This window comes from Amphiura filiformis, chromosome 11, assembly GCF_039555335.1.
Source record: "Amphiura filiformis chromosome 11, Afil_fr2py, whole genome shotgun sequence".
NCBI classification, from domain to species: domain Eukaryota; kingdom Metazoa; phylum Echinodermata; class Ophiuroidea; order Amphilepidida; family Amphiuridae; genus Amphiura; species Amphiura filiformis.
The window spans coordinates 51,100,421-51,163,026 of NC_092638.1; the positions used below are offsets into that span (position 1 = coordinate 51,100,421).

The following is a 62,606-nucleotide window of genomic DNA, read 5'->3' on the forward strand; positions in this document are numbered from 1 at the left end:
ATTAAAAGACTTTCTTGCAGAAACAAATCACTGTGGCCTGATGGGATCATAGTAGTTGATCCACTTCCGCCCGGTCTAACCTTGCTTGGGGCGCTTTTTACTATCTTCAACAGGTTCGATTCGCTAAACTTACGACACCTTTATGTGGTGACCTCAACCACATGGGCTGAGTAAGAGTTGATGTGAATTATTCATAACCGATCAATACCTTGCCTCACTTTGTTGAGAGCAAGCCAACAAACAAGAGAGCAAGCCAACAGGTTTTGCCTGGCTAAACAAAAGCCGTGAATTTAGTGTCACCACCCTGCACAGACTGACTCTGAATAGACTTTGGCTGTGTTGACACCATGTAATGTATATTCACTCACATTCTCGAGAGATGGTAGTCCACCCAAAGCATTTCATCGTGTCGTCTGACGATTGCCTTCTAGGCATGAAACTCAGAGCAGAGAGTTGATATATTTTTAATGAAAGAATTAAGGTTTTCCACTGCACGGGGGCCACAAGAGTGATACTAATTTTAATGCTATATTTTCAAAACGAATACGTGTTCCCGGTTGGCTCTATAGCGATTTCACAGAAAAGATATTTCTAGTACAATGCAGCGTCGGACTATAGCTGAGAGCGTAGCATAAGTCATTACGGACTCCAAGAAGGGCTCTCACACACAAATGAACAAACACAAAGGAGGGTAGTCTCCTCCGTGACCAGCTTGATTTCGATGGAGCGGAACCAAATTGGCTGCAGAGGAGACGGGACATTTTGGTATGCAAATTAGGCAGTGTCGGTGCCCTGCTCAGACTAACGACTACCTATTCTGGAAGGTCTGTTCTTTGAATTTTTATAATATAGACCAGGTTAAAACTGAGCTAAGTACCACTTGGAGAACGAGAAATCTCATATGGCTTATCTGGACCAGTTTTGCATGGTGAACAAGAATTTGTTGGGTAAAAAGCACGTAACCTGAGAACTTTTCCCTGAGGGTGCTTTTTTCAAAATGGCGGCCAAAATCCAATGAAAACATATACCGGTATATGGTTAAATTAGTCACTTTAGGGGCATATTTAACCATATTTTGGATTTTTATTAATACCAACAATGTACTACTAAGTCAGTTTATTAATATGACGGTAACAGGAGGTCACAGCTGAGGGCGCTTTTTCAAAATGGCCGCCAAAATCCGATGAAAACATATATATGGTTAAATTAGTCACTTTAGGGGCATATTTAACCAGATTTTGGATTTTTATTGATAGCATTAATGTACTACTATTACTCAGGTTATTAATATGAAGGTAACAGGAGGTCACAGCTGATGGCGCCGGCGCTTTTTTCAAAATGGCCGCCAAAATCCAATAAAAAATATATATGTGGTTAAATTAGTCACTTTAGGGACATATTTAACCAGATTTGGATTTTTATTGATAGCAATAATGTACTACTAAGTCGGGTTATTAATATAAAGGTAACAGGAGGTCACAGCTGAGGGCGCTTTTTTGAAAATGGCCACCAAAATCCAATGAAATATATATATATGGATAAATTAGTCACTTTAGTGGCATATTTAACCAGATTTTGGATTTTTATTGATAGCAACAATGTACTACTAAGTCAAGTTATTAATATGAAGGTAACAGAAGGTCACAGCTGAGGGCGCTTTTTCAAAATGGAACAAAATTAATGAAAAACATATGGTTAAATTAATCACTTTACAAGTGACAGAATTGCCGTGAATATATTTCAATTACACAACCGGTATCGGGCCTAGCCCTTCTTCAGGTGAAAAAAGCAATGCAGGATTGTAGGGAAAAAAGCTGGCTTAAACGTTAGTTTCAATGCATTCAGGAAATAATCTCCTCTTGGTTTCCTTGGTAACAATGCTTCTTTAATTTAAGAATACTTTTTACATCCTCCGGGTATCCTTGCATTCCCGTTTTGTGCGGTACTTTTGTCTGTGCACTATCTATCCGATATTTTTTTAACTTATTTCTCCGACGTCCAAATCGTATTTTGTGACGTGTTTTTGTTTTGCATCAACTATCTGGTGCTTAATATTTTGATTATTTCTCCGACGTCCGTGTTTTGTAGATATATATCGCGCTTTTCGTTTGTATTTTTTCTCTACAATCCTGCATTGCTTATATATACATTGCATATTTGTTATGATTATACATTGCAGGTACCAAATGCTCCAGAAAAACCTGATGTACATGCAATGAATATTGGAACTACAGAGATGACAGTGGCATGGTCCCATGAACCCCAACAAGTAATCCAGGGCTATCAGCTGGAGTATGTAGCAGGTGGCAAATGGAATAAGCATCCTGATCTAATTCTTCAAAGTCCCTGTACAGTCAAGAAGTTAGAGCACTATCAACAGTATGGCTTTTGTGTACGAGGTCTGCATGGCTCCAAGTATGGACCCATAAGTCCTCTTTCTTATATGGCCATAACAACACCAACCGTGGGTAAGTTTACATTCATTTGAGGCATATATGTTTGTTTGAAAGAGGTTGTTCCGATCGGTAACCTTCCCAGCAAATTCAAAACGTTTCGACATCATTCGCAAAAGGTTATAAAAGGTTGTCAGAAAACGTTTAAATGTCGGGTTATATAAAGGGTATATTAAGAGTATAAAACGTTTTCATAACCTTACTGCTCAGCAAACAAAAATGTTTTACAGAAAACGTTTAAATGTCGGGTTATATAAAGGGTAAAAAAACGTTTTAATAACATTTCAAAAACATTCTTGAAAACTTGATACATAACATTCTAAACAGAATGTTATTTTGGGGTTGAAAAAATATTTTGCGAAAAAGTTTGCCCAAAATATTTTCAATAACGTTTTAAAAACGTTTTCATGACCTTTATATAACCCGACATTTATATGTTATTAAAAGGTTTTGAAAAAAAAACATTTTAAGAACATTTTTGTGTTTGCTGGGTTCAAATATTTTAACATAATGTTATTTAAGTATTGACACAATATTTGGCAAATATGTTTGCAAAAATAGTTTACAATAACATTTTTTGAAAACATTAAAAAATATTGTTGTAGTGTGTTTTCATACAAAACGTTTTAAAACGTTATCATGACCTTTATACAATCCGACATTTTAATGTTATTAAAACGTTTTTACCTAAACCAAAAGCCAAAATATAACTTATTTAAAAGCTCATATTTCTCCCATTAAGTTAGCTAATGTGTCAAAATGCACTATTTTGAATTTGCTGTGTGAAAACCGTTCCTGTGTGTTTAAAGCACGTACCTCTTGTGCTAGTAACGTCTACACTAATATGCCATCGATCGCATAATACACCACTATGTGATAGAAGATTTTTCCTTTGTTTACGGAACTTTTCCGTTACATTACTTCGAAAGAGGGTGCTTTAAACACGTTTTCTTGCAGTGAATTCAAAATTAGTGCATTTTTTACAGATGTACATTATAGTAATATATAATATTACACATCACTATGTGATGCGCATCTTTCAAAGAAATCTGGATCACATAATGACGTATTGTGTGTGACTGTACTATATGCCACTACATGTATGTGATACACTTTTTACCATTTTACGTACGCCAATTATTTTAATTATTCTTTTATTTTTTTCATTGCTAATTAATTTCTTAATTATCAGCTTTGGGACTTGGCGTAATTGAAGATAATGATATTTAAAACCTATAAACCAACAATAACAAAATGAAAAATCACGATACGTCACTATAGTGACAAAATGTGCAATAACGGTTTAAGCTTATAATTTTTATGTTTGCATAATGATGACAGGTCTAGTTTGTATAGTTTCACATATTGTTTCATTATGTATTTATTACAGACTTGGAGAATATTAAGACTATACTTACAAAAGCTATGGAAATACTCTGCAACTCTTTGGATCCCTCAAATGTCATTCATATTCTGTATGGAAAACTCGTGCTCCTCCCTGCTGACAAGGAGACAATAAGCAGCAAACAAACAATTGCTGATAAGGTTGAGACTTTGTTGGAAATATTGCAACGAAGGAAGGCAGAAGCATACTTTGCTTTTATGTCAGCTCTCCGTAAAGATCGTGATGATTTATTCAGAGTAGTTTTTAACCTAGAATCTGACATTACCAAAGGTATGAAGTCCTTATGAGGTCCTTATTTTAATTTGAAAATTATGAATGATGATACTTGTAACTTGTAATTCGTGTAATATTGTGCATTCCTATACACTAGAGCCAAAACCTTCAGAAAACAAGTCAGAGACTTTTTATCTCATCATTGTAATTATTCATTACTGTAATAATATTTGGTGTCTATTATAGTGGATGTGCTTTTAAATAATTGCATACAATTAACTTTTTACATTTACTTAGAAACGTTTAACTATATAGGCAGAAACATTTAATTTCCACATTGTAATTCTATACAAAAATATGGAAATGAAATATATTCTTACTTTAATATTTAATTTCAGCACATGCAAAGATTAAGATGTCTAATTTCAGCCAACCGAAAGCTGTTGTAACGAGCAAACAAGGAGATAGAGTGAGAGAAGCTGTAGTAAAAGACATTGCTGTAGGGAGCCATTCTCAAGACACTGCGCCAGAGAAGCTTGGAGAGCCAAGTGAAGATTCCCAACAACAACCTGAAAGTACTCCACAAATATCAACTGGTGATACCCCTAAGCAAATTATACCCAAGAATTCCCAACAACAACAACCTGAACGTACTCCACAAATATCAACTGGTGATTCCCCTAAGCAAATTCTACCCAAGAAGGCTGAGCCTGAAGGTGAGAAAATTACCCACTTGCAATAACCCTTGAATTTGGCATCATGGTCTATGATATCATGCTTATAAAGAGTGGGCTTACAAAATATGTAGATTTGTAATTATGTGAAACATGTGCCTTAAAGGAGTGTTTCGTGTCCTAGCATCCTCTTTTTATGACATTTTTCAGTACATTCCACGAAAAAAGCCTATTCCCAAACGTTCAGTTGATTCCGATTTTGCGTTTGCGAGTTATGCATGATTATGTGTATTACACTGCTCCATAGACAATGCGTTGTAATTTCGTTCTGGTGCACCAGAACGAAATTCAAATTTCATGATATCTTTGCAAAACGAATTAATCTGCAAGAAATATTTTGTACATAAACATTATGAAGCCAGAGGTTTCCAGTGATATAAAAATCTCAACTTTTTTGAGAAAAGTGGGGGGATGAGGCTGTGGATCACGAAATGCCCCTTTAAACAAGTATCTTAATATTTACACCATTTGTTAGGAGTCGCTTAATAAGACTCAAGGCCAATGCACACACACACTGAGTAATTAAGTTAGTTTTTGATCAAGTTGATACATAGGGAATTTCCAGACATGTCATCACTCGTGAAATAACTCTAATTCTGTACACAAAGATAAATAATCAAATGAAATTACTCAGGGCACATCACACATTGGAAACCTCTGGCTACATATTGTTTCTGTACAAAATCTTGCAGTTTAATTAAAAATATCGTTACATTTGTATTTCGTTCTGGTATGCCAGAACGACATTGCACACGATGGCCTATTATATGTGACTCCTCGCCACAACTGAGCCCGGATGTCGCCAATCATCATATTGGAGATATTCAACCAAAATATTCTGCTTGAAATTAGCTTTAAAATGATGTATATCATGTCTATAGTACTTGACATTTAAGTAGTGAAAAATTAATAAAACAGTCAATAAATCCTTTGTTTCCTATTGTTTATTGTTAAGTTCGATGGAGCATATCTCAATAGTGGCACTGGCGACATCCGGGCTCAGTTGTGGCGAGGAGTCACATATGGAGCAATGTAATACATATAATCATGCATAACTCGCAAACGAGTATATTTACCTACTTAAATATTTTTGTATAGCTCAAGGATCACAAATCACAAAGCACTCTACAGCAAATAAAGCACAAAAGATATAAAATATACAAAGCTAAATTAGTAATTAAATAAAAGAAAATAATAAACACTGAAATAACATGAAAATGAATAACCAAATGACATAAAAATCAGAGCAAAAGCATGCACTGAGAGCCAAAATGTACAAGTCAAGAAAGCAAGTGAGTATAAACAAAGCAAGGAAACATAAGATAAATATTATACATCAAAAGCACTCACTTATTATGAAAGGCCATCTTTATATCAAGTTAGATATTCACTTTGATATACATGTACAAATATCCCCCAAAGGGTGCAGGGAAATAGAGTTAAGGTGGCACGCAGGATCACTCAAAGTGGGAAATTTTAGACATTGTTTTGTATTGTACCTTTACAAAAAAGTAATGATGCAAGGAAAACAACTAGCATGGCAGATTTGTGCAAAAATTAGCAGTTTTTTAAAAAAGCGCCAAATTTGATTTCCCATGCCACTTTTTTTGGTAGACCATAGCAACTTGCCGTAAATATCCAAATCGACGAAAATTTCATATTTGTGTTCTAAGATGCAAAACAAGTAACGGTTTTCTCAAATTCTAGAATTTTTGCTTCGTTTTGAAAATATACCTTAAAATATCAAAAATTTTGGTCAAAATTGAAAAACAGTCAAATTTTGATCTTTTTAGACAGGTATTTTTAAAACGAAGAAAAAATTCTAAAATTTTAGAAAACCTTTACTAGTTTTGTATCTCCATTATTATAACATTATCAATGCACTCTTAGCATTATCTCAAATATCTTTTTCTTGGCTATTTGATCTAGGAGTGTATCTATTGCAAATTCAGACACACTTAAATAGCGAGAACCAATCAGAGCAAGCATTAGAAAAATCCAAACCATGCATTGATTGTGTATAATGTCGACTCCGCGTACTACTTGCAGTGCTTTCGCGTCGGATAGACTTCATTCATTTTTCGGGCAGGTTGATGCATTTATATTTGGTTATATTTTAAGTGATAATTTTGTTATAAAAAACAGCAAAAATCACGTGTTTTCTTCTTCTCGTGTATGAATAGGTTAATGAACGCGTATTACTTGTTGTTCGAGAAATTAGACAAATTAATGCACTTGCGCGCGTGCATTATTTTGTCTAATATATCTTTCAACAAGTAATACGCGTTCATTAACCTATAAATAAAATGTCTGAAGGTGTCGTCATGATATCGTTTTTAACAATCAGTGACATGTGTTTGCCAGCAGTTAAAATCTTCATACAGGTATTTTCAATGGCTACCCAGGAATGATTTCTATAGATAATGTCAATAAAAATAGCCCTAATATAACCAGCATTACGTCAGATTTCTGATACAACAGCAACATGTGTTGCAGGGTGACTATGTATGTGGTATAAGTCTTTATTAGCTTTTATTGTATTGTATTATTTTATTGTACTGAAAATGTATCAATTTATTTATGCAGTATTTTATGAAAGTAATATTTAATGTTTCTATATTCTTTACTATTCTCAGACATCAAAATAGAAATGGATCTTCAAGGTTCCTCAGTAGACAGCAAACTGACTGAAACAATCTTCTTACGGATGTTGGAACCTCAAATCTTGTCCAACTTAGTCAACAATACATTTAATCCTCTTGGCTGTATATTGAAGAAGTTCCTTACAAGTCTTGATGGCTCTGTCCAGTTTATTGTCCAATGTGTCGATGTTATAGTCCTGAAATCTACTGTACAAAGTATTAAAGACAACACTCTGAACAAGCAACTAGGGCGGGTATTGCTTTCAAAGGATGTGGTTGGAGATGCAAAGGGTCTCAAAATGAAGACCAAGACAGATGAGACGGAGTACAAACAGGTGGAACAAAAACTTGGGAAATTTGGTAAGAAACACTTAAAGATGAATGCTATATACATCCTTGTTGTAGAATATGCATTGCCTTCCCTCTTTATCTCTCTCCCTTTCTGTTTGATAGCTCTTCTTTCTCAGTCCAACCTTTTCCTTCTTCCCCTCCCTTCCTTCTTTATTATTTTTAAGGTTGTATTTGAGAATTTCAAAATGTCAAAAGAAAATACAGTGGCCTTGTTTTCTGTCTAAATCACGTTCACAGAAGATTGGTTTTAGCTGAAGGTGCTTGTTTTTAAATATTTCGAATTGCATTACTCTAATTTGGATTTTATTAACACATCTTTGTATGTATTAGATCTTCCTGATGTACCAAGTACCCCCAAAGCTGCGATCATCAACAAGACAAGTGCAAAGCTTAGCTGGTCGCCGCCTGAAGGAAACAAACAGAGTAGCAAGTTTAGTGTGACATCCTATGTTATTGAGAAATGTGATATCAGTGAAGGAGATTGGTTATTCGGCAAGGAGGTTAGTTTTTAGGTCGTCCAAAGGAAAAGACCTTATGGCATCACCAGTCGTGAGTGTGCCAGTCAGTGTGGGGAGGGGTGTGTCAGTCAGTTTGTCCGTCAACAATTATTTAAGGCTTTTTGGTCTCGCATGAGCAGTTGAAACCCTATTGCAACCAAACTTGCACTATGAGAACCCTCATCTATGGTGTTCAAGGTCATGATGAGATTGAAAACTGAATTTTGATTTTGATCGTCATCAGACTCATTTTGCTTGATCGCATCACATATACTGAGGTCAAAGGTCATTTGAGGTCATCTTGTAAATAGGCTGAAAATACATTGGTCTCACATGAACAGTTTACATCCAATTGCAACCATTATTATGTTTTGATGAATCCAAGTGTGTGAAAATGTTGGATATCTAATACATAATAATGATAAAATTGAATGCTTTACGCCCAAAATTTATTGGTCTCGCTATGAGTTTTAAAATATTGAACTCGACTACGTCTCCATACAATATTTTAAAACTCATAGCTCGACCAATAAATATGGGCTCAATCGATCCAATTTTATATCAAACTTGATTAAGCCAAATCTACATTATGCGAGTTTGCAGGTAATGGTGGTGTTTATGGTCACAAACTGAGGTCAAAGGTCATATTCTACCCAAAAAGGCTGAGCCTGAAGGTGAGAAGATTATCATCTTGAGTTTGGCATCATTGGAAATATCATGCTTACAAAAATGGTCTCACATTAAAAATAGGTTGAAAATGCAAAATCTGGTCTGCAATAAAAAGTTCACATCCAATTGCAGCCAATCTTGAGCCAAGGCTGCATTATAGCTTCCATGTTATGGTGGTGTTCAAGGTCATATACTGAGGTCAAATGTCATTTGAGGTCACCTTGTCAAATTGGCTGAAAATGAAAAAAGGTTTTAACAAAATTATGTTGCACATGAATATTTACTATCCACTTCGGACGATCTATCTGGGACCGCCGTCCGTATTTTTATATTTCCTTGAACATGTGGCCAGCCAGATGGATAAATATTGTTGCATCTGCGCCAAATGAATAAGAGCAAATGCATAATTAGTACACATATATAAAGTCTGCACAAAAAGAAACTCAGCTGTTATAAACATGCTTCTAGCTTCAGAACTAATAATTGTTTTCTCAATATTTCAATATATAAAGAAGGATGATTTATTTACGCGCATTTTAATACCCAATTTGTCCAATTTTGTTCAATATTAATAATACAGCAGTGTTTTGAAAGAAAAATACCCGAATTTAAAAGTTGCAGCTATTTGTATTGATTTGAAAATAAGCGTGAAGATAATGGCGGGCTTTACGTGCTACCGTGCTGGCATAATAACTATTGATCGATGTTAACTGCAACTTTCAAATTACGATATTTTTCTTCAAAAGCACTACTGTGTTGTTAATATTGAACGACATTTGACAAATTTGGTATCAAAATGCGCGTATATAATTCATCCTTCTTTTTATGTTGAAATATTGTGGAAACAATTATTAGTTCTGAAGCTATAAGCGTGTTTATAACAGCTGAGTTTCTTTTTGTGCAGACTTTATTTCTGTATCGTATTCAATGTGTGGCAGGTCTATGAAAAGGAGATACCTTTGGTGTAAAAATTTTGCTTCATCAATCAGATTTGGTGATTCATGGATTTAGAATCATATCTTTCAAGCTTTTTTGCATGAATAGGTAACTTGATGGCCTATGTCTCAATATTTTTAGCTTATGATTATATCGGACTTTTCTAAATTGAATGCAATTTTCAGGTGCGTGAGACCAGTTGTGCTATTAAGAATCTGAAACCACACAGGCAGTACAAATTTCGTATCATAGCTAAGAACGTAGCGGGTAAAGGAGAGCCAAGTTCACCATCACATGTAATTACAGCTCATGGTAAGATTTTGTGTTGAAATTTCTGATTCAAAATTCAAACCACATTGTAAGGTGTGATTCATTTCTACCAAACCAAGAAAATGTGACAGTCAACTTGAGGAGGTAGAAACAGTTAATGGTTTAAAGTTAACCAGCTATCTATACACGCCAAATAAAAACAACTACATGTTACTTGGCAGGGTAGGAATACAATATCACACTACACATATGTCTTGGCTCAAGCGCAAGTGAGGACACTCCCCTTGATAGAGTCACCAGCACAATCTTCAAGGTGCCACAGACCTTAAACTGACCGATACAATCTTCTCTCGGATGTTGGAGCCTTAATTCTTGTCCAATTTTGTCAACAATACATTAAATGATCTTGACTGTATATTGAAGAAGTTCCGTCTTGATGGTTGTATCCTGTATATTATCCAATGTGTAGACGTTATAGTCCTGACATCTACTGTGCAAAGTATTAAAGAGAACACTCTGAACAAGCAACTAGAGCGGGCATTGCTTACAGAGGAAGTGGTTGGAGATGAAAAAATGAAAACCAAGACAGATCAGACGAAGTACAAACAGGTGTAATCGATTTTCTTTTTCAGTCCAACCTTTTCCTTCTTTCCTCTCTCAACAATTTATCTTTTAAGGTCGTATTTGAGAATTTCAGAAATGTCAAAAGAACAAACAGTGGCCTTGTTTTCCGTCTAAATCAATGTATTCGTTCACAGAAAATTGGTTTTACTTGATGGTGCTTGTTTTTAAATATTTCGGATTAATTCCCTTTATCTGACAATCTATATATGTATGTATTAGATCTTCCAGGTGTACCAAGCACGCCTAATGCTGTGGTCATCAACAAGACAAGTGTAATACTTACCTGGTCGCCACCTGAAGGAAACAAAGACAGTAGCAGTAGAGTGACATCATATATGATTGAGAAATGTGATATCAGTGAAGGAGAAGATTGGTTTCAGGTCGACAAGGTTAGCATTTATATTTCCCTTGAAGTGGCCAGCCAAAATTGAGATGGATAAATATTGTTGCATCTGCGCCAATGAGCCAGAAATGTGATATCAGAAAAGGAGATTGGTTAGTCGACAATTTTTAGGTCGTCCAAAGGAAAAGACCTTATGGCATCACGAGTTGTGAGTGCGTCAGTGTGGGAGGGGTGTGTCAGTCAATGTGTCCGTCAGCAATTATGTAAGGCGTTTTGGTCTCACATGAACAGTTCAAACCCTATTGCAACAAAACTTGAGTCATAGCTGGACTATGGGAACCCTCATCAATTGGTGGTGTTCAAGGTCATATACTAATGTCAAAGTCATTTGAGGTCAACTTGTAAATAGGCTGAAAATACATAATTAGGTCTCACATGAACAGTTTACATCCAATTGCAACCAAACTAGAGCCAAATCTACATTATGCGAGTTTGCATGTAATGGTGGTATTCATAGTCACAACCTGAGGTCAAAGATCATATTCTACCCAAGAAGGCTGAGCCTGAAGGTGAGAAGATTATTATCTTGAGTGTGGCATCATTGTGAATATAATACTTATAAAAATTGTCTCACGTTAAATTATTTTGGTTAAATAGGCTGAAAATGCAAAATCTGGTCTGTATTTTTATATTTCCTTGAACAAGTGGCCAGCCAGATGGATAAATATTGTTGCATCTGCGCCAAATGAGTAAGAGCAAATACATAACTAGTACATTGTATACTTCTGTATCGTATTCAATGTGTAGCATGTCTATGAAATGGTGATACCTTCGGTGTGAAAATTTTGCTTCATCAATCAGATTGGGTGATTCATGGATCTAGAATCAAATCTTTCGTGTTGTAAATTGCATAAATAGTTAACTTGATGGCCTATGTCCCAATATTTTCAACTTGTGATCATATCGGACTGTTAATACTCTTCTATTTTTTCCTAAATTGAATGTAATTTTCAGGTGCGTGAGACCAGTTGTGCTATTAAGAATCTGATACCAGACAGTCAGTACAAATTTCGTATCCGAGCTGTAAACATAGCGGGTAAAGGAGAGCCAAGTTCACCATCAGAAATAATTACAGCTCATGGTAAGATTTTGTGTTGAAATTTCTTATTCAAAATTCACACCACATACTCAGGTGTGATTCATTTCTACCAAACCAAGAACATGGTATCAGTAGAAAAACAGTGGCCTTGTTTTCTGTCTAAATCAATAATATGCGTTCACGGAAGATTGGCTTTACTTGAAGGTGCCTGTTTTTTAATATTTGAGATTCCATACATTTACGCTAATTTTGATTTTATTAAAAAATTGAGTTAATTTCCATTATCTGATAATCTATGTATGTATTAGATCTTCCTGGCGTACCAAGCACCCCTAATGCTGTGGTCATCAACAAGACAAGTGTAATACTTACCTGGTCGCCACCTGAAGACAACAAAGACAGTAGCAGTAGAGTGACATCATATATGATTGAGAAATGTGATATGAGTAAAGGAGAATATTGGTTTCAAGTCGACAAGGTTAGTTTTTATATTTCCCTTGAACAAGTGGCCAGCCAAAATTGAGATGGATAAATAGTGTTGCATCTGCGCCAATGAGAGAGAGCAAATGCATAACTAGTGTCCAGATATATTGCAGTATCGTATTAAATGTGTAGCATGTCTATATGATGATAAGAAGATAACTTCGGTGTAAAAATGTTGCTTCATGTTTCTTTAGGGTTTTTTAATCAAACTGGGTGATTCATGGATTTAGAATCATATCTTTCATGTTGTTACAAGGTTTATTGCATGAATAGGTATCTTGAATGGCCTATGTCCCAATATTTTCAACTTGTAAAATCGGACTGTTAATACTCTCAATTTTTACCTTAATTGAATGCAATTTTCAGGTGCAAGAGACTACTTATACTATCAGGAATCTGACACCAGACAGGCAGTACAAATTTCGTATCAGAGCTGTGAACGTAGCAGGTGAAGGAGAGCCAAGTTCACCATCACATGTAATTACAGCTCATGGTAAGATTTTGTGTTGAATTTTCTTATTCAAAATTCACACCACATTGTAAGGTGTGATTCATTTCTACCAAACCAAGAAAATGTGACAGTCAACTTGGGGAGGTAGAAACAGTTTATGGTTTAAATTAACAAACTTTCTGTACACGCCAAAAAACAAACTACATAAAAATACACGCTCACACCACACCTTTGCCTTGACTCAAGCGCAAGTGTGGACACTCCCCTTGATAGAGTCACCACAATCTTCAAGGTGCTACAGACCGCAAACTGACTGATACAATCTTCTCTCGGATGTTGGAGCCTTAATTCTTGTCCATCTTTGTCAACAATACATTCAATCCTCTTGGCTGTATATTGAAGACGTTCTGTTTTAAAGGCTGTATCCTGTTTTTTGTCCAATATATGTAGATGTCATACTCCTTACATCTACTGTGCAAAGTAAAGTCTGCACAAAAAGTAACACAGCTGTTATAAATACGCCTATAGCTTCAGAACGAATAATTGGTTTCACAATATTTTAACATAAAAAGAAAGATGATTTGTTTACCCGCATTTTGATACTTCATTTGTCAAATGCCGTTCAAGATTAATAACACAATAGTGCTTTATATGTAAAATATCCGAATTTAAAAGTTGCAGTTTACAGCGATCAATGGGCATACACAAGCATTGCGGTACGTATAACTCTCCGTTATCTTCGCGCTGACTTCAAATCAATACAAATAGCTGCAACTTTTAACTTCGGGTATTTTTCTTTCAAAACACTGCTGTGTTGTTAATATTGAACAAAATTGGACAAATTTGGTATCAAATTGCGCGTAAATAAATCATCCTTCTTTTTATGTTGAAATATTGTGAAAACAATTATTAGTTTTGAAATTATAGGCGTATTTATACCAGCTACGTTACTTTTTGTGCTGACTTTATTTAAGGCAATACTCTGAACAAGCAACTAGGGTGCTGGGCATTGCTTACAATGGAAGTGGTTGGAGATGCAAAAATGAAAACCAAGACAGATCAGACGAAGTACAAACAGGTGTAATCGATTTTCTTTTTCAGTCCAACCTTTTCCTTCTTTCCCCGTAAGACAATTCTCAAAGATACAACCTTAAGGGGGTACTACACCCGTCTATAAATGTGTGTCTATTTTTGCATTTTTCTCACAAACTAATAACACACTGGTAACAAAAGTTATGTATATTATTGGGGCAAGGAATCCAATTACTACACTGAATTTTCAGTGACTCAAGACAAGCGGTTCCGTATATATGATAGGAAATAAGGTACATCCTAGCGGTACCTTATTTCATATCATAGATAACGAACCGCTTGACTAAGGTCACTGAAATTCCAGTGTAGTAATTGGATTCCTTGCCCCAATAATATATATAACTTTTGTTACCAGTGTATGATTAGTTTTTGAGAAAATGCAAAAATAGACACAAATTTATAGAGGGGTGTAGTACCCCTTAAGGTTGTATCTTTGAGAATTGTCTTACGGTTGTATTTGAGAAAACAGTGGCTTTGTTTTCTGTTTAAATCAATTTATGCATTCACAGAAGTTTGGTTTTACTTAAAGGTGCTTGTTTTCAAATATTCCAGATTGCATTACGCTAATTTTTATTTTAATAACAAATTGAATTAATTTCCTTTATCTGATAATCTATGTATGTATTAGATCTTCCTGGTGTACCAAGCACCCCTAATGCTGTGATCATCAACAAGACAAGTGTAATGCTTACCTGGTCGCCACCTGAAGGAAACAAAGACAGTAGCAGTAAAGTGACATCATATATGATTGAGAAATGTGATATCAGTAAAGGAGAAGATTGGTTCCAGGTCGACAAGGTTAGTTTTTATATTTCCTCATAGATTCATTTATTGTTCAAAAACCTTACAAAACAAGGCATACGAACATTTAAACAAAATAATACAATGTACAGCAGCACAAAACATTTAAGTAATTTTCATAACAATGAACATTTTTAAACACTCTAGAATTGTTACACTTGATTGAATTAAAGACTTCAGATTGCCACACTTGATTATATTGATCACATAAAATTTGAGCAACAGTATTTTTGCTGAACCATGAAATGGTATCAGCCTATATGAGTGAATGTTACTAGCTTCCTTACTAGCTTACTAGCTCACTTACTAGCTTACTAGCTTACTAACTGACTAACCATTTGGTCTGAAATGGACATATCTCTAAATGCCAGGAAGGTATGACCCCATGAGTGGTGTCATATGAAAGATGAAAACATAAAGAATATGTGATGCGATCAAGCAAAATCAGTCGGAACTCGCAAATATTGATTTTGAGATATAGCCGAACAAAGGTAATATTTCCTTTTCTTTCCTATTGTTTTGGAAACTCTGTAATTGCTCATATCTTTGGAACTGGTTATTCAAATTCAACGGAGTTTTCTGCAAAATGCAGCTTTGTAAATGATTTTTACTATTTTGTAAGAAACTGAAAATTTAATATTTCCGAGTTCCGACTGATTTTGCTTGATCGCATCACATATAATAAAAATATTTCCAAACATCAGAGGTCATCCAGGGGTCACAGGGGTCAAAAAAAGGTAATGATCCTTATGACATTCTAAACATGGAAAACTTTTAAAAATTTAGTTAAGGTCATAAAGGGGTCAAAGGTCAAGGTTTTCAAAATGCTCCAATTGAGCTGGAATTTAAATGTAATGATCATTATGACATTCTAAACATTTAAAAAATATTTTGAAAGTCATTTGAGGTCATTATGGGGTCGTATAGGGGTCAAAGGTCAAGTTTTTCAAAATGCTCCAATTGAGCTGAAATTTATATGCAATGATCCTTATGACATTCTAAACATTTTAAAAACATTTTAAGAATCATTTCAGGTCATTAAGGAGTCATAAAAGGGTCAAAGGTCAAGTTTTCCAGAATGCTCCGATTGAGCTGAAATTTAAACGCAATGATCCTTATGACATTCTAAACATGTTGAAATTTTTTTTAATTCATTTAAGGTCATTAAGGGGCAATAAAGGGTTAAATGTCAAGTTTTCAAAAAGCTTTAATTGAGCTGAAATTTAAATGTAATGATCCTTATGACATTCTTAACATGTCTTAAATATTTTAAAATTCAGTAATTAACGGGGTCATACAGAGGTCAGAAGTGAAGTTTTAAAAATGCCAGCTTTCGACGATCAAGGTATATTAAAACGGCAATTAATGAAACAGTCTTATTAAAATTAATACTATCCAGCACAGTATTGCTGCTTGATCAGATCGTCACAGTCATCCGCCTAACTTACCTCGTGCCCTTGCACAGGGCACAGTTGCTAGTTTATTTTATATTCTTTACTTTTCCTCTTTCATTAACACCACTCGGGCGGTCATACCTTCGTAGCATTTCGAGATTATGTCCATTACAGACTCCGGGTGACAGTGGTATAGGCCTACCACAATATACTGCCGAAGCCACATGGTTCAGCTATGGTGCGGTTATCGCTCTAGTTTAACCATAAACGATTTACATAAGCACCTTGTGATAACCAAACAAACCCGAGACCAAGTTGATTTAGGGATTCAATCATGTTTCTCCGTTGTTCATCACCGTTTAACAACGATGCGGCCGCGTCGTCTGCGTGGTTTACTTCGCGAGGGCAGCTAATGCCCGAGCGAAGTAAACCACGCAGACGCGCCGGACGCGAGTTGTTAAACGGTGATGAACAACGGTGAAAGAAGCTAAAGATCGTATAATTCGACATGATTATTTCATGAGGAATGTTAGTTAATTGTTGCCCCTCAGCCTTACAAAAACTTCGATGATTTCTCTGTTGACATCGGCAATAAAACTACAGAATAAAACTGCATGTTTAGCCGCTGCCTGAAAAAATATTGAATTCAACTTGTAAAGGTTGAATACGCACACATGTTCCAGGCATGACGAATTTTACGCGCTCTAGCGTAAAGCGTAGTCTCGCTCGCGTTCGCGTATACGCTACTGTAAAAGTGTGGATTCATCATGGATTAACAACGGTTGGCTCCTGTACAAAGGTATAGGAAGAGTTGTTGAATAAGGATTAACTCAACATTTTCAATCCACATAGGCCTACATTTGATATTTTGACTCTGATGCAATTTCAGCATAACTCTATAAATGATTGATGAGAACATCGAATTTTCACCTGAACCAGAACTGAATTATTCTTGACTTTTAATTAAAATTACATTTAACAATGGCATACGACCCAACTCACCATAAATCATACTGGAACAGGTGCATTTTTTAACTTTCAGCAACAAAATTTTAGGTGCAATCTTTCCACTAACTTGATATTTGAAAATCCTCAAATCTCACAACCATACAGCAATATTGGAACCACTGTTGAGTCAAAAAGCTTGAGTTGAATATCTAAATCTAAATTCATTGATCTGCCTTTCTTGAGAATAACAAACATGGCTCTGTTAGCAACATCATATAAGTGCTTAATTACAACACTTAACACACCGTTATAGTTGAATTTTATACCTAAGTACACATAATAAGCTACCACCTCTAACACTTGATCATTGAAAGTAATAACTGGCTTATTTCTAATTTTGCCTCTTGAAAAAACTAAGATCTTAGACTTATTAGCGTTATTTTTTAGACCCCAAGTATTACAATATTCATTCATACCATTAATTGCAAGTTGCAACTGCTTCTCATTTTCCGATAAAATAATGGTATCGTCTGCATATAGTAAAACAAACAAATTTAGGTATAATACAGTGTCTTCATCTTCTAATGTTGTGTACACACTTTCTTTAAATTTAGGCAGCCCATCATATTTTCTGCGAAGAAACGATTCCAAGTCACTTAAAAAGATTGAGAAAAGAAGGGGAGACAAGTTCTCGCCTTGTCTTACCCTAGTCATACAGTTGAAATAAGTTGACTTGATACCATTTAACTTGACACATGATTTAGCATATTTATAATCGATGATTGCACAATAAAGTCTTTTTTTCTGACCTAAATAAAAATCAAGCAGTAATTTGAAAGTAAAAATGTGATCCATTGTAGAGAACCCTTTTCTAAATCCAGCTTGCTCTGAACCAATGATATCAAATTCATCAGTGTATTTAGTCAGTCTTTGATTTATCACAGAAGTAAATAATTTGCCAAAGCAACTAAAAATAGTAATACCCTATAATTATCAACATTTTGTCTATCACCCTTATTTTTGTACAAAGGAATTATAAGTCCAATTAACCAACTTTCAGGAATAATACCTGTCTCTAGAATAAGATTTAAAAGTTAAACATTATACATCAAGTAAAATAGGACAAGTTGATTTTAAAAATTCATTTAGAATCTGATCATCACCTGCAGCTTTGTTGTTCTTAAGTTTACTGATACAAAATGAAATTCCATCCCTTGTGAAAGGCTTATTTAGATCCTCATTAATGACATTTGAACCATTTATAAGTTTCTGCTCCTCATTTTGTGAAATCTGCTCTCCATTATTTAACTGCTGGAAATGATCTTTGAAATACTCTAACTCTGGCAAATCTTTACTGGATTTGTTCTTAGTACAATTCAGAAGTTTCCAGAAGGCTTTTGGATCCTTATCAGACAGCACCTTTATCTTTGTATTCAAATCCTTATTATAATTGTTATAACTTACACGCAATTGTTTTTTATAAGCTTTACCAGTATTCTTCACATTTGCTCTCGTAACTTCAGAGTTATTATGCTTACAAGTATTTTTTGCTGCAAAAAAGGCCTTTCTCTTATCTTCACAGACCTTATTAAACCAAGGCTTAATATTTTCGTTTTTCTTTTTGCAGGTTTTTTTCACAGTATTACACTTTTTCAACATGTCACACTCTTTTGCACTGGCATCAAAAACATCCTTTATCATTGCAACAATTCCATCCATACTTATCTGAGAAACATTTTCAATATCATTACAAAAGATCTATGTGCATTTCAATATCTTTGACCGTATCAACACAAATATTACCAATAGATTCCCTTGAACAAGTGGCCAGCCAGAAATGAGATGGACAAATATTGTTGCATCTGTGGCAATGAGTGAGAGCAAACTAGTGCACAGATGTATTTCAGTATCGTATTCAATGTGCAGCATGTCTATGAGAATATGTTGCTTCATTTATTTTATTTTTTATTTTTACAATCAGATTGGGTAATTTATGGATTTAGAATCATATCTTTCATGCTGTTACAAGCTTTATTGCATGAATAGGTAACTTGGTGGCCTATGACCCAATATTTTCAACTTGTGATTATATCAGACTGTTAATATTCTTTATTTTTGTCCAAAATTGAATGCGATTTTCAGGTTGGCGAGACCAGTTTTACTATTGAGGATCTGACTCCAGACAGGCAGTACAAATTTCGTATCAGAGCTGTGAACGTAGCAGGTGAAGGAGAGCCAAGTTCACCATCAGATGTAATTACAGCTAAAGAACCATATGGTAAGATTTTGTGTTGAAATTCCTTATTCAAAATTCACACCACATTGTAAGGTGTGAATCATTTGCACCAAACTAAGAACTCGTGACAGTCACCTTGAGGTGGAAACAGTTTATGATCTATCTGTACACGCCAAAAAAACAACTATCTGTTACTTGGCAAGGGTAAAAATACACGCTGAGACTACACTCTACACCTATATCTTGACTCAAGCAAAAGTGAGGACACTCCCCTTGATAGGGTCACCAGCACAATATTTAAGATGCCTCAGACCGCAAACTGACTGATACAATCTTCTCACGGATGTTGGAGCCTCAATTCTTGTCCAACTTTGTCAACAATACATTCAATCCTCTTGGCTGTATATTGAAGAAGTTCTGTCTTGATGGCTGTATCCTGTTTATTGTCCACTGTCTAGATGTCATAGTCCTGACATCTGCTGTGCAAAAGACAATACTCTGAACCAGCAACTAGGGCGGGCATTGCTTACAAAGGAAGTGGTTGGAGATGCAGAGGGTATCAAAACGAAGACCACGCCAGATGAGATGGAGTATAAACAAATGTAATCGCTCTTCTTTTTCAGTCCAACCTTTTCCTTTCCCCTTCTTTCTCTCTCAACAATATATTAGTTGTTAAGGGGTCGGTCACCAACCTTTGCACAGTATTTGTGTGGGGCCTGAGAGCACATCAGACATATCGAATTGCATTCTGTATACGAAGAATATCCTTTTGATATCAAATAATTTTCATTTTTTGACATTTGCGATATAATACAAATTTTATGGCTAATTATTAGAAATTAATATTTTTGATCTTAAACAGTCCTCGACTTTTCATATTAAATATATACATTTTTTTCCAAAAAAGACCCAAATGATTTCGGTCTGTTTGGGAAAAATGTATCTTTAATACGAAAGGTCAAAATTTTCAAATGATCATCAGCTTTTCCTCTCAGCTACATACACTTTAAGTACATATCAGTAGATTTATAAATTTTATTTCGAGGACTGTTAAATATGAAAAATAAAAAAATATAAACTTTTAATAATTTGCCATAAAATGTGTTTTATGTCGCCAATTTCAAAAAATCAAAAATTCCTGATATCAGAAGGACATTCTTCGTATTCAGAATGCAATTTGATATGTTTGATGTGCACTTATGTCCCACAAAAATTAATGTGAAAATGTTGATATCCGATCCCTTAAGGTTGTATTTTAAAATTTCAGAAAGTTAAAAAAAAACAGTGGCCTTGTTTTCTGTCTAAATCAATTTATGCGTTCACAGAAAATTGGTTTTACTTGAATGTGCCTGTTTTTACTTGAATGTGCTTGGTTTTCAATATTTCAGAGTGCACTACATTTTTACGCTAATTTTGATTTTAAGAACAAATCGAGTTAATTCCCTTTATCTGATAATCTATGTATGTATTAGATCTTCCTGGTGTACCAAACACCCCTACTGCTGTGAACATCAACAATACAAGTGTAATGCTTACCTGGTTGCCACCTGAAGGAAACAAAGACAGTAGCAGTAGAGTGACATCATATATTATTGAGAAATGTGATATCAGTAAAGGAGAAGATTGGTTCCAGGTCGACAAGGTTAGTTTTTATATTTCCCTTGAACAAATGGCCAGCCAGAAATGAGATGGACAAATATTGTTGCATCTGTGCCAATGAGTGAGAGCAAACTAGTGCACAGATGTATTTCAGTATCGTATTCAATGTGTACCATGTCTATGAGAAGGGGATACCTTTCTGTGTGAATATGTTGCTTCATTTATTTAATTTTTTCAATCAAATTGGGTGATTTATGGATTTAGAATCATATCTTTTATGCTGTTACAAGCTTTATTGCATGAATAGTTAACTTGATGTCCTATGACCCAATATGTTCAACTTGTGATTATATCAGACTGTTAATACTCTTATTTTGTTTCCCTAAATTGAATGCAATTTTCAGGGGTGTGAGACCAGTTGTGCCATTGAGAATCTGATACCAGACAAGCAGTACAAATTTCGTATCCGAGCTGTGAATGTAGCAGGTGTAGGAGAGCCAAGTTCACCATCAGATGTAATTACAGCTAAAGAACCGTATGGTAAGATTTTGTGTTGAAATTTCTTATTCAAATGTGAAAATGTGACAGTCAACATGAGGAGGTAGAAACAGTTTATGGTTTAAAGTTAACAACCTATGTAAAAAAACAGTGGCCTTGTTTTCTGTCTAAATCAATTTATGCGTTCACAGAAGATTGGTTTTACTTGAATGTGCTTGGTTTTAAATATTTCAGATAGCATACATTTACGCTAATTTTAATTTTAAGAACAAATTGAGTTAATTTCCTTTATCTGATAATCTTTGTATGTATTAGACCCTCCTGGTGTACCAAGCACCCCTACTGCTGTGAACATCAACAAGACAAGTGTAATGCTTACATGGTTGCCACCTGAAGGAAACAAAGACAGTAGCAGTAGAGTAACATCATATTTTATTGAGGAATGTGATATCAGTCAAGGAGAATATTGGTTTCAAGTCGGCAAGGTTAGTTTTTATATTTTCCTTTGCATCTGCACCAATAGGTTAGCAAATGCATAACTAGTGCAAAGATACATTTCTGTTTCCTATTCAATGTGTAGCATCTTCTTTGAAAAGGATGTACCTTTCTGTGTGAAAATGTATTTATGTTTCTTTGGGTTTTTTTCAATCAAATAGGGTGATTCGTGGATTTTGAATCATACCTTTCATGCTGTTACAAGCTTTACTGCATGAACAGGTAACTTGATGGCATATGTCCCAATATTTTCATATTGTTATCAATTTTTCCCTAAATTCAATGCAATTTTCAGGGGTGTGAGACCAGCTGTGCCATTGAGAATCTGATACCAGACAAGCAGTACAAATTTCGTATCAGAGCTGTGAACGTAGCAGGTAAAGGAGAGCCAAGTTCACCATCAGATGTAATTACAGCTAAAGAACCATATGGTAAGATTTTGTGTTGAAATTTCTTATTCAAAATTCACACCACATAGTAATAGGTGTGATTCCTTTCTACCAAACCAAGAAAATGTGACAGTCAACATGAGGAGGTAGAAACATTTTATGGTTTAAAGTTAACAACTAGTATGTAAAAAAACAGTGGCCTTGTTTTCTGTCTAAATCAATTTATGCGATCACAGAAGATTGGTTTTACTTGAATGTGCTTGGTTTTAAATATTTCAGATAGCATACATTTACGTTAATTTTAATATTAAGAACAAATTGAGTTAATTTCCTTTATCTGATAATCTTTGTATGTATTAGATCTTCCTGGTGTACCAAGCACCCCTACTGCTGTGAACATCAACAAGACAAGTGTAATGCTTACATGGTTGCCACCTGAAGGAAACAAAGACAGTAGCAGTAGAGTGACATCATATGTTATTGAGAAATGTGATATCAGTCAAGGAGAATATTGGTTTCAAGTCGGCAAGGTTAGTTTCTATATATTCCTTGAACAAGTGGCCAGCCAGAAATGAGATGGATACATTTTTTGCATCTGCACCAATAGGTAAGGAAATGCTTAACTAGTGCAAAGATACATTTCTGTATCTTATTCAATGTGTAGCATATTCTTTGAAAAGGAGGTACCTTTCTTTGTGAAAATGTATTTATGTTTCTTTGTTTTTTCAATCAAATAGGGTGATTCGTGGATTTAGAATCATATCTTTCATGCTGTTACAAGCTTTACTGCATGAACAGATAACTTGATGGCATATGTCCCAATATTTTCAACTTGTGATTATATCGGACTGTTAATATAATTTCCTAAATTGAATGCGATTTTCAGGTGGGTGAGACCAGTTTTACTATTGAGGATCTGATACCAGACAGGCAGTACAAATTTCGTATCCGAGCTGTGAACGTAGCAGGTGAAGGAGAGCCGAGTTCACCATCAGATGTAATTACAGCTACAGAAGCATATGGTAAGATTTTGTGTTGAAATTCCTTATTCAAAATTCACACCACATTGTAAGGTGTGATTCATTTGCACCAAACCAAGAAAACGTGACAGTCACCTTGAGGAGGAAAAACAGTTTATGGTGTCAAGGTAACAATATTATCTGTACACGCCAAAAAACCAACTATCTGTTACTCGGCAGGGGTAAAAATACACTCTACACCTATATCTTGACTCAAGCGAAAGTGAGGACACTCCCCTTGATAGGGTCACCAGCACAATCTTTAAGATGCCTCAGACGGCAAATTGACTGATACAATCTTCTCACAGATGCTGGAGCCTCAAATCTTGTCCAACTTTGTAAAACATACATTCAATCTTCTTGGTTTTTATTGAATAAATTATGTTTTAATGCCTGTATCCTGTTTAGTGTCCAATATGTAAATGTCATATTCCTGATATCGACTGTGCAAAGCATTAAAGACAATACTCTGAACAAGCAAATAGGGTGGGCATTGCTTACAAAGGAAGTGGTTGGAGATGCAGAGGGTATCAAAACGAAGACCGGTACAGATGAGAGGGAGTACAAACAGATGTAATCGCTCTTCTTTTTCAGTCCAACCTTTTCCTACTTTCCCCTTCTTTCTCTCTCAACAATATATTAGTTGTTAAGGAGTTGGTCGCCAACCTTTGCACAGTATTTTTGTGGGTCCTGAGAGTACATCAGACATATCGAATTGCATTCTGTATACGAAGAATATCCTGATGATATCAAATAATTTTGATTTTTTGAAATTTGCGATATAATACAAATTTTATGGTTAATTATTAGAAATGAATATTTGTGATATTTAACAGTCCTCGACTTTTCATATTAAATACATAATTTTTTCCCAAAAAAGACCTAAAAATTTAGGTCTTTTGGGGAAAATGTATCTTCAATACGAAAGGTCAAAATTTTCAAATGATCGTCAGCTTTTCCTCCCAGCTACATATACTTACGTACATATCAGTAGATTTATAAATTTTATTTCGAGGACTGTTAAACATGAAAAATAAAAAATATCAATTTTTAATAATTTGCCATAGAATGTGTTTTATATCGCCAATTACAAAAAAAATCAAAAATACTTGATATCAGAATGCGATTTGACATCTTTCATGCTGTTACAAGCTTCGTATTCAGAATGCGATTTGATATGTCTGATGTGCACTCATGTCCCACAAAAATGACTGTGAATGTTGATATCCGATCCCTTAAGGTTGTATTTTACAATTTCAAAAATGTAGAAAAAAACCAATGGCCTTGTTTTCTGTCTAAATCAATTTATGTGTTCACAGAAGATTGGTTTTACTTAAATGTGCCTGGTTTTCAATATTTCAGAGTGCACTACATTTACGCTTATTTTGATTTTAAGAACATAATTGACTTAATTTCCGTTATCTGATAATCTTTGTATGTATTAGACCCTCCTGGTGTACCAAGCACCCCTACTGCTGTGAACATCAACAAGACAAGTGTGATGCTTACATGGTTGCCACCTGAAGGAGACAAAGACAGTAGCAGTAGAGTGACATCATATATTATTGAGAAATGTGATATCAGTCAAGGAGAATATTGGTTTCAAGTCGACAAGGTTAGTTTTCCTTGAACGAGTGGCCAGCCTGAAATGAGATGGATATATATTGTTGCATCTGCACCAATGAGTGAGAGCAAATGCATAACTAGTTCACATATATATTTCATTATCGTATTAAATGTGTATCATGTCAATGATAAGTAGGTATCTTCGGTGTAAAAATTTTGCTTCTTGTTTCTTTGTTTTTTCGATCAAATGGGTGATTCATGGATTTAGAATCATATCTTTCATAGTAGGGTACAGAATGGAGGTCCCGTTCTCGGTGTGAGTACAAGAAGTTTTGAAGGTGTTTTTTTATAGATTTTAGGACGCTGAATAAAATGGGAGGGGTCTGTACCATCGAAAAGTGTGGGGAACTCTCGCTAGAGGGCGTTTTTCAAAATGGCCGCCAAAATCCCTTAAAATCACCATAACTTGGTCAGAGAAGCACCCAGCAGAACTATTCTGATGTCTATACCCATGTTTTCAGGGTCAAGGAATCCAATAGAGTCATTTACAACAGCCTAGGACCTATCATTCCAAGATGGCTGCCAAAATTCCAAAATGGCCGCCAGTGAACATTAACTTGGCTATATCTCGGGTGCAGAAAGTCCTAGAAGTATGATTCTGGTGTCTATACCCATGTTTACAGGGTCTAGAAATCCATTAGAATAATCTAAAACAGTACAGAACCTTAAAATCCCAAGATGGCTGCCCAAATTGAAAAATAACCACCACTAATCTGTGGTTTAGACGGCCCTATCCGCAGTTTACGATCCTTACCTGGGGCTAAGATGCCTGAATCTTAGCATAACGCAGTCTAAACCCCAGATAAGGTATCTAAACCCAGATAAGGCCCCATAACCCCAGATTAAGGGACGTAGACCCCAGATAAAGCAGAACAAACCCCAAATAAGGTGCCTTAACCCTAAATAAGGAACATAAACCACAGATAAGGCATCTAAACCCCATGTAAGGTTGCATCTAAACCCTAGATAAGAGACGTAACCCCCAGATAAGAGACGTAAACCCCAGATAAGGCAGTCTAAACCCCAGATAAGGCGCCTTATAACCAGATATGGAACGTAAACACCAGATAAGGCATCTAAATGCCAGATAAGTCGCCTTAACTTCAGATGATGGACGTAAACCTAGGATAACACAGTCTAAACCCCAGATAAGGCATCTAAACCCCAGATATGGGACGTAAGCTCCAGATAAGGCAGTTTAAACCCCAAATAAGGCAGTCTAAATCCCAGATAAGGCAACTAAACCAAGATAAGGTGCCCTAACCCCAGATAAGGGACGTGAACCTAGGACTCTAAACCCCTGATAAGGCGCCCTAACCCCAGATAAGGGATGTGAATCTAGGATAATGCAGTCTAAACCCCAAATAAGGCGCCCTAACCCCAGATGAGGGACGTGAATCTAGGATAATGCAGTCTAAACCCAGATAAGGCGCCCTCACCCCAGATAAGGGACGTGAATCTAGGATAATGCAGTCTAAACCCCAGATAAGGCGCCCTAACCCCAGTTAAGGGACGTGAATCTAGGATAATGCAGTCTAAACCCCAGATAAGACGCCCTAACCCCAGATAAGTGACGTGAATCTAGGATAATGCAGTCTAAACCCCAGATAAGGTGCCTTAAGCTCAGATAAGGGACATTAACTGGAGATAACGCAGTCTAAACCCCAGGTAAGGCGCCGTAACCCCAGATAAGGGACGTAAACATATGATAACGCAATCTAAGCCCAAGATAAGGCACCTTAACCGCAGATAAGGAATGTAAACCCCAGATTAGGCAGTCTAACATCAGATAATGTGCCTTAACCTCAAATAAGGGACGTAAACCAAGGATAACGCAGTCTAAACCCCAGACAAGGCATCTGAACCCCACACAAGGCGCCTTAACCCCAGCAAGGGGACGTAAGCCCAGATAAGGCAGCCTAACAACCAGAAAAGGCGCCTTCCCTCAGATAAGGAGCGTAAACCCCAGATAAGGCATCTAAACCCTGGGTAAGGTGCCTTATCCCTTGATAAGGGACGTAATCTGGGGTTTACATCTCTTATCTGGGATTAAGGGGCCTTATCTGGCGTTTAGATGCCTTATCTGGTGGTTTAGATTGTTTAGATGGGGATTAGGTACCTTATCTGCGGTTTAAATGCCTTATCTGGGGTTTAGATGCCGTATCTGGGGTTTGCGTTCCTTATCTAGGGTTTAAGGTGCCCTATTTGGAGTTTAAACTGCTCTATCTGGAGCTTACGTCCCTTATCTGGGGTTACGGCGCCTTATCTGGGGTTTAGATGCCTTATCTGGGGTTAAGACAGTGTTATCCCCAGTTAACGTCCCTTATCAGGGGTTAAGGCAGCTTATTTGGGGTTTAGACTGCATCATCCTATATTTACATCCCTTATCTGGGGTTACGGTGCCTTATCTGGAGTTTAGACTGCCTTATCTGGGGTTTACGTCCCTTATCGGGGGGTAAGGTGCCTTATCTGGGTTTAGATGCCTAAAGAATGGATCTGGGATTTAGACTGCCTTATCTAGGGTTAACATCCCTCATTTGGGGTTAAGGCACCTTATATTGGGTATAAATGCCTTATCTGGGGTTTAGACTGTGTTATCCTAGGTTTACGACCCTCATCCGAAGTTATGGCACCTTATCTGGGATTTAGATGCCTTTTCTGGTGTTTACGTTCCTTATCTGGGGTTAAGGCGCCTTATCTCGGGTTTAGACTGCCTTATCTGGGGTTTACGTCTCTTATCTGGGGTTTAGAAGCCTTATTTGGGGTTTACGACCCTTATCTAGAGTTAAGGCAACCTTACATGAGGTTTAGATGCCTTATCTGTGGTTTATGTTCCTTATTTAGGGTTAAGGCACCTTATTTGGGGTTTATCCTGCTTTATCTGGGGTCTATGTCCCTTAATCTGGGGTTACGGGGCCTTATCGGGTCTGGGGTTTAGATACCTTATCTGGGGTTTAGACTGCGTTATGCTAAGATTAAGGCATCTTAGCCCCAGGTAAGGATCGTAAACTGCGGATAGGGCCGTCTAAACCACAGATAAGATAAGATATAGGCAAAATTCTGCATTTTAGTGGTGGTTATTTTTCAATTTTGGCGGCCATCTTGGGATTTTAAGGTTATGTACTGTCTTAGATTATTCTAATGGATTTCTAGACCCTGTAAACATGGGTATAGACACCAGAATCATACTTCTAGGACTTTCTGCACCCGAGATATAGCCAAGTTAATGTTCACTGGCGGCCATTTTGAAATTTTGGCAGCCATCTTGGAATGATAGGTCCTAGGCTGTTGTAAATGACTCTATTGGATTCCTTGACTCTGAAAACATGGGTATAGACATCAGAATCGTTCTGCTGGGTGCTTCTCTGACCAAGTTATGGTGATTTTAAGGGATTTTGGCGGCCATTTTGAAAAACGCCCTCTAGCGAGAGTTCCCCACACTTTTCGATGGTACAGACCCCTCTCATTTTATTCAGTGTCCTAAAATCTATACAAAAAACACCTTCAAAACTTCTTGTACTCACACCGAGAACGGGACCTCCATTCTGTACCCTACTATCATGTTGTTACAACCTTTACTGCATAAATTGGTAACTTGATGGCCTATGTCCCAAAATTTTCAACTTGTGATTATATCGGACTGTTAATACTCTAAATTTTTTCCTAAATTGAATGCAATTTTCAGGTGGGTGAGACCAGTTTTACTATTGAGGATCTGACACCAGACAGGCAGTACAAATTTCGTATCCGAGCTGTGAACGTAGCAGGTGAAGGAGAGCCAAGTTCACCATCAGATGTAATTATAGCTCATGGTAAGATTTCGTGTTGAAATTTCTTATTCAAAATTCACACCACATTGTAAGGTGTGATTCATTTCCACCAAACCAACATGGTAAAAGTGGAAAAAACAATGGCCTTGTTTTCTGTCTAAATCAATTTATGCGTTCACAGAAGATTTGTTTTACTTGAAGGTGCCTGTTTTTAAATATTTGTGATTCCATACATTTACGCTAATTTTGATTTTATTAACAAATTGAGTTAATTTCCTTTATCTGGTAATTTATGTATTAGACCTTCCTGGTGTACCAAGCACCCCTAACGCTGAGATCATCAACAAGACAAGTGTGATGCTTACCTGGTCGCCACCTGAAGAAAAGGAAGAGAGTAACAGTGGAGTGACATCATATATTATTGAGAAATGTGATATCAGTCAAGGAGAATATTGGTTTCAAGTCGACAAGGTTAGTTTTTATATTTCCCTTGAACAAGTGGCCAGCCAGAAATGAGATAGACAAATATTGTTGCATCTGCGCCAAATGAGTAAGAGAAAATGCATAACTAGTACACATATATATTTCAGTATCGTATTCAACGTGTATCATGTCTATGATAAGGAGGTACCTTCGGTGTAAAAATTTTGCTTCATGTTACTTTGTTTTTTCGATCAAATGGGGGATTCGTGGATTTAGAATCATATCTTTCATGTTGTTACTGCATGAATTGATAACTTGATGGCCTATGTCCCAATATCGGACTGTTAATACTCTCAATTTTTTCCTAAATTGAATGCGATTTTCAGGTGGGTGAGACCAGTTTTACTATTGAGGATCTGATACCAGACAGGCAGTACAAATTTCGTATCCGAGCTGTGAACGTTGCAGGTGAAGGAGAGCCAAGTTCATCATCAGATGTAATTACAGCTACAGAACCATATGTTTATAGTAAGATTTTGTGTTGAAATATCTTATTCAAAATTCAAACCACATTGTAAGGTGTGATTCATTTCTACCAAACCAAGAACATGGTAACAGTCAACTTAAGGAGGTAGAAACAGTTTATGAATAAACTTACTCATGTAGACAGATGGTTTAAAGCTAACAAACTATCTGTACAACTATATATCATGTTACTTGGCAGTGGTAAAAATACACGCTTAGACTATCTACACCTATGTCTTGACTCAATGAAAGTGAGGATACCCCTCTTAATAGAGTCACCAGAACAAACTTTTTTGGCCAGCACAAAATTTCTTGTTTATTACTTACTGGCATATTGATAGTGTCATTAAATCTTTAAAATTCAAAATACATTTCGTTTTATTAGTTATAGTGTTTACAAATCTAGAACAAATCCTTTGATCCTTTGCTACTTACATATAATACTTTAAGCATCAAAGATATGTATGTTCTAGAGCTTGGGACATTCAAGTATAAACATTTAAAAACCATATGTTTTTGACGATCTTCTTACAAAGCACTCTTATATTCACGCTATAAACACTAGATAAAGAGACAATCTCATTTTACCTCGAGTTAAGAGTCTTGTGAGAAATCTATTAAATATGCAGGTATAAAGCTTTGGATTGCTATTGACTCGTTCTCGTCATCAGTGAAGCAATCCGAAAAACGTATAAACAACATCACAAAGCTAATCTTAAATGTTTATCATTTCATTCAATCTTATTGTCATGTGTACTCGTACTCCTCTACTCGTCAAACGGCAAGAGTTTCTAGAATGCTGCTAAAATAAGAAAACTTTTAATGCTAATTTATTGCACATTCTAGGGAAGCGTGGTTACCTTATTTAAATAGCCGAGTGAGAGTGTTTTCAATGAAATATTTTTTGTGTCAAAATTGAACGTCCTATGTATAAAAGAATATATGAATATTTACTGCACATCATATATAACGATTCGTGATACCAAATTGTGCCAAATTTAATGTCGTTTAAGAGGCAGAGAATTTTATTTCAATTTTATATAGCCCAAAATATTTTTTTAATTGAGCAAGAATAAGGATAGAAACACGTTGAAATTCTATGTAAAAATTACATTAAACCCCACCAAAGATTATTGTTTCCTTTTATGGTAATCTAATCTTTTATTTCCTGAAAAAAACATGGGGTCTAATGTGGATTTTTTTAAATAATTGATAAAAACATCGAACGTGTATACACGAAAAATGGTAGACTGACTGGCCATACCTCGTAACCGACGCGATGTACTGCAGAGCACGTGGCCGAAATCAAAATCGATTTATGTGTATCATAGTAGGCCCTACCCTTGTATTAATTGTCTGTATGCGCTTAAAAGAATTCAACAATATAAATAAAGGTAGCCCTATTATAATACACATTAATGTTTTTAGGCAAATAAAATTCCAAAATATGGTACATTTTCTGCCTTTGCTTGTCACGTGGTAGGCCTACATTGAAGTTGCGATTATATATGTTCAAATATGTTTCAGATGGATAATAACAAAAGTGGCCGAGTGGTCTAAGGCGCTAGGCTCATAGAATATCCAAAGCGGTGCGCTGTGAGTTCGAACCCCGCCTCTGTCAAAAAAAAGTGAAATTAAAATTTTTAAATTTCATATTGGGGAAATGTGACTGGGAGAATTTATGCATGGCGTGGAGTGGTGTGGTGTACTCGTAAAACATATTCTGGACATCTAATTCCATTAATTTCCTTATCAGTTCTCAGTATTTGACCCGTTCATTTGTTCATCTTTAAATGTTCAACATAGGATATGTCATTGATGGACATGAGAGTTGGTTGGTTGGATACATCATATTTTCTCTCCTACCAATCTACTGCCATGTAAGGCAGTTGCCATAAGTCGTCAATGATTGCATTTTTATAGTTTATTATATATCATTCTTTGTATCTTTATTATGTATTATACCTTTTTAGCCCCCATATGGCTGCCTGGCTGCATAAGCCCCACATGCCTGCCTGGCCGTCAGGATAGAAGCAAATTCATTAATCGACTCTCCAGCTCAAACGCAATAACCAATCAACTTCAAACTTGTATGGTGATAGTATATGGTGACCTGATGTGCTGTATGGTTTTGTGTCATGTAATTTGCATATTTATGAATATTAATGAGCTTATTTTGTTCTAAATTGGAAATTCTACCCATTATATTATACAAATGGGACTCTTTAAGGCGCATTCAATGATCCCCACGAAAGTGACATTTTGAGAATGAACACATCCATGAATGTCACAATTTAAAATGATAAACATTATGTTTTTAGTCACTCTTTTCACATCCAGGTGTGAGTTTAACAAACTTTCACTCACTTTCATAGGAAACCATTACATAACATTACTCAACAACAAAAACTTCATTCACAAAAAATAGATCCTTACACAACCTAATCTTTGCCTCAGCGACATTGCTTAGAGTTTTAGCTTTTCTGTGATACCCTATTTGTTGGGAATTATCTTCAAATTCTCTTAGAAAACTGAAAATAGGTGAGGCTGCATGAGATCGGTTGTTGCGCATTACAGGCCCATATGAGCGCTTCGTTAAGAAATTAGTGCTAATTAAGCAGCTAATTAACAATTTTGTTTTTGTTTTTTTGGCTGAAATATATACTTTAATATCTTATTAATAAATAGAAACAATTAGATCGATGTTAATAATAGTTTAGGCTGAATTCTACCAATTAAAAGATCAGTGGCGGGTACATAATGCAATTGGTAGGTCTAATGTTGCTTATGACCGTAAAGGAATCTGGATATGGAATTTGACCTCAATTGTTTTTGAAAATATACAGAAAAACACATTTTTAGCACTTATTTTTTTATATTTTTTTTACACCAGCGACTTAAATCAAACACAAGTCCCGGACATTTTATTCTATAAGATTGTGACTTTCATTAAAGACCCATTCAGTGATCCCAGCGCAAGTGTAAACAAATTAAAATTCTTTATAAATTGCTTAAAAGTGAAGGATAAGTCATTCAAATTGTCATTCGATATTTTTGAAATGATAAATTTGGGAAAAAACGAAGAAAACAGCAGTACTGACGAAGTTGAAGCCCCATTCAAATACATGTATCTTTTGTCTTAAATACACGGCTTTCGGCTGAACCACTCGCAGGCTATGTTAGCACATCTATGACAATGACAAAGGTATCAAAACCTGAATATTGATGATTTTTACGATCATCCGGATGAGCAAATCACTGAATGGGCCTTTAATATCTTGCGTTCAGTCTCAAAAGGTTACTTTCACTGGGATCACTGAATGAGCCTTTAAGAAAATCCATGTTGTATAAATGTGGGTAGAATTTTCCAATTTAGGACAAAATTATAACTGAAAAAATGTGTGTGTTCTTGTGTTGGAGAGATAAAAAATATAAAAAACAAATTCCGCATTTACAGACTTTTCAGACCTACCACTTGAAACAGACTTTTATTGGGGGGTCTTATTACCAGTCTTCTCTATTCCTCATTTGTCATCTTATTTAACTCTTGCCGTGGTAATTGCGTCACATTGAAAATTTCCAAATATTTTTAACAAAACGTATTGTTGTTATAGATGATGGTGAGCCACAAATAGCAGCAACAGCATCAGCATTAGTAGAGATCAGTGAACCAGACCAACCATCAGCAGCATCGGCTGGTAAGTGTACCCCAAGAGACTACTGGAGGTGAAGGTCAAAAGGCCACATCTATTATTACCAAGCAGGTAGATGGCTTGATGCACAGAAGAGGAGAAATTATTATTTAGTAGGTAGATCACAAAGATGAGAACCTTTTTTTAATATGTCGAACATATCTAGGCATTAACAGCTGAAATCTAGGAGATAACGCTGACGAAACTTCGGCCAGGCACAAGTGACCTGGTGACGGGATATTTTTACAGTAGGGGCAAGTGTAGCTAACAATCGGGCGTTTTTGATCGGAACCGACTTTTATCATGGATCATCTGCCCCGCCATTACCAGATGAACCACGGGGAGAGCCGAGTTTTTCTGTCCTGTGGGGGATTGAACCCAGGACTTCTCGCACCAAAGGCAAAGACCTTAACCAGTGTGCCACGCTGCTCCCTGCTCTGAGATTTTTATCACCCTAAAGATGATAATTCCCCGGGGATCACTTGCTCCATTATAATCACACTGTGAATGTACCTCGGGAATTGTTCCAGAAGTTGTATTTACTAGATGGTCAAGCATAAAAATTTCGCTAATGTGAATAAAATATTTAATACATAATGAATTTTTGTTATTTTTTATCTTTGATATTGTGACATTCACGGGTGTTCAGTGTTGAATCTCAAAATGTCTGAAAGGTTAGCTTTATCATTCTTGCAAAGTAAATAGCAGTTTACATTTGAAATGGATATGAGTAAAGGAATTTGGATTTCGAGCTCAATTGTTTTTAAAAATATACAGAAAAACACATTTTTTTTTATTTTTTTTAACACCAGAGACTTATATCACCCTTTTTAAGATGACAAGTCTCGGACATTTTATTTGTAAACTAGAGGAAATTATATGGAGATAGTTTTCTCAGTTTTTTTTATTTTGTGAAATATGACAAACTAAGGATTTTAAAACATGTAAACATATTTATATTAAATAAGTCCCTTTTGTATCAATATGGGTAAAATTTTCAATTTAGAACAAAACTGATAAATGCCATCCCTGGATTTAAAAGTGCTCTTCATGATAAACATGTTTAGTATACCTTTTTCTGATGCACTTTCATGGTGACAACATGCTTAAGGTCCAAAGGTGCGCTAGTCCAAAACAGTATTTACTATGCACTCCCATGACTTAAATGTAAACATGTACCTAAGAAGGTCCAAATTGTAAAACATTAACATATGGACCACTTTTTCATTATAAACTTTTTTAATTAGCCTGAAGAAAAAATGGTGTGTCACTTGAACGAATGTTTGTGGAGACCCTATATAACTAGTTCAAATTCTTACTCTGTATGTTGTTTAGGGATGTGTGTGTGTGGGGGGGGGGGGGGGTATGTGTTAACGTTTTGGTTATGAGGGTTTTAAAATTGCCACTTGCAAAAGGTACCTGTCCGGCAATTTTAAAGCCTATTTAGATGAAGCAATGTGGCATGAATGCGCAATAAAATGTTGATAAATGACTAGTCTTGCAAGTGCAATAGACACAGTGAAATGTTTCAACTACTGCCCAATATAGGGACCAAATAAAGATAGTGATGTTTCATTTCATCCTCACTTGTAAACATTACATGCTTGCCCTATGTAGCTTGTTGCGTGTTACTGTATGTCTTATGCAATTCTGTTGTATTGTATTATAAAATCAGGAAATTAATGAGGATAGCTTTCATCACTTCGCTAAATTTTCAATTTCTTGTGTACTCTATTGAATAACATATTTCTTATGTATTGTATTAAAAAATTAGGAAATTACTGAGGATAATTTTCATCACTTTGGTAAATTTTAAGTTTCTTATGTATTCTATTGAATTACCCATTTCTTATGTATTCTTTTGAATAAACTATTTCTTTTGTTAGGCATGCTACACGTGGAATGCATGCTACAGCTCCCGCTGGGCGTGATCTGCTTTCACTTGTTACAGCAGCATGAAAGATAAGATGTGTCTGGGATACCATACAGCTATTTTTAGCCTAGATTTAAAAGCGTTATGTGTTGAATATTAAGGCTTGAACTGTTGTGATTTCTTAGTTCACAGCATCTTGCGAATAGTAGTGAGCTTTGGCAAAATTTGCATTGCTCAATTCTTAGCGAGTGTGTAGAAGAATTCAAATATCACATATATACTTTTGTAGGTCCTGTGGTTCTTGAGTTATGTTGTAAAGAGGGCTGAAACAACAACACTTTTGCAAAAAGTACATAACTCATTAACAACAATAAATTAAGCACGTTTTCAAAGCATATGATTTGTAGAATGACCTTTTGCAAAACATCAAAGTGTTATTTTTCAATAATGTATTGATTTAGACAATGAAAATCGATTTTTTTTTGGCTGCTTCGACCAACAACACCTCGTCTACCCTTAAATAGATGTAGTAGTACTGCAGAAGCGTTAAAGTATTGTGCATTTTTCCGGAAAGTACCAAATTTAGCTCAATTGTAGCTTTTGATGTGCTAAACAAATCTGGAGTAAGGGCCAAAATTATTTCCTTCCAAGATGGCCGCCAAATTCAAGATGGCCGCCACTGAGTAAAATTGCAACTTTTTGCATCTTTTTGGTATTCGATTGTGCTAATTTCTCACTTTTTCTTATAAGTTTACCGTAATAAGGTACACTTTGATGATTTGACCTACTTTTAACCTTCAAATCCAAAATGGCCGCCAATTATCAGCTCACAGAAGTCAAATTTTCAAATCCGTCGTATAGCCTTCATAATAGGCTCTAATGAAAGCTCAGATCATGCTGAGTTGAATGTTGAACAGTAAAATTATAAGTAATAATGATTTGACCTATTTCTGACCTGCAAGTCCAAGATGGCTGCCGATTTTCAGCTCGGAATTGTCAATTTTTCAAAGTTCAAGTTGAGTTGCTCAGCAAACACAAAACGTTTTTCAGAAAACGTTTTATTGTCGGCTTTATGTAAAGGGTATAACACGTTTTAAGAACGTTCCAAAACATTTTTGAATAATAGATGCAAAACATTTGAACATAATGTTATTAAAGAGTTGACAAAATAGTTTGCAAGAATTTTTGCCAAAGCAAATTTTACAATAACATTTTAACAACATTTGAAACAGATTGTTGCATTGTTTTTCATATAAAACATTTTTAAAACGTTTTCATAACTTTCATATAACCCGACATTTAAATATTATTCTAACGTTTTGAGTAACACCAAAGCATCTTTAAAACACGTTTGTAACATTTTAAGCAAATTTCACATTTCTTATTGATTTTTAAAATACACAAAACTATTTTTAAAGTGTTTTTCAGCTAAGGCGGCAGCCACTATTAAAGTGGTAAGCATCTTGAAAAATAATTTTATCCGATATCCAAAATTGTTCTGCAGCTAGCTAGAGCACTATATTTCTGGTTGATGTTATACCAATAATAGGTGAAAGGGGTGTCCTGTATTATTTATGTGCACGTATTTGTTGTTGATTTTTTTCAGCTGAGGCAGCGGCCATTTAAATAGGCGGCCAACTTGAAAAAATTAACCAGAATTATTCATGCGTGTAAATTTAATTTGGTGGAAAAAGAATGAACACATTAATAATCCATCCATCTAATTTTTTTTTTTTTTTTTTTTTGCAATAGAGAATCAAGCTTTTGTGACCTTGGCAACCAACGACCAGTACTGTTATGGCGCCCTAGTGTTGGGTCAATCACTCCGAGACAATGGCACAACGAGGCAGCTGGCCATATTGGTCTCGCCACAAGTATCGCACCCTATGAGGTCAGTTGTTTTTTACCACAATACTTGAAAACATGCAAAGGGATCGAAGCATTTTCTTGCACATGCTTTTGATATTTTTCAACTCATCATTATTGTTGCTATTTGTAATTCTCTACAAAAGTGTATGTACTGAATGTTGTGGCAAATGTGTGTGCATACAATGTACTTAATTTGCAGACACTCCAATCTTAGCAACCGGTTGATAGTAACAACATTGCGTAAGCATGATTGGTTCATATTTCTTCAGCCATGCGTAGTTTAAATTACAACATCAGGGATGTATTTGAATAATCTGCAAGTCACAGTACAGTCACATCAGATGTGGAATGCTTGTGGACACACCATACTGCAGTTACTGTGCGTTTTCCTATACACAATACACAGTGCTCTCACCATTGACGCGTGACCTCTACAAATAGTGTATGTTAGAAGTATAGGCAATTGCCTAGTTAACGTCACTGCGTCTTCTGAAATTCTAGAAAATATAGTTTTGTAACATGTCCTAAATTTTTAGCTAATTTAGATGTTTGGAAATATTCGCACTTTGGTGTTATAGTGTACAACAATGGTGTATGTTATAGGTAATAGGACATTGCCTTGTTAACGTCACTGTGTGAAAAATAACCGGCCAATATTTAAAGTACTCTTCTGAAATTCTAGAAAATATAGTTTTGTAACATGTTCTAAATTTTTAGCTAATTTAGGTGTTTGGAAATATTCGCACTTTAGTTTTTTAGGAAGGATATGTAAACGACAGATAACACCAAAAATATGAAGCATTTATTTCCAAACCGTGTTACGGTCCACAGCCATTATGTTTCTCATTTTCAAGAATGCTGGTTAACAATATGCGCATATGAGAATATTGTCTCATTTCGTGAACAAAGGCTCACTCAGTATTGTTCCCTTCCGTTTGCGTTATAATCGTTCACCCAACTGAAACTATAATACCAGCTCATTGCTCATTGCACAGGTAAAACAGAAACATGTATAGTGTGGATTTAACCAGAGAAGATCTGATGTAACATAGTTGAGCTGTTTTCAATTAGTGTTATCTTGGTTTAATAGTTTTTAATGGGGTTTAAGTCCTGCAAAGGTCGTGGTGAATTCTACTGTAGACATGACTGCATCATGCTCTTTGTTTTCAAATTGTACATGTATTGTTCGGGAATTAGCATGTAATAAAATTGAAATTCCTTCAACATGTTATCCGCTCAGGGAGCTGTACTGAATATGCCATCTATAAAGTGGTGTATTCATGGTATTTATTTTGTAGAGAATTTGTGTTGAAAGCGTTGTGCACTTTAGTATATACCGGTACATCTTTTGTCAATTATAATTTCTGTGACTTGCAGATTATTCATATTGTTGCCATAAGGTACTGAAAATATTCTTTCCATCTAGCTCATTAAGTAGTGCATGAGCAAGTTCAAACTAGGGAAGTGACTCAAACAATCCACTTTAGAACCATTCATTCATATTCATGTAGAATGTGCGCAAGTTTTACTTGGAGCTTTTAATGTGAAATTAGAGCAGTCAATCACAGATAATGACATCACTGATGACTACATTGTACATGACCACAAGGTACTCATCAGTGACGTCATTCATTTGATTGATGCAAGAAATTAATAAGATGTACTATTTACTGCAGCTCGCAAATTTTTTAAGCCAGTGAATATATTTTGTATTAAATTTGTGTTGCCAGTAATAGGGATAACAGATTGAAAACATGTTTTATCCATTGTGGTGTGTTATATTTGTTGGCAGAAAAAAACATTTTACAGCTTTTTACCAAGTGAATCTGAAGCGAGATGTGCGACAGGATCTCAAAACACGGATTTGTGCTGTATTTAAATTATCCTAGGCACAGCTTAATTCAGTGATTTTGTAACTGTTCGCAAATGTTGTGATTTATCTTGTTGTTAAAAACAATTATCCAGACACTTACGCACCCAGCAAAAAGGATCGTTTATTATGATACTTGTAGAGAGTGGTCACTATCCCAACTGTAATCCTCACCTTAAACCTAACAAATAAATCCTTACCCTAATCCTAACCATATTCCTAACCCTTAATCCTAACCATATTCCTAACCTTAATCCTAGCCCTTAAACCTAATCCATTTTATCTTAGTGTGGCAGCAGTGATTCTAAAGTGTTACAAATTATTTCCTATGTTTGTTATGACTTTTTGCAGACAGCAACTGTCGCTGGTATACGATGACATTCGACAAGTTGATCTACTAGACAGTCACGATGAGGCTCACCTTGCCTTGTTAACCAGACCAGAATTAGGTATCACTTTCTCCAAACTTCACTGCTGGAGACTCACACAGTACACCAAGTGTGTTTTCTTAGATGCAGACACATTGGTAAGTGCATAGGACACTCATCTACAAAAGTATGAACAAATTTGTTAGTGAAAACATCAGTTGGGTAAAACAGGCATGGATGCGGTGGGGGGGCAAAAAGGAGAAGTGAAAGGGAAAAAGGATTAAAAGAGAAGAGAAAAGGGAGAAAAAGAGAAGAGAAAATTGTCAAATTAAGCAGGCCCATGCCTTAAAAACCACACAGTCGGGTGGATCGTAAGTAGGCCTATAATATACTAGGCCTGTGATTATGACTCTTATAAGACTCTAATATCAATCCATGCGTGCCTTAGTAACTGCGAGTCTCAATTCTTATAAAGTGTCAATTTTGTGTATGCATAAACAAGTGGTTGTTTTCGCGTGTTTTAGACACCCGTACACTTTATGTTTTAAGCAATGACTTGAAAATTAGGCCTAAAGTAATAATGAATAATGGTCTACGAATGGCTTTAATTGGGCCTTCATTTTCTAACTTCTAACTAAAATTTTACACAATAATAGTCTAAAAATTGTCCCCCAAATAGTTTCAATTGGGCCTTCATTTTACAAAATTTTCCAATTTCTGAACATCCCCCTCAGACACCCCCTGCGTATGTTTCCCTTTTCGCTTCTGCTTTGGACATCTAACACTTTATGTTTAAAGAAATAATTTATACGATATAAATACTGAAAACTTGTCCACGAATGGCTTCAATTGGGTCATCATTTCAAAAAAAATTGGCCTTTTAAAATTAAAATTTTACACATTAATCAGTTAATAGTGCCAAAATGGTCCACCAATGACTTAAATTAGGTTTTCATTTTGCAAATGTTTGCGGTGCCACATCCCAACCCCCTCGAGCACCCCTCAGGGTCGTGCAAGCGTGACATTTTCAACCTGAAATTGGGCCCCCTCTGACTTCTCTAGATCCGCTACTGGAGTAAAATGTTTGCAGATCTTACGTTTGTAGCTTGGAGATTTGTCTTTTGTATTCAAATTCATATATTTGTTTGTTTTATTTCTTCTTTAACCTGGGACACTCAATCAGTTGAAAACACAATTAATCATCTGTTCTTCCTTGAAGCCCAGGTATATATTTGGCCAAACTATTTGTGGGTGACAAAATATTCACATTTTCATATTGCTTATACTCCTGTGTAAAGTTATAAACAAAAATGACATTTTACAGATTTGTCTTTTAAATCATGATATTCATCTTTAGGTTTCTTTTTATTATTTTGCCCCTGGTGAGTTGTTAGAAATGGTCATTTGCAGTGAGTCTCATTTGTAAGAATTCACCTGATGTCTTTCTAATATTTTACAGGTGCTACATAATGTTGATGAGCTCTTTGACAGGGAAGAATTATCAGCAGCTCCTGATATAGGATGGCCAGACTGTTTTAACTCTGGTGTCTTCGTGTTCAAGCCTTCAGAGGATACCTATAATAGCTTGCTGCAATGTGCTGTCACTCGTGGCAGTTTTGATGGTAAAGAATCACAAACTCTGTATTCAAATAAAACTTTCCCCACTACATGAGCAAAAAAAAAAAATTCCCACCAACACTAAAAAAATTTGCCGCCTTGGGCGGTGAAAAAAACTCGCCGAAAAACATTTTCCACGACCCCAACTTCCTAACCCCCCCCCCCCTCCTTGAAGTCTAATGGTGCGTCCCTAAGGATAGAAGCGGCAGGGGTGTGGAGGAGAAGGAAAGAACCAGGATTGAAGGGAGGAAAATAACTATAGTATAATTGAATTGACTATCATGTAGCTATCAATATAATAGAATGAGGGAGAGAGAATAGGATGTGGCAATCATGGAGGGAGAACTAAATGCTGACTCTATACTTGTTGCTCAGCCTTTAGAGAAGTTCACATTTGTCAACTGTTCTCTCTAATCACTGATGTAGTCTATTTGGCTTCCTTGAGAGAGTGACGTTTACTTTGTCGCAGTTACATCGAGCATGTACAGAAGCACGGACACCATTGATCGAGTGTGTAAACAACCCAGTTTTTCGATTCAACGCAAGTGATTTAATCACAGACAAGAATATCTACAGACTATTCACCAACATGCAAAGTCCCTGTACTTTGAATGCTGTGAATTATCGCATATTCATGAGGGCTGATCGTTTGAACGTGCGTGTCTCAGCAATTCACGCACATACCGTTTGTGGCTATCATGGAGCGGTATTTATCGTTTATCAGCTCTGTGGTGCCTATTTTCATTTACGCCAAAGATGTCAAGCCGTGCATGTTGCTTCCCGGGGGGCACTTCAATATGAAATGGATATAGGTGTAGGGCTGCCACTTTCGCACTAACGGGCATTCGGTGAGAGCAAAATGTAAAAAATATGGGGTCATTGGGTGAGAGCATGATTTTTGGCATTCGGTGAGAGCAAAATGTAAAACATATGGGGTCATTGGGTGAGAACATGACTTTTTTTAATTGAAATTTTTGGGTGAGAGCCGAAACAGCGCAAAAAAAATCCAATTTCTAGTTCGAAATTCAAATTTCATTGTTTGTTTTCAAAATAAGTAACAAAATCAGTGATAAATGAAAGTTGCTGTTCAAATTGAACTTGTAAGGGTCTTTGAGTGACAATTCAAATGGAAAAATAGGGGGTTTTCGGGTGACAGAGCAGGTGTTCGTAAAAGACTATGGGGTCTTTGGGTGACAGCGATGCTGAAAAGGGGGTCTTAACAGCCCTACATACGCGTCACCTCCAAAGTTGGAGTGCCCCCCGGGTTGCTTCATGGAACTATTGGCCCTCATTAAAATATGATGATAGACTTTGCCTGTTGGTGAATGGTCTGTATATTTTCTCGTCTTTGGATTCAATCGAGGCCACTGAAGCATGCACTGACATCACTGTCTCGAGGAAGCCAAATGGACTATACCATAACTTTACTACATAAACCATTTTTTAATTTGTTATTGAAGTTACTCATAGATGACATGTTCTGATTCTATAGTCTATGCAATTTTATTGTAGGTGGTGACCAGGGCTTACTGAACACATTCTTTAGTGGTTGGGCTACACAGGACATCCGTAAACATCTCCCATTTATTTATAACATGACTGCTAATCTCAGCTACACCTATAAACCAGCTCTTCTGAGGTAAGGAAATAGATCTAAAATGTATGTTATTGTCGGCATGGGGTAGGTCAATAACACTTTGCAGTTATTCTGTGTCACTATCCATTTGAAGTCATGTGTGTATTAAAATATAGTATGAGCTTGTATTGATGGGAGCCATTGAATTTGTAACCAAGAAAAGCTCTTGAAATGTGCATGTATCTAACACTTATCTTCCATGTTAAATTTACTGTCACAAGTATGTTTTGTGCACTAACCCAGAATAAATAAAAGACTGAAGACAGCAGTTGTGGGTAGTGTGTGTGTATCACCGTGTTACAGCAGTTGTGGGTAGTGTGTGTGTATCTCCCTGTTATATAGCTGTGCCTCCAATAGTCAATAGAGATCCCGGCCCCCAACTCAACCCAAAATTGGCAACCATTATAGTTCCTAAATAGCGCGGAAAAGGGGTAATTTTGTTACTAGTAGCAGGGACCGCGAAATTGGCAATATGGGGTATTTAAGTTGGGACTGTCCGCAAATTTTGACCGTGAAATCAGCAAAATAGGGGGATATTTAATTTACACTGTTCGCAAAATTTGTATAATAGTGGTACTTTTATGTCTGTATTTAGTGTCATTAAAAAAGGAGTGTTTGAAATTCTAGTCATTGAAAAGGGGTGTTTAAAATTATAGTCATTGAAAACCACAAAAAAGGGGTTGTTTGTGGCCAAATTTTGTTCTCGATTTTGCATGAAAAAGGGAGTAAATTTGATGAAAAATCATTGCAAAGGGGGTCTTTGAAAGATTTGGTAAGTCTCATGATTGCCAACGTTTGTGTTGAGTTGGGAGGGGGGCGGGATAGAGATGGATCGAAAATGAGTAAACAATATTGATCAAGGTTATGTATAACAGCTACCCAATTTTGTATTGGCACAACTGTATTGCATTTACACTGAAACCTTTGCATCTAGGCACATAGAGTTGAGTTGCAACTTATCATATATTAAGAGACAACTATTTGAAATAACAGCAATTTCTGTTGCAATATTGATTTTTGTATCTAGATTTGGGGAGAGCATTAAGATAGTTCATTTCATTGGCACCGCCAAACCATGGCGGTATACATACAACACACTTACAGGCACAGTATCACCCCCAGCAGAAATTGGTCACGGCAATGGACATCAGTTATCCTATGTACAAGCATGGTGGAATGTCTTCATGTCGAGTATCAAGCCCAGAATGGAACAAGCACAGGTGAGGTGGTTACAGTATGAGAAATATAGGTGGAGTATAGCTAGACCCTCCCTCGGGTCCGTGGAGAACGACTGGTAATGTAGATTACATAGCATTAAAAATCAACCCAATACACGGACCCTCCCAGTCTGTAGGCAATTTGACTTCCAGCTCCCACAAACTGCTGGAAGTTCACTTTTACGGATTTGGAGTCACGCAATCTTTCTATATACCACGTCCATGTTTTCACTACATTAACGTTTGTGTAAGCGACTAAACAACGATATTGTATCCAACCAATCAACGCAGCTTGGCAGCGCGGGGATATTTGAAAAGGCTTCCCTAGCTAAATAATGTGCAAACATTTGCAAACCGCACGCGATAATGTACGCAATATGGACAATAGGCCTAAGTCCGAGTCGAGTGGTTGCCTTTTATTATTGCGCGTACCATGGGTCTATCAGACGCGTGCCACTTGAGCTCAATACCTCTCAGTTGTTGACAAGTGTCCCATCCGATCTTGCGTCACATCCCGCGGCATAGCTTTGTGCTACCATATTTGAATTGAAACTGGGGCGGGGCTTTCGTAATTGACATCGGAATCACCGTGCTTCGTTGAACGAATATTTGGAAGTGAGATCTCTAACAGATTGGACCAGTCTCGGAATCAGCGCTCATTGGACTTTCGCGTTCACTTATAATACGAGTATATTTCTATATTGCTGCATGGTTGACTGTGGTGGGTGTAATTAGTGGCGTCGATTTGTGGATGAAGAGGAATGGGTTTTGGCATTGAAGAAAATAAGGGGGGGGAGTTGGCATTTTTTTCATAGGGCATTACGTAATTATTTATTGTTACATTATCCAGAGATGGAACCGAACCGAGACTGGGGCCAGTCTAGAGTATAGCTGGCTCCGTTCCCTCTGACCGCGATGCCCCAATTGCGAGCGCGTAGCGCGAGGTTTAGGAGCGGTGGTTTAGGAGTGTGATTGTCATCATGGTACAGTACTTTGAGCACGTAACCAGTGCTAAGGTGGAGTACACATTTCAGGAATAATTTCATTTGTGTGCCCAAACACCTGCAAGTATGTGCGTGCATGATTCCATGAGACTTATAATGCATCATAAGTTGTTAGTAGTTAACCCTGCATAACTGTACCCTTCGGACACGAAGGAAGATGGCTCGATCAAAAAAATATTTTTTATGCTTATTATAACTATTTTGGATAGTAATTTGCGAAAAACTAAAAATAATTACCTCATCAATTATGCAAATTAGGGCATGTGTACAATTGTACACATTGTGACTAAGTGACGACGTTTCCAATGATTTTTTGGATACAATTATACACATTATGACTAACTAATGGCAGTTAAACTTGGTAACATGTGTGAAGCAACAAACTTCAACCCTTTGTTTCTTTTTTCTGTTGTCTTCATACGTCCGTATCTGTAGGCTCTTAACTGTCATTAATTTGGTATAAAATGCTAATAAACAGTTCTTGTCTTTGGAGAGACCGAGAAAGACATCACACTTAATAAACTTGATTTCTGAGACTAATTTTGTTACTCCGCCCTACACGATCCATTTTCGGGCACATCACCGACCAGTTACTTCTAACTACATCTGTAATAATAGGCCTACAGAGTGGTTTTGCCAAAAAATGTATTCAGAGCAAATTATAAATTGAATGGAAGTATTAACAAAAGAGTTAAAAAAATATTTATGATGATGTACAAAGTATACTAAATAACTCCTATATATTGATAAGATTAGTCACACTGTGTACAACTGAACACAATATATTTACAAGGTGAGACATACTGTTTACAATTGTACACACCATTTAAAAAAATTCTACACCACCTATGTTTGAAGCATTTGATCAAAAATAGTGTCCCAGTTTTCTACAGGTCTTACACTAACCCCCTGACTAGAATTTAGCTTGTCCACAATGATATTTCATATAAAATCAAAAGGGGAAAGTGCCTGTCTTCTGGCAACGTGCTGTAGTGGGTGATGCCCTCTTAGATTATGAAAAGTGACATTCAGTTAGGCGAGGGCGCTCTGAACTGGAGGATAGCATCAGGCGGTGATGGAAGCGATATCGCCGATTTTGAGGTCGCCATTGGATTAACACATAATCATGAAATCTTCACAAACAATTCTAAATTTGTTATGTGGTGTCAAAGCAAAATTATTTTCCCATTGTAATTGCTAACCGTGTATTTTGAATGGGGCTGTCAGCCCTGTATCTTCGCCAGCCTCGTACGTCACGTGTTGCGCTTCCTATGCCGCCTGGATAGCATATGAATACACAATAATTGTGCACATGGTGTTTGATTGCAGTAATAGGCTTCCACTGGTATACAGGGAGCAATAGAAGTCCATGTGTACAATTGAATATATGAATACAAAAGCCACCTAAGTCCATACTTTGGCCAAATTGAGTTAAGCATGGGAAATTGTTGCTATACATAGGCCTGTCATATGCATGAAAGAACAACTCAAATTCATTCTCTGTGTCTATTGGGCATGTGAAAAATAGCATGTATGAAAGAATCACCCAATTCCATGATTTGAGTCTTGTAACACATTGATTGAAATCCAGTATGTATAAAAGTCCACTTGTAACACATTCATTGCTAGAGAATGACTTTTGAACAAAAATGGGTTTAATAAAGGAAAGTGTGTGGTTTATATTACATGGCAGAATGCTTATCAACATTATACATACCTGTGTGCTTTATTTTGTATTATCTTACTAGTGGTAATCTCATTCTAACATTGTTGTCTTTGTATATGATTCAAAAAACCACCTAAGTCCAAAATTTAAAATGAACCCCACGAAGTCCCTGAAATGCTAATCGTCATACCTAATACAGGTTAATCCACTCATTTGCACGTAAAACTTACCATACCCAGCAAACACAAAAACGTTTTAAAAACGTTTTTAATAAGTTATATTTTGGCTATTGGTTTACATAAATACGTTTTAATAACATTAAAATGTCGGGTTATATAAAGGTCATGAAAACGTTTTAAAACGTTTTGTATGAAAACACACTGCAACAATATTTTTAAAATGTTTTCAAAAATGTTATTGGAAACTATTTTGGCAAACATTTTTTGCCAAATATTTTGTCAACACTTAAATAACATTATGTTAGAATATTTGCACCCAGCAAACACAGAAATGTTCTTAAAATGTTTTTTTCAAAACGTTTTTATAACATTTAAATGTCGGGTTATATAAAGGTCATGAAAACGTTTTTAAAATGTTATTGCAAATATTTTGGGCAAACATTTTTCGCAAAATATATTTTCAACCCCAAAATAACATTCTGTTTAGAATGTTTTGTATCAAGTTTTCAAAAATGTTTTTGGAATGTTATTAAAACGTTTTATACCCTTTATATAACCCGACATTTAAACGTTTTCTGTAAAACATTTTTGTTTGCTGAGCAGTAGATTATCAAAAAATGATTTTTAATGTTATGAAAACGTTTTATACCCTTAATATACCCTTTATATAACCCGACATTTAAACGTTTTCTGACAACCTTTTATAACCTTTTGCGAATGATGTCGAAAACGTTTTGTGTTTGCTGGGTATTGACCAGGTAAATCTAACTGAAGGAATTAAAATGATACACGGGTTTTTCTCTCAAAATAACTTCGCATGGACTTAGGTGGCTTTTGTATTCATGTATTCAATTGTACACAGTATGTACGAAGGGGATAAGCACTTATAAATATTGCAAGTGAAATCAGGATCTTGGATTGTGGTCATTGCAATCAGCAGCTATGTAAAATGTCTGTTTCATTTGGTGGACTGGAATGCAAATGGTCTCTGTGTAAAGGCTTGATATGAGAATGTTTTACTCGTTTGACACAATCTTGGGTTGCAATACTCTTAATAGGGCCACCTGATGTAAATAATATCAAGATCAATGAAAAGATTCAGATTCTCTTGCATCAAGATGGGGCACTCGGAATTTCTTTACAAAATATCTGACACAATCAAGGGAAATGAGTCTAATGTCGAAAATATTACATTTCGAGGTTGCTGGGTTTTTTTCGAGGTATAGTTTAACAACCGGATGATCTACAGTGTAATAGCTACGAGATTAGGTAATGTTTTTGGCGACGAAACCTCACTCCTTTAAAGACATACCTACCAAATTTTTAACCCGAATGACGAGATCGCCGCGATATTAAAAGCCAAAAGATCTAGATCTATATCTGATGTCCAGGGCTGGGAACTTGGGCCGTGGAATACCTGGGGTTTCCATCGGTTTGTATCGAATATTTGCCCGGGTGGTCGGGGAGTGGCTCCAAATTTTGAACTGGTCAGGTGTTCACCCGGGACATGGAACTTTTAAGCCCAAAAAAATCGGGGTTGCATTTGATTAAAAAAATAATTATGTGCATTTCTACATGTAGGTCTCTAAGTACTTGGTAAATAGTAACCAGATTCTTCCATCTTGTATCTTATTCTTCTTTTTGATATACAGGGAGGAGAACTTGCAATACATTTTGGCAACTTGAACCTTGCCTGTGGGGTTTCAAACGTTGCAAGGGAACCAAGTTCACCACGTGATCGTCAACATGCATGGGAACAAGGAGGAGTAGACTACATGGGATCTGACAGTTTCGAGAAGATAAAGGAACATCTTATTTTCACTTCGGGAATAAGGTTTTGAGATCACGAGGAGCAATAGTTATCATAGATGTAAGAAACCAGATCATAAAGCTAATTATTGTAGAAGTAATTTTACAAGTAAAATTGAGGTTTTGGCCGTGTTCAGAGTGCCGAAAGATAAGGTTCACTTGATTTTTTTTTAAACTGTTGTTGTTGACCATAAAATTAGAAATTTACATAGAAAGGTTGCGCGTGATGTTGTTCATGAAAATGACTATATGCAATTGCAAAATGTTAGTGTTCCTAATATTTAATCCAAGGGAATAAGGTTTGGTCAAATTAATACACAAAGTTTGGTCGGTAAAATCGATGAGTTTTGACATATATGTGGTAATGTATTCGATATTATTTGTGTTAATGAAACTCTCTGTGACCAAAGTACAGGGGCGTAGCCCCCGGGGCCCATGGACAAGAAACAGTGCGGGGCCCTTTTAGCATTGCCGGATTTTCCATTGGGCCAGAGCCCCCCCAATTGCCCTGTGCATGTTCTTCTTAGCCCGACAACAGTCTGAGCATGTTTTGGATCAAAATATGGCAAAATTACACAATTTTGAGTGCTTCGCGCATATCATACTAGCTTCATTTGTGGCAAAAATGGTCTGAAATTAAAAAAATATTTCGCGTGCAAATGTCCTAGTAAGATCGGAACAAAATATGCTCTCCCTCTAATTTGCAATGCTTCTGCCACCACTGTCGATCTTATATAGTAGGCCCACAATTTGTATACCAAGCTTGGCCTCTTGAATGCACACACACACCTTCCTCACGGTGTGTTTGGGGCCTTCAAATTTTGGCATGGCCCGGGTAAATTCGGCCCTGCTTTTTAGCAACTCCTTAATCATCGCTTATTTCATTTTCTCTTATGCTGGGGCCCCTGAACCCTCGGGGCCCATGGACTTCGTCCACCCTGTCCCCCCGCTTGCTACGCGCCTGCCAAAGTATTGTTGACAGTGAGTTACATCTACCTGATTTTAAGATCTTAAAAAAGGACAGAAAAAGAAATGGTGGTGGCGTCGCACTGTATATTAGAAATCTGTTTATGTTCAAGATAAACCCGTACTTGATTTAAAATCTATATATTTCAAGTGAATTTATTTGTAGAGAAATTGACACCATGAGTGAGAAAAAGGCCACTGGTCTAGATGACATAGGTAATACAATTTTAAAGTTGGCCAAACCTGCTATTTTGAGCAGCCTTGTGTATATTATGAATTTGTCTTTGAGAACAGGTGTGTTTCCCGATTTATGGATAGAAGCCAAAGAGGTTCCTCATCACAAAGGTGGTGATATGTCCATTAACAACTTCAGGCCAATTCGAATCCTTCCTGTTATGACTAAAATCATTGAAAAGGTTGTTAATAAACATTTGTATGGTTATTTAAGTGAATACAAGCTGATTTTAGGCGTTTTCATTCTACTGAAACATGTTTCTTAAATATGGTCAATGATGGGACTAGTAGTATAAATTCTGGTAAAATGACATATTGTTCAGTAAACTTAAAAATGTGGGTGCTTCTGCCACTGCACATGAGTGGTTCAGTTCATATATATCGTGCCGCGCCCAGAGAGAGTGTTTTAAAGATACTATGTCAAACGCTCTGTTTCAACGGGTGTTCCACGGGGCAGTAAACTAGGTCCATTGTTTTTCCTTACATTTATCAATAGTGCGAACAATGTAATTTTCCATGGTCACATCTCTATGTATGCTGACGACACAACACTCTCCGTCAGAGGGAAGACCCTCAAGATATTTCTTCTAAATTGCCTTCTGATCTTGATTCAATAATGAATTGGTTGAATGTTAATAAATTGTTTTTGAACACTGACAAGACAAATGTTATGTTGATTGGAACTGCGAGTAAGTTAAGGATGTTAATGAGAAAGATTTGTCTGTATTTGTTAATGGTAAACAGATTGAGAGAATAAGAAAGGCAAAATGCCTAGGTGTTATTGATGATCAGTTAAAATGGCACGACCAAGTTGATAGTATTATTCTGTAAGTTTTTCTGTATGATTGGGCTATTGAGACGCCTGAAACCTTTCCTTGAAATTGATACATTAAATGTTATTTTCAAATCGTTTGTTAAGCCTATTTTTGACTATAGCAATATTTCATGCTATGGTCGTTTTAAAGATGACAGTTGATGTTCTTCAAAAACGTTGTGCAAGAGTGATTTTGAGCGTGAACATTAACTTAACTTCATCCGATTTGATGTTTAGAGTTCTTGGTTGAGAACATAACGAGTGATACACACTCGTTATGATTATTTTAAAGCATTAATGGTTTATAAATCTCTTAATGGCCATTATCTTGCAAACATGTTTATAGCTATGTATGTACAACTCATAATTTTAACACAAGACAGGCAACTGCTGGTTGGCTTTGCCGCCTTCAATTAATGGCCATGGCATGGAATGTTTTAAATTAGCGTTCAGTTATAATAGTGGTGTGAAATTATGGAACAATATTGACATTGATATTAGAAACTCAATAAATATGCAAAACTTTAAACGGTATTACAAAAATGTAGGGGAAACTGGGGTAATTGTGGGACCCTTTTCCATTTTTACCATGTAATTCTTTAAGAATGAACTGGAGAAGTAAAATTTCTGCATGAGTGAATAGAGGCAATGGGTACATATGATATGTGATAAATATAATTATATAAAAATAAAATATATTACAATTTGCATAAACATAATAATTAACATAATGTTAATTAGTTTTAGGGGTCACAATTACCCCCAAGCATTGGGGTAATTGTGGTCCCTGAACAAAATAAAGAATTTAAAGAGTATTGTAAATCCAGTTCTTCCTGATAACTATTAATAACATGTTTTATAGTCATTGCAACAATTCTAGGCCACTTGAACTGGTTTATTTTCCAGAAAAAGGCATTTTAAGGGAATGAGTATGAACGTTTGGACAGTATTTATTATGGAATATTAGAGCACATCAGACATGAATTGCATTCTGAATACGAAGAATGTCATTCTGATATCAAATAATTTTGATTTTTTGAAATTCGCAATGTAATACAAATTTTATGGCAAATCATTAAAAATTGATATTTTTGATATTTAACAGTACTCGAAGTAAACTTTATAAAGCTCATTCCAGATCCCTTAAGGCATTTTGTAAAATACTTGTTATTATGCTAATTTTTGCATGCCAAAATTGCGGCCGATCTGACTGTTCATTACACTTCCTTGTTTTGACTTGAAAGCATACTAAATATGTCTTTTTTGTTACAATAATGACCCCAAATGGCTAATTTGATTAAAATTATAACATATGAATTACCAAAATAGCTTTTTAGGGGGGTCAGATGCAAGTAATTTGCATAAGACATGAACAGGGGCCACTTTTACCCCAAGCCGGGTATTTTATAATATGCAAATTTAGGTCATTAAACAATTTTTGTATAAAATTGTTATATGAATTGGAACTGTGATGACTTCCTTTCATGTCAAGCACATACGTCGTACAAAATAGTCAGTGATACAACCAATAAGTACCACCCCTATGAATAAAAAGTGGACTTGCCACTTTTTTAAAGCCATTTGCGATGTCGCTCCACTAATTAGACCCCCCTATGCTACTGACTGTGTTTTATATGATATTTTTATGAATCAATGTTCATTTAATAATGGCATATAAGTTTTAATAATTATTGCAAATTGTATAAATGTATGTTCTTAAGATTTATATTCTACTGGGTAATGAAAAATGTGTTGTGTTTTAGATCATATTTGCATGAATGAATGTTCATTTAATAATGGGTATGAGTTGTAAATTGTATATTATATTCTTTGTAATGTTCTATAATATTTTGTATGTATTTTGCAGGGCCACGTGTTAAACCAGCTTCGGCTGAATCGGGGTACCCTGGGTAAAACACTAACTAACTAACTAACTAACTAACTAACTAACTAACTAACTAACTAACTAACTAACTAACTAACTAACTAACTAACTAACTAACTAACTAAATAAATAAATAAATAAATAAATAAATAAATAAATAAATAGTTTTGACCATTCACCGAGTAAAGGGCAGTTTGTTTTTGTTTTATATACCTTATACGTAGATTTTTTTGACCAAATATTTACACAACGAACCACTATTTTCGAAAATGTCACACATGAGCCACGTCTGAGTTGGCGTGTCTATGGCGCGTGTCATCTCTGCGTACAGCAAGACAGATTGTTGCCATAACAGCGGGAAATAGTACTACCTTTTCCCGCTGCCATGGAAACAACCTTTCAACTCAAAATAATTGATTATTTCATGCCACGTGACGCAGTTTTAACCAATCAAAAAACAAGGATCTATGTATATGGTATTAATAGTGAATATATATAACTTTACATCTTGATTTCAGGTAAGTTTAAACTTTACATCTTATTTTTAGTCATAAGAAACCCATTAATGATAAGAAACACAAATGTTTAGTAGTTAGAGTTCAAAGATCAAGATACTTGAATTTACTCATTCTTTTCGTAAATGAGCAATAAGGCGACAAAAACGCTCTGCTCTACGTGCGGGCGGACCTTTCAAATAGGGTCGGTTGGTATCGGGAGTTTGTTGTTATTGTTGTTGTTTTGTTTTGTTTTTGTCCAGCGTCTGGAAAATTACCCTAATGTTCCACCGAAATTGATCAATTATGGCCCCAAAACGGCTGATTTTACATTATTTTAGCAAATAAAAAAATTAAGAAATTAAATTTAAAAAATGATTAAGAATACTTAAATACATGTTTGGATTTAGCATCACTATGATTAATTCATGTCAATTTCATATTCAAGTTTATTGTTTTAATAAATTCAGAAATTCAATTGTATGTTATTTATCATATTCTAAATATGTGTTTTGATATTATGTGTTTTGAATAATTAGGACTTATACTTTATATTTAAATACGTCATATTTAATGATATCATTTTGAATTAATTATACCTAATTTAGTTTCATGACCATTTTGATCAATCGTCTTCAAATAAGCATTTGAACTTACTTGTTAACAGAACTGGGATACAATCTCTAGTGTTTGATCGAGTGTATTTTGGGGCCTACTTTTGAGGTCCCCATGCGCCACACAGAGTAGGGGTCCCCGGCAGACATCCATATCTGCATTAGATTATACCATGAATGAATACTCCTGTGTTCATTTTGAGGGGGTCAACCGTAAAACAAATCTAGTTACATTTATAATATATAGTACTTTACCAATCTTCGTCGGAAGTGTGAAGCATGATAGGAATGAATGCAGATGACTAGTGTTATGAAATTATAATATACTAGTCTTTGTGTTTTTCATTGCCTTACTATGACCTTATCATCACACTTGTACACATCCTATTCCACATGATTTCATAACATTAGTCATCTACATTAATTCCTGTAAATCTAGGTTCCCAAAATCATGTATAAGAGGGGTGCCAATATTTGTTGGAATGTCATAGGGGAACAAAGGTTTTTGTTAATCCAAACACACAGTGACAAAAAGACCTCAAAATGTTTGGTGTTTGGGGGGATATATATATATCTTCAATACGGAAGGTCAAAGGTTACATATGATGGATGGCTTTTCATCCCAGCTACATACACTTTTAGTGCATATTAATAGATGTATACAATTTAATTTGAGGACTGTTAAATGTCAAAGATGTAAAATTTTAATAATTTGCCATAATATTTGTATTATATCACGAATTTCAACAAAATTATTTGATACCAGAAGGACATTCCTGATATTCAAAATGCAATTTTGTGTGTCTGATGTGCTTTCAGTTCCCACAAAAGTAATACTGCTATCCGAGACCTTCACAGCGTTTTTAATCAGATTGTTATCTGTGTGGGGCCTAACCACTCTCATATAGAATATTTAGGACAGCCACTCCAAACTATATGAGAACCAGCTAGCAAGAGAGTTTATGGCCTACATAAAAAAGTTTAGGGCTGCATATTTTAAGGTTCTATGCTTTGAGGGTTGTTAACACCAATGTAATGAACCTGCATCAATATATGTGATGCGATTAAGCAAAATCAGTCGGAACTCGGAAATATTTATTTTGAGATATAGCCAAACAAAGGGAATATTTCCTTTTGTTTCTTCTTGTTTTGGAAAATCTTTAATTGCTCATATCTTTGGAACTAGTTGTTCAATTTCAATGGGGCTTTGTGCAAAATCCAGCTTTGTAAATGCTTTTTACTATCCTATAAGAAATTGAAAATTTAATATTTCCGGGTTCCGATTTTGCTTGATCGCATCACATATGGTGATGTGACCCCAAAATGACCTTGACATATTTTGTTTTGCTTTGAGAGTGGTTCACACCAATTTTTATGAACCTGCAACAAGGCTATGGTGATTTGACCCTGGATGACCCCAAAGTGAACTAGATAATTTTTGTCTCTTTGAAGGTTGTTCCCACCAATAAGTCTGCATATTATTGGGGTTCTGTGCTATATGTATCCTTGCACACAAAACTGGTGGGGGTCCGGGTTGTCGAATATTGTTTGAGTGCGTGGTTGGGTCTAAAAAGAAAACTTACCCAGAATTTAAACCATGTTTGACGAAAGAGACTCCAGTTTATACCAATTTTCAGGAATTTCCTGTTGAAAATTAAGGTAAAACGCCATATAGAGCGCCATTGGTGTTGTAGTAATTTTTGTCGTTGTTGTTGTGTGGTTGGGTCTCAGAAAGAAACTTACCCAGAATTTAAACCATGTTTGACGAAAGAGATTCCAGACTATACCAATTTTCAGGAATTTCCTGTTAAAAATTAAGGTAAAACGCCATATAGAGCGCCATGTATATTAGTGTTGTAATAATTTTTGTTGATGCTGTTTAATAACAGCTGTCTTTATTCAAAATGTATATATCCTTGCACCGAAAGCTGGTGAGTGCCCGGGTTGTCGAATATTGTTTGAGTGGGCATGTGCGGTTGGGTCTCAGAAGAAAACTTACCCAGAATTTAAACCATGTTTGACGAAAGAGACTCCAGTTTATACCAATTTTCAGGAATTTCCTGTTGAAAATTAAGGTAAAACGCATATATAGAGCGCCATATATATTAGTGTTGTAGTAATGTTTGTCGTTGTTGTTGTGTGTTTGGGTCTCAGAAGGAAACTTACCCAGAATTTAAACCATGCTTGACGAAAGAGGCTCCAGTTTATACCAATTTTCAGGAATTTCCTGGTAAATTTAAGGTAAAATTAAGGTAAAACGCCATATAGAGCGCCATATATGTATATATTAGTGTTGTAGTAATTTTTGTCGTTGTTATAACAGCTGTCTTCATTCAAAGTATATTAATACATAGTACTACCACTTTCAGGAATTTCCTGTTGAAAATTAAGGTAAAACGCCATATAGAGCGCCATATATATTAGTGTTGTAGTAATGTTTGTCGTTGTTGTTGTGTGTTTGGGTCTCAGAAGGAAACTTACCCAGAATTTAAACCATGTTTGACGAAAGAGGCTCCAGTTTATACCAATTTTCAGGAATTTCCTGGTAAATTTAAGGTAAAATTAAGGTAAAACGCCACATAGAGCGCCATATATGTATATATTAGTGTTGTAGTAATTTTTGTCGTTGTTATAATAGCTGTCTTTATTCAAAGTATATTAATACACAGTACTGCCACTTATTCAGGAACCATAATGTACATTTGACTTATTAGTATTAATGACATAAGCATTATAAGAGAATTATAAGAGTATTGAAAACAAGCAAGTGAGTTTACTGTGAATAAAATACACAGGGATCATATTTTTATCATAGCAGTAACATTTGCCAGCATTGCCAATTTTTATTAATTGTATTACGCTATGGAATGGAGTATTAAAGACAGCAAATTCGCTATCGCTCGTCCGTGTGTTATCATAGGCCTATCCACATTCTGAATTGTATTTGTAGTCACTATTAAACAGGAATATATGTAATAAAGTTGGTGTCATTGTGTGACGTTTTTGTTAAAGTTTGTTCAACAGAAAAATTATATCGGATTATGTTTTACGTTTGATGTTATAATCGTTTTGTTAATTGGTTTTAATGTTTTACGATCCTATTGTCTATCAGCATGGAAGAAATTACATGCTTTCAGCTCAGCCCAGACTTTGTGTCTGCAAAATACTAACACCCACTTAGGCCATTGTTAAGTTGTTGGCTATTAGTTATAAACTTCTGAGTAGTAAATTGAGTCGGAGTAAACACAGATAATTGAACTCTCTGTGGGGCAAATACCCTTAATTGGAAACAATTGATGAACATACAAGCTGATTCAAAAAGATTTAAACTCTAGTTTGAGGGGCTGTAACTACATATCTATAATACGCTGTAAATGAATATATCATTGGAAAGAGCAAATTCTAAACGTTTAAATAAAAAAAAATGTTGTAACTGCTCACAGCAAACACAAGTTACGCGTTTGGCTACGCGTACCCGCTCCACTTTGAGGTAAACATTCAAATATTTTGGCAAAAAAGCGATATTTTTTCTTTAAATCGCACTTGGTGGTAATATATAGAATAGAAATAAAGGGTGCAGCATTATCATTCACACCCAATTAATGTGTCCTCGGCAGGAAAATTTAAATAATTATTTCCGTTTTTACTGCCTTGGACACATAATTTGGGTCTAAAGGATAACTTGCATTACCCTTTATTTCCGTCGCATTTATACTAATCACGGCGACCGCGACTGCAGACGACAGTTAAAATATTAATAAAGCCAAAAAATGCATTTTTATAAGATCCATTACTGTCAATAAGTATTAATAAATTCATTTCAAAGATAATGATCGAGAAAGGTACATTATTTAACAAAATAAAAGATACAGGATTAGTTGATATTGATGCATTCGCGTGTCAAGCGACATCGTTTGAGAGTTGAGATTTCTTCACCTCACAAAAGCGACGTCGTTTTTGCCTCAGCAATTTATATCGATTGATCGGCTTGACGCTCTGAAAACGGAAGTGAACACTGAGCATGCGTGAGATTCACTTTTCCGAAAGCGGTTCGAGTATAAATTCAGCTTAAGGGATGTGTAATGGGCAGGGATCTGGTTTAGATTCCAGAGGGAGACACAGCCATTAGAAAAGGAATAGCTCAGATCGCGCGAAATAAGTTAGCAGTTCAGAAATTGATATTTTCCCCAGCCTTGATAATAAGTAGGCAGAACTGGGAATCGAACCCGGGACCTCGCGGTTCTGAAACTCAATGCATTACCATTAAGCTAACTACCTATTTGCTGTGAGAAGTTTGATAGTAGTCCTTGATATTGCTGAATAGAATAAATATATACTAATATTTATCTAATGTACGATGTTATTCAAATCTGGACGTTCCACATACACTTGGAATATGTGAAATGGCTATCAATCGATAAACAATCAAGTTTTCAGTTTTCAAGTTTTCAGTTTTCAAGTTATCAACAATCAATAATAAACCGATGAATCATGGAATATTACTAATTACTTACTAATCTGCCAAATAAATAAATAAGTCAGTAAATAAACAAATAAATAAATAAATAAATAAATAATGCAGAATGCAGTTAGTATTTAATTTACCAAATTCCAAACATTCTATTATTTATAATTTTCTGCTATACACGCAAAGGAGCTGTGCTTATAATATCCGCGCCTAATCAATAATGGGTATTTCACTACATAGTCAAACTGCTGTGTGCCCTGACGGATTATATACTGACCAGCTGCTAAACCAATCGGTCTTTTATCTGTATGCTTTATAACCATGATAACAGATTAAGAGTTTGTAACCAGGTCGGTCATTGGCGGCTTGCTGATAGGTTCTGGAATTATACAATAAGAAATCTCAAGCAGCGCCAATCACAGCTCATGTTTGATAATGGGCAACCAACGTATCCATATTAGTATAGTATAGGCGCTGATGCAAGCTTTCATGCCGGAAATATGAAGACACTCTCGCCAGTTGTGCCCTTTTTTGAGATATTGATACGGCGCTAAAGGCTACAGCTTTTCCAGACACAGCGACGAACCCTGTATACAGAGGTAAGTTATCATCTTGTTTCAAGGAATTCAAAGTAATTTTGTTATCAATAGGCCCACATAGAGGAATACGACATCTATCGTGAGCCAATCTGCATTCTGTTGCCTGCAAAAGCCGACGATCAGGTAAAAATTCTAAAAGCAGCGTGACTAGATATTTGCGTTAATTTCATGATACGTTTAAACGCATTGAAAACGCCAAATTGCAGTCACAAAATATATAATATTACTAAATCACCAAAGCGAATGATAACGTAGGTATGTGGAAAAGAACTGCAATAAGAATAACAAACTATGTGCCCAAGGAGTTGTCTTTGGCATGTTGCTTTTTTGAAATATCACCAAAAATATCAAATTTTGGAAAAACGCCCCAAAATTTAACACAAACACGAGCCTTCCAAAATAAATATATATTGGCACTTGGCGGCCCAGTCACTACCTGCCGCTGTGATTTGGGGTAACTCGTTGCTTCCCCTCTCCAGATACCTGTACTTCAAGTTCGCCCATATCCCACGCCTTAAATCGCTAGACATTAATTTCTTCCTGATCATGCTCAGAGCAGAGAATATAGATATAATTGCTCTTTTGAATTGGCCCCACGTCACACTATTTGTTGGTATGATCACGTGGTCCGTGATTCGGTACTACTCTTCTAGTTAGTTTGTATCCATGTGTGGTACGGTAACTGGACGAAGCCGCTATCAATCAACAAACCTTTCACTCACATTTGCTTTTTAACTGTTTGGACTGAACAATGGTAGAGAGTCTGTGAAATGACCACTTGCAATATGTTAAAATACTAATAATGCAAATCTAGCTTTAAATTGTGCAAAAACACACTATTTTTGTTCATCATGGATGCCATTCAATACACCAACACTTGTTTTGGGGCAGACGATATCATCATTGTAACTGATCTAGCTTTAGCCATGGAAAGGATTTTTTCCTCTGACGATGCAGCTACATACATGTTTGTAGGGCCTATTGTTTGTGCTTTTGGCATATTAGGAAACGTTACCTTCTTAATATCAGTCTTGATAAATCCAGGAATGAAGAGTAGCTTGACTGCTTTTATGAGCAACTTGGCCATCGCAGATATCTTCTTTCTGTTAAATGTATGGGTGTGGGCAAGTTTGGATTATTGGACCATGGATGTTCGCGATGATCAGCTCTTTAGTTCAATTATAGGTTGTTATTGTCAAATCATAATTGTGGATGGCTCCCACTTTTTATCATTGGGTTTTGTCACACTGATTGCTGCAGAAAGATACCTGGCAATTTGCTCACCAATTAGGCATCGTCTGATGAAGGGTGGAAAGCGTACATTTAAGATGATAATTGCAGTATGGTTGATCGGTTTAGTACTTAGTGCAGTATATGCATATGGATATGAACTTCGTTCCATATGTTTCATTTGGCCTTCAGAAGAAGCATTCTCCCATCTACCTGTTAATGCTTCATTTTGGTCGGCATATATTGCATTTCCACAAGTAATTCCAGTTTGTTGTTTGCTGATCAACTTCATTATTTCAGTTGAAATCATATCGGTTTTGATGAGCCGTGAACTTAAAAATAATCGCGTGCAAATGCAATCAGCTCACAATCAAGTCACTCGTACATTGATTCTTTGTCAATTGCCGGTTCAAATTAAAAATCTTCTTAACTTTCTTGACTTAATGGGTATTGACTTCTTGAATTTCAAGCAAAGAGGCACAATTTACATCATAGGGTATATTTGTCTGCAGCTGAACTCTTGTATCAACCTGATCCTGTACGTCTGTTGCTGTCAAAAATATCGCCATGCAATGCGTGATTCTCTGAAAAGACTTTGCTGTAATTTGTTGTGGCAGTAACCGTGGCATACAAACTGGCATTAGTAACATAAGTGGATCTTTGCAAGATCATAGAAATCCTGTTTGGTATGCATGATAGCTCATGATGAAATGAATTACAGCAACAGGTAAAAATGACTTAGCTTGCAATTCCCCTGGATACGGAATTTACTGCTAATTTGTCTCGTTGTAATCAGTATGAAACTCGGGGAGCTCATCCTGGTTGCGATGGTTTATTTGTGGAATGTATAGCGTGCGCGCTCTTGAAGCAGCAAAGTCCCTGAATTGTTGTTTAATGGTATGGAATGATGTGGGGCCGTAGTGGTCAGCGACAACCTGAGCTAGCTGTAAAATGTGCTGAGACTTGTGGATCAACATAATAGCGTTGCGCCTGTGCGTAGCGCACTATAAATCACTGGGCTTCTTTACATAAATGTAGCATGACTTCATTAATAACTTCATTAACCAACTTGAAAAGAGAACAGTCAATAAGATTATTTAGTGTGTAAATAAGATGATCTATGTTATGGTTATTTGGACATGTAGCCTACTCGGTAAACTAACATGCTAGTCAACCCAAAAGTCGGTTGTCATTGTTATCACTGGTATGTCTCGTTAAAGACATGAAAAAAACCGATAGATAATAAGTTCTGGTATGATACTCACTCACAGTAGCGTACCGTGGCCGCTCCTACCCGGGGTGGCTGAAGAAAATTCAATTTTGCCGCCCTTCCTCAACAGCCCGAAAAGGTTGACCAATTTGTTTTCGGTGGTTTGAAAAGTGAAGAGCAAAAAAAAAAAGGAATATAGGCTCAAGTGTATAGTATAGTACCATTTTTTTCACTATTTTTTATACTTTTTCAAATTTTTCCCGCCCTTTTTTGTTTACTCATTCTTTTTGCCGCCCCTTCTTCTTCCGCCGTCCCTTCGTTTTGGCCGTCCCCTGCTTTTTACCCCGGGGCCTCGCGCCCCAAAGGCCCCCCAAAAAAAATACGCGCATGTACTCTGCTAAACATTGTACATGATGAAAATCTGGATTTCAACCGTATTGCAAAACAATACTTGTGGTGGAACGGTAAAATAAAGATTGGTTAAATCAGTTTGGGATGCCAATTGAAAGAACTAGAAAAGGGTGTGCTGTTTATAAATGATCTATTAAAAGTATTGTCTTTAAAAACAGTCGTTGTTAAGTTTGTTTAAATATAAATTCACTTGAATAAAACTCTAGGTTACATATTTATACGTCGTGAATTTACATGATTTTTGTTCCCGGTATATTGGTTAAATACCACTAATTATGTATTACACGGGTTTCAATGGGGAAATGGCTAATTTCGGGTGGAATTTTCTCATATTCAGAACTCTCACAATTAAATGCCACTAATATCAGGTGAAACTATATGATTTAGATGCCAAATGATCAAAAACTCAACATAGGTTGACCTGAGACTTTTCTTGTTTTAACGCACTGAACCGTAAACACCTTAAAATGGCAGTGCGCCCTCGAAGCTGAAAGTTACAATATGGTAGGGCAAATATTTACTAAAAACCGAAGCCGGGCGTATGAATTTTGGTACTATTACAACAAAAATGTCATATAATGAGAGAAAATATACCATTTTTAAGCATCAAACCCTAAAAAGTAGAAAGGAAAACGAGCAAGGTACACCAACTTGATGTGGGGAAACAAGTAAAATACAGACTAGACAATATGCAGGGGGGCAAAACCAGCAAATGTAGGCATAGGAAGTAAGCAAAGTTCGATAGCCAAAAATTACCAGTTCCAAGGCTCACAAAAGTGCTAAACCTGCAAAAAACAACAAGGATCAATGGTAATACAAAACTGCACTAGAACAAGTGATGAAAATCACTGTGCATATAAACAGACACGCTAAACCAAACATCCAGAGTAGGCACA

The 62,606-nt window shown here is 35.9% G+C and overlaps 2 protein-coding genes across 2 annotated transcripts; both read left to right on the top strand.

Moving 5' to 3' along the window:
* The first annotated feature begins 15,006 nt into the window (after window positions 1-15,006).
* LOC140163749 (myomesin-3-like) lies at window positions 15,007-37,176 on the top strand. Its single transcript, XM_072187066.1, has 14 exons — window positions 15,007-15,060; window positions 19,548-19,683; window positions 21,114-21,283; window positions 21,645-21,780; window positions 22,054-22,223; window positions 22,529-22,664; window positions 22,983-23,152; window positions 23,509-23,644; window positions 25,087-25,256; window positions 28,953-29,079; window positions 29,339-29,508; window positions 29,847-29,988; window positions 33,600-33,683; window positions 37,157-37,176. Exons 1-14 carry the CDS (start codon window positions 15,007-15,009, stop codon window positions 37,174-37,176), a joined length of 1,821 nt encoding a protein of 606 aa, XP_072043167.1.
* A 169-nt stretch (window positions 37,177-37,345) lies between these two features.
* LOC140164969 (glycogenin-1-like) lies at window positions 37,346-48,917 on the top strand. The gene is made up of 6 exons (XM_072188377.1): window positions 37,346-37,441; window positions 39,641-39,815; window positions 41,117-41,279; window positions 42,787-42,913; window positions 43,938-44,130; window positions 48,629-48,917. Exons 1-6 carry the CDS (start codon window positions 37,437-37,439, stop codon window positions 48,815-48,817), a joined length of 852 nt encoding a protein of 283 aa, XP_072044478.1. The 5' UTR covers window positions 37,346-37,436; the 3' UTR covers window positions 48,818-48,917.
* The last annotated feature ends 13,689 nt before the right edge of the window (window positions 48,918-62,606 follow it).

Coding starts and splice junctions, on each gene's coding strand:
- LOC140163749 (XM_072187066.1), top strand. CDS start 15,007: ATGATTGAGAAATGTGATATCAGTAAAGGAGAAGATTGGTTCCAGGTC. Junction 15,061..19,547: donor ATTGGTTCCAGGTCGACAAG/GTTAGTTTTTAT, acceptor TGCGATTTTCAG/GTTGGCGAGACCAGTTTTAC. Junction 21,781..22,053: donor TACAGCTAAAGAACCGTATG/GTAAGATTTTGT, acceptor TGTATGTATTAG/ACCCTCCTGGTGTACCAAGC.
- LOC140164969 (XM_072188377.1), top strand. Junction 41,280..42,786: donor CACTCGTGGCAGTTTTGATG/GTAAAGAATCAC, acceptor ATTTTATTGTAG/GTGGTGACCAGGGCTTACTG. Junction 44,131..48,628: donor CCAGAATGGAACAAGCACAG/GTGAGGTGGTTA, acceptor TTTGATATACAG/GGAGGAGAACTTGCAATACA.